The sequence below is a fragment of the Macrotis lagotis genome, chromosome 1, assembly GCF_037893015.1.
Source record: "Macrotis lagotis isolate mMagLag1 chromosome 1, bilby.v1.9.chrom.fasta, whole genome shotgun sequence".
Lineage (NCBI taxonomy): Eukaryota > Metazoa > Chordata > Mammalia > Peramelemorphia > Peramelidae > Macrotis > Macrotis lagotis.
Genome location: NC_133658.1, coordinates 258,592,831 through 258,664,919, shown reverse-complemented (window position 1 = coordinate 258,664,919; position 72,089 = coordinate 258,592,831). Strand labels below are relative to the sequence as shown.

Here is a 72,089-nt window from a genome sequence, read left to right as displayed (position 1 = left end):
CGGAGATCTTTCTGTTGTCCTTTGGTTATGACTCTAATGTTTGACCTATCCTCTGATCCAGGGTCTAGTCTGGGCCCCTCATATAACCATAGAGAAGCAGAGACCCTCCTCATAGCTCCAGAGGAAAGGGGAGTGTTTATGGTCATCTACAGATCAGAACACAGTCCAGGAAAGCAGTAGTGCCTCTCATGAGACCTTGAAGGAACTAAGGTGGGGGTAACCTAAAAATTCCCCAAAGCTTTGGAAGCGTATTAAATCAGATCATATAGTGAGGAAATGAGTAAACAACAGACAAAAGCAAGAATCTGATAATAGAAAATTACTTCAGTCCCATGGAGGATGAAAATATACACTTAGAAGATGGCAAAGTCAAATTTTCTGTACCCAAAACTTCCAAGAGAATCAGTAATTGGTCTCAGACTATGGAAGAACTCAAAAAGACTTTGAAAAGTAATTAAGAAAAGTAGAGGAAGTAAGGGAGGTAGGGGAAAAATTGGGAAGAGAAATGAAAGTGATGCATGAAAATCAAGAAAATCAAGTCAGTAGCCTGGTGAAAGAGATACAAAATAATACTAAAGAAAATAACAGGTTAGGAACTAGTTTGGGTCAAATGGAAAATAGCAATTTAAAAGGCAAACAAGGAGAATAATGTCTTAAAAAGTATAATTGGCCAGCTGGAAAAGGAGATAAAAAAACTCTCTGAAGAAAATAACTCCTTCAAATGTGGAATAGAGCTAAAGGAAAGTTGATGATTTTTTGAGAAATCAAGAAACAATAAAACAAAACCAAAAGAATGAAAAATTAGAAGAGAAAATGTGAAATATCTCACTGGAAAAACAGCTGAGCTGGAAAATAGATCCAGGAGAGATAATTTAAAACTTATTAGGCTAACTGAAAGCCATGATCAAGAAAAGAGTCTTGACTTCATTTTTCAAGAAATACTCCATCAAAATTGCCCTAATATCCTAGAAGCAGAGGGTAAAATAAAAATTGAGGAAATCCACTAATCACCTCCTGAAAGACATTCCCCATCACCAAAACAAAATACCTCCCACGAATATTATACCAAAATTTCACAACTCCCAAATCAAATGGAAAACGCTACAAGTAACCAGAAAGAAACAATTCAACTACTGTGGTGCTTTAGTCAGGATTACACAGAATTTGGCAGCATCTACATTAAGGGTTTGTAGGGTTTGAAATATGATATTCCAGAAGGCAAAGGAGGTAGAATAACAACTGATAATCAACTACCTAATAAAACTGAACATTCTCTTCCAGGGGAAAAGATGGATTTTCATTGAAACAGGGAATTTTCAAACTTTCTTGTTGAAAGTACCAGAGCTGAAAACAAAGTTTGATCTTCAAGTACAAGACCCAGGCGAAACACAGAGAGGGTGGACAGGAAGGGCTAATTATGAGGCATTTAATGGATACATTCCTGCATTGGAAGAAGATACTGATAACTCATATGAACTTTTTCATTTATAAGAATAGTTAGGAGGAGCATATATATAGACAAGGCATAGGAGGAAGTTGAATATAATGATATATTATAGCATAAAGATTTAGACAATGGGTGATAAAGGAAAGTACTGGGAGAAAGGAGAGGTATAAAAGTTTAACATATTTCACATAAAAGAGTCAAGAAAAAAACTTTTGCAATGGAGTGAAAGGTGAGGGCAGATGAGTGAATCTTCGTTCTCATTAAAAAATGGCTCAGAGAAGAAATAACAAGTACAATCAATATGGTATAGTAATCTACCTTACCCAAGAAGAAATATGAATGGAAAGGAATGGGAGAAGAGGGACAAGGGGAGGGGTAGGGGGAGTAGGTGATAGAAGAGAGGGAAGAACTTGGAAAAGGGTAGTCAGATACACACTTCTAACAAGGCATAGGGTGAAAGAAAGAGAATAAAATAAATTGGAGTGAGGATAAATAGAATGGAGGGTAATACATTTAACAATAGCAACTGTAGAACAAAATATTGAAGCAACTTCTCTGATGAACTCATGCTAAAGAATGCAACCCATCCACAAAACAGAGCCAATGATATCTAAACATAAACTAAAGTACACTTATTTTCCTCTCACTTCATTTTTGTGAGGTTTGTATAAATTTTTGGAAGAGAGGGGATTTAGGTTTACTTTCACAATAAGATTACTGTAATAATGTAAAAATAAATAAATGAATAATCATTTTAAAAAAAGACTCTCTCCTGAGTCTTTTTTTTTATTTTGCCTCCATACTATTTCATTTGGCTATCTCATCAATTCCCATTGTTGGAATGATAATTTAATAATTTCTATACTAATAAATGATTCACAGATTTCCTTATGCAGTAAACCTCTCTCCTTAACTTCTAGTCCTGCATCTTGATCTGTCCATTGTGAGCCTCAAATCATCTTTCTATAGTCATCTTACACTCAAATATTTAAAACTGAACTCATTATCTTTTCCCCTGAATCTTCTAGATCTTCCTAACTCCTCTAACACTGTCAATGATATCACCATCCTCCCAATCACCCAGGCTTTTTATATACCCACTTTATTTTTTCTTTTATTTTCCCCCATTCTCTTTTTTAAACTTTTTTATTTTCATCCATATTCACATTTATATTTTAGGTTATAAAATTTCCATCTACCCACTCTTCCCACATCCCTCCCCTCAGTGGCAAATAGTCAGACTAACATTTGTATATATATATATAGTTTCCCTCTCTTCTATATATCATATATATTTTGATAAACATGCTTACATACTAGTAAATTTCTGGATAAGGAATTAGGATTAAGGGAAAGAGATACATAAGAGATAATTTTTATAGAGTGTTCAATCATATTTGGAAGGGCTGTTTCTTTGTGTGTGTTTTGTTTTGTTTTGTATTGTTTTTCTTCCTCTGGATGGGGGATAATATAATCCATAGTCAGTCTAATATAGTGGCACTCTGGACTGCTGAGAGGCGTTGTTGTCATCAAGGTTGATCATCTCACAGTGTTGTTGTTGATGTCTACATTGTTTTCTTGGTTCTACTGCTTTCATTCAATATAGGATGCTATAAGTGATTCCATTCTTCTTTAGAGATTTACCACTTATGGTTTCTTTTTTTTAGGGTTTATTTTGCAAGGCAATGGGGTTGAGTGGCTTGTCCAAGGTCACATAACTAGGTAATTATTAAGTTTCTGAGGCTAGATTTCAACTCAGGTATTCCTGACTCCAGGGCCAGTGCTCTATCCACTGTGCCACCTAGCTGCCCCATTTATGGTTTCTTATAGAACAATAGTGTTGCAAAGTATTCATGTACATTAACTTGTTTAGCCACCAATCACTCAGCCTTGAAAATTTGTCATCTTCTTCTTTGGCAAAGCCAAGATGACAGCATGAAGTTAATATGCTCCCAAATCTTTTCGCTACCAAAGATAAATTAAACCTCTATTCTGACATTCACAATACAGATCCTACCAAGAAAAAGAGAAGATTAAAAGAATTTTTGAACTGTAGACATCATGGAGGATCTTCAGTGAAGGTCTGTCTCTTTGGCAGAAAAGGTGTATTAAAGTCCAGGAGGTGGGAGATCAGGAAAGCCAAATGGGAGTTCTTAGACACAGTGCAATCCAGGTCCTAGCAGCTAGATTGAAAGCCATCAGGGAGGACCCCAACTCCAAACAAAGTGTGAACCCTGAAATCACCTGGCTAAAAGACAGCACTGGGTCCAGAACAAACCACTGTTAAGTCAGAACCTGGACATAAGGGAGAGAAAAAAATATCTGCAAAGGGAAGGCCTGGACTGCATAGACAGCATCTTGGCCAACAACCAATAAGGGATCAGACCTGAGCCCCAATAAAAAAAAAAAAGCTTAAATCTATACTCACTATACTCCAGGAGCAGAACCAAAAACAAACAAAGATGACAGTAATTACATGTCTGAAGAATAAAGCAGTGAAAAATCTCTCACAGGGGAAGTATCAAAACAATTTATAAATTGGACTCAAGTACAAAAGCTCATTGAACAGATTAAAAAAGAATTTAAAAACCAAAGAAGAGAGAAAGAATAAAAATGTAAAAAAGAAATGAAAAACAATGCAGAGTAATCATGAAAAATTGACCAAAAAAATCAACTCCATTAAGAATAAAAATAACCAATTAGAAAAGGAAACACTGAGGTTAATTGAAGAAAATGAAACCCTAAAAATTAGAATTGATCAAATAGAAACCAATGAATTTACAAGATTTTAAAATTCCATCAAACAAAATGAAAAGTCTGAAAAAAATCTCTAAAGTACCTTTTTGGGAAAAGGAATGTCCTGGAAAATAGATCCGGAAGAGACAATCTATGAATCATCAGACTATTAGAAAACCTGGACTAACTAAAGAACCTGGAAAATATCATGTAGGAAATTATAAGGAAAAAGTGTCCAAATCTACTAGAACAAGATAACATGACCACTGAAATAATACACAGCCATGTCCTGAAAGAGACTCCAGGATTAAAAAGAAAAAAAAAATCCAAGGGGTGTAAAAGCCAAATTCCAGAAACCTCAAATAAAGAAGAAAATATTGCAAAAAGAAGGATCAGAAGAACTAGAATAGCATATTTTGGAGAACAAAACACCCAGGATTACAACCCAAAATATACTACCCTGAAAATGCAGCATACAATGTCAGGGGGAAAAAGATGGATGTTCAACAAAATAGAGAACTTCCATAATTTCCTGACACAAATATCAGAACTGAACAGAGAATTCAATCACCAAATACATGGCTGAAGAGTTGCATAAAAAGGATAAATGAAAAGGGGAAGGAAAAAACAAAACAAAACAAAATAAATGTTGATCAAGACCATCAAATTGTATACAACTCTAAAAGGGAAGATATAACACTACTAACTCTTTAGAACTTTATTTCTCTTACATTAATTAAAGGGTTAGAATATAATGAAGAGAATGAACCTAAAGGATATGGGTATAATTGGATCTTATCTCTCCATTGAAGAGGTTCAAGATGATATCACTATGTGGAGGAAAAAAATGCCTTGAAAAAAAGCAGGGGTGTTAACTTTAAACTCAAGGGTTTCATTATCCTTTGACCTACTTTAATCCTACTGTGCCTAGTCTAGTCTAATGAGAGCATCATGGACTGGATGTCCTGAGTCAACATCTCTGTAATGTAATATCATTTGTAAATTCTCAGTTGAGAACTCCAGAGCCTCACAGTACTTAGAGATCTGGAAGATTCTTGCAGGTAATTAGATTGGCCTAATCTGTGCTTCACTTAGCAAGGGGTTAATTACCCTGGGGGCGCAAAATGGGAGGGAGAATTGGTCTTCCTTCACTTAACAAGGTGCTAAGCATCTTGGGTGCAGAGGGGGAGCTAAAGTGTGAAAGAAAATAGGCCTTGTTTCATTTAAGAAGGGGTTAAATACCTTGATGCTCTGTAGGGGAGGAGGGAGAGGGGTAATTTGTGAGAGAAAGTAGGCCTAGGGAGAATGGCACAAATAGTTCAAGAAATGATGTGGCTGTATATGATATTTTGGCTCATGAAGAGGACTGTGTATACTTGAAAGATACATGAAAAGGGGATAATAAATGATTATAATTATAATTTAATATAATTTGAGTCAATACTGCTTATCAAGCAATCAAGCAAACAATGTGTGATGATATCTTGATAAAATATGACCTTATCAAGTAATCAAATATTCAAATTGCAATTGATGATACCTGATTAAAAGTATTAGAGTAACAAATAACAGCAAGGGAAGAGGCACAAAGATTTACAATTTTTGAGGTAAAGAAGGGAGAATGTGAATACTGAGTTAATTCCATTCAATAGATTTAGTCCAAAAAGGGAATAAAATACATTCCCACTTGGCTTTAAAAATCCAACTTAATCTAAATGGAGGAGTGCGGGTGGGGACTAGGAAAGGGAAAGATAAATGAAGAAGGGATTAATAAAAGGGAAAGCAAAGGAATAAGTGAAAATAAACTGAAAGTTAAAATTTTAAATCAAAAGTCAAAGGAGAAAGGTGGTAAAATTTGGTGAGAAGGAATAAGATGAAAGCAAAGCAAAAAATATAAATGATGAGCCATAGCATGGGAGGAAATACAGAATTAGTAATCTTAACTGTAAATGTGAATGGTACAAACTGTCCCATAAGATGGCAGCAATATAGCAGATTTGATTAAAAACCAGTACCCTACAATATTTTGTTTACAAGAAACACATTTGAAGCAGATACACACAGGTTAAAGGCAAAAGGTTTGAGCAAAATATATTATGCCTCAGTTGAAGTAAAACAATCTGAGGTAACAATGCTAATCTCAGATAAAATAAAAGCAAAAATCAATCTGATTAAAAGGAACAGGGAAGGCACCATTTTTAATGAAGCTATATCATTATTAAACCTGTATATATCTAGTGATATAGCATCCAAATTCCTAGAGAAAAAGCTTAGTAAATTACAAGGAGACATAGCAAAATTTTAATAATGGGAAAACTTAATCACCCTCTCTCAGAACATTATAAATCTAACTACACAATAAACAAGAGGGAGTTAAGAAGGTGAATGAAATCTTAGAAAACTTAGATTTGATAGACATCTGGAGAAAAAAATTAATGGTGATAGAAAAGAATATATATTTTTCTTGGGAGTATATGGCACCTACACCAAATTTGATCGTGTACTAAGAACTAAAATCTCATAATTAAATGCAGAAAGGAAGAAATAGTAAATACATAATTCTCAGACTATGATGAAATAAAAATTACATGTAATAAAGGGCCATGGAAAAAAGAACCATCAAATTAGAAAAAAAACAGTGCTATATTATTATGAAATATTACTATCTCATATTTTAATTTTCTTCCTTAAGGATATGATTTTTCTGTCATCACATTCAAATAAGATCAATGTATAATGTGGAACCAATGTAAACACTAATAGAATGTCTTCTGTAGGGGGTGGGAAGCAAGAATGGGGGAAAATTGTAAAACAAATTAAAATCTTTCTTTAAAAAAACTATAAGGGGTGGCTAGGTGGTGCAGTGGATAGAGCACCGTCCTTGGAGTAAGGAGTACCTGGGTTCAAATCTGACCTCAGAAACTTAATAATTACTTAGCTGTGTGGCCTTGGGCAAGCCATTTAACCCCATTTTCTTGCAAAATCTAAAAGAAAAAATAAAAATAAATTAAAAATTAAAAAGTTAAAAAAAACTACAGACAGCATTAAACACTTGGGAATCTATCTCCCAAGACAAACACAGAAACTATATGAATGCAATTATAAAGCACTTCTCACAAAGATAAAGCCAGATCTAAATAATTGGAAACATGTCAAATGCTCATGGTTTTAGGTCAAGCTAATATAATAAAAATGACAATTCCACCCAAATTAAATTGCTTATTCTATTCCTTACCAATCAAACTACCATATAAGTACTTTTCTGACTAGAAAATATAGTAAAAGTGTTCATCTGAAGCAAACAAAGGGTAGGAATAGCAAGGGAACTGATGAAAAAAAATGTAAAGGAATTTTGGCCTAGCTCTTCCAAATCAAAAACTACTGTAATGTGACAGACATCAAAACTAACTGGATTTGCTTAAGAGATAGGTGGATCAATGGATTAGGATAAATTCTAAGGAAGTCACAGTAAATCACTGCAGCAATCTACTATTTGACAAGCCAAATAACATTAGCTCCTAGGATAAAAAAAATCACTATTCGACAAAATTTGTTTAGAAAACTGGAAAATAGTATGGCACAAAACAGGCATAGATACACATCTCAGAACCTATGACAAAAATTCTTTACAGAATTTAGACAAAAAATGTGACACCTAAGATAAATTAATAGACTAAGAAATACTCCATCAATCAGATCTATGGAAAGGGGATAAATTTATGAACAAACAAGAATTAGAGCACATTACTAACTGCAAAACAAACAATTTTGACTGTTAAAATAAAAAAGTTTTTGTACTAATAAAACCAATGCTGCTAAAATTAGAAGGAAAACAGAAATCTGAAAAATCTTCATATCTAGGTGTTCTGATAAAGGTCTCATTTCTAAAATATATATAAAGATTCACATCAAATTTATAGTCATAAGTCATTCCCCAATTAATAAATGGTCATAAGATATGAACAGTTTTCAAATGAAATTAATGCTAAATATAATCATATGATAAAATGCTCAAAATATTGTTGATTAGAGAAATGCAAATTAAAACAACAATGAAGTATCATCTCACACCTATCAGACTGGCCAAGATGTGAAAAAGAGAAAATGATCAATGTTGGAGAGGTTGTGGGAGGTTTGGGGGACTGATGCATTGCTGATAGGATTATGAGGGTTCCAACCTTTCTAGAGAACAAAATGGAACAATGCTCAAAGAGCAGAAAGACTGTTCATACACTTTTACCCAACAGTGCCAATTCTATCCAGAAGATAAAAAAGGGAAAAGTCCTACATGTTCCAAAATAGTCATAGCAGCTCTTTCTGAAGTGGCAAAGAATTGGAAATTGTGGGTTGTCCATCAATTGGAGAAAGGCTAAACACATTATGGTACATGAATGCTATGGATTACTAGTGCTCTATAAGAAACCATATATGCTTAGTCTCTAGAGATGCATGGAATGACTTATGGGATCTGTTGCTGTGTGAAGGGAGTAGAACCAAGAGAACACTGTACTTACCAATAACAACACTATGAGAAGAACAACCTTGCTGGAAGCAGCTTCTCTCAGCAGTCCATTTAGCTAGAACAATTGCATTTGACTGACCATATTATCCCCATTAAGAGGAAGAAAAGCAAAACAAAAGAAAATTCACAAAATATATCAACTCTTCAGAATCTTTTGAACACAACAAAATTATCTCTTATATCTCTTTTCCTTAATCCTAATTATGCATACCAATAATTACAAATCTGGAAGCATGTTTATCAAAATATGCATGTACAATGCTAACCTGCCTATACCTGCTGAGGGGAGGGGGTTGGGATGGAAGGGCAGAAGGAAATTTTGTAACTTAAAGATATACATGTGCTTATCAATGACTATATATATATATATATATAATATATATATATGTATATATATACATATATATATAAAGAAAATTTGACATCCTCAATTCCTCGTTCTCTTATCCTCATCTTTCATTTATTTATTTATTTTAAGTGATTTTATTAATGAGTTTTACAATTTTTCCCCTAATCTTACTTCCCTCCCCCACCCCCCACAGAAAGCATTTTTCCAGTCTTTACATTGTTTTGATAGTATACATCAATCCAAACTGAATGTAATGAGAGAGAAATCACATCCTTAAAAAAGAAATATAAAGTATAAGAGATAACAAGATCAGGGATAAGATATTGGGTTTTTTCCTAAATTAAAGGTAATAGGCCTTGGTCTTCATTCAGACTCCACAGTTCTTTCCCTGGATACAGATGGTATTCTCCATCCCAGAAAATTTGCCCCTGATTGTTGCAATGATGAAATGAGCAAATCCATCAAGGTTGATCAAACTGAACATTTTCACTCTGTCTCAAGCTTGGAATATTCTCATTCCTCCTCCTGGCTTCCTTCAACATTTCATGTTGCTGTTAGAGTGTAATGTTTTTCTGGTTCTGCTCATCGCAATTCAGCATAAGTTCATGCAAAACCCTCCTGGCTTCCCTGAATTCCTGTCCCTCCTGGTTTCTAATAGAACAGTAGTTTTCTGTGACATACATATACCACAGTTTGTTAAGTCATTCCCCAATTGAATGACTTTTACTTGATTTCCAATTCTTTGCCACCAGAAACAAGGCTGCTATAAATATTTTTGTAGAAGTGATGTTTTTCCCCTTTTCATCATCTCTTCAGGGTACAGGCCCAGGAGTGGTATTGCTGTATCAAAGGGTACGCACATTTTTGTTGCCCTTTGTGTGTAGTTCCAAATTGCTCTCCAAAAAGGTTGGATGAGTTCACAGCTCCAACAACAAACTATCAGTGTCCCAGATTTCCCAGATGCCTTCCAACAATGACCATTGTCCTTTCTTGTCATTTTGGCCAGCCTGAGAGGTGTGAGGTGGTTCTTTTCCATTGATGTTCTAGATTGCCTATAACATTGTATTTTTATGTCTAAATCTTGTATCCATTTTGATCTTATCTTAGTATAGGGTATGAGGTGTTGGTCTAATGTAAGTTTCTTCCATACTAACTTTCAATTTTCCCAGCAGTGTTTATTGAAGAGAGAATTTTTATCCCAATAGCTGGATTCTTTGAGTTTATCCAACAGCAGATTACTATAATTATTTCTTGCTATTGCACCTAGTATATTGCAGTGGTCCACCACTCTATTCCTTAGCCAATACCAGGCAGTATAACTGTAGATCTGGTAGGGCTAAGACACCTTATTTTGGATTTTTTTTTCATTGAATCCCTGGAATTTCTTGACTTTTTTTTCTCCATATTAATTTACTTACACCTTTTTCTAACTCATTAAAGTAATTTTTTTTGGAATTTTGATTGGCAGGGCACTAAACAGGTTTAGATTTGGTAGAATTATCATTTTTATTATATTAGCTCAACCTATCCATGAGCAGTTGATGTTTGCCCAGTTATTTAAATCTGATTTAATTCTTGTGAGAAGTGTTTTGTAATTGTTTTCAAAAAGTTTCTGAGTCTGCCTTGGCAAATAGACTCCCAGGAATTTTATATTGTCTGAGGTTACTTTGAACGGGATTTCTCTTTCTAGCTCTTCCTGTTGAATCTTGCCAGTCATAAAAGTTGAAGATTTGTCAGGTTTTATTTTATATCCTACAACATTGCTAATGTTGCTAATTGTTTTCAGTAGTTTTTTTGGATGATTTCTTGGGTTTCTCTAGATATACCATCATGTCATCTGCAAAGAGTGATATTTTTGTCTCTTCCTTCCCAATCCTAATTCCTTCAATTTCTCTTTTTACTCTTATTGTTGAAGCTACTATTGAATAGTAGTGGTGATAATGGGCATCCTTATTTCACCCCTGATCTTATTGGAATGCCTCTAGCCTCTCCCCAGTGTATATAATGCGTCTTGATGGTTTCAGATAGATACTGCTTATTTTTCTAAGGAACAGTCCAAATATTCCTACACTCTCTAGTGATTTTAGTAGGAATGGGTGCTGTATTGTGTAAAAAGGTTTTTCAGCATCTATGGATATGATCATATAATTTCTGATAGGTATATTGTTGATATAATTGATTATACTAATAGTTTTCCTAATATTGAACCAACCCTGCATTTCTGGGAGGAATCTTGGTCAAAATGTATTATCCTAGTGATAACTTGTTGTAATCATTTTGCTAAGATTTTATTTAAGATTTTTACATTTATATTCATCAGGGAGATAGGTCTATAATTTTCTTTCTCTGTTTTTAACTCTTCCTGATTTAGGTATCAGCATCATATTGGTGTCATTGAAAGAGTTAGGCAGAGTTCGTCCTCCACTATTTTTCCAGAGTTTATATAGAATTGGAACCAATTGTTCCTTACATGTTTAGTAGAATTCACTTGTGAATCCATCAGACCCAGGAGATTTTTTCTTAGGGAGTTCAATGACGGCTTGTTGAATTTCTTTTTCTTAGAGAGGATTGTTTAGGTATTTCAGCACCTCTTCATTTAACCTGGGCAAATTATATTTTTTTGTAAATATTCATCCATTTCACTTAGATTGTCAAATTTATTGGTATAGATTTGGGCAAATAATTCCAAATTATTACTTTAATTTACTCCTCATTGGTGGTGAGTTCACCTTTTTCATTTATGATACTAGCAATTTGGTTTTCTTCTTTCTTTTTTTAATCAAATTGACCAGAGAATTATTCATTTTATTGGTTTAATAATAAAACATACTCTTGGTTTTTTTTATTACATCGATAGCTTTTTTTTGCTTTTGATTATTAATTTCTCCTTTAATTTTTAGAATTTCTGATTTGGTATTTAATTGAGCGGGTTTAATTTGTTCTTTCTCTATGTTTTACTTGCATATTTAATTAATTTTCTAATTTATTCATGTAAACATTTAAAGATTTAATATATCCCCTGAAAGCTGCTTTGAGTGAATTCTATGGGTTTTGGTATGTTGTTCTATTATTGGCATTATCTAGGATGAAATAATTAATTCTTTCTATAATTTGTTGTTTGATTCATTCATTCTTTAAAATGAGGTTATTCAGTTTCCAATTAGTTCTGGATCTATAACTCCCTGGCCCAATATTGCATATGATTTTTATTGCATTATGATCTGAGAAAGCTCATCTTTCATTTATGTCCCCATTTCCTCTTTGACACTGTGAACATCCACATGCCCAGACTATTATAACAGCTTGTTGGTTGTTCTGTCTGCCACAAGACTCTTCTCATTATTATCCATCCAAAATAAAATTTGCCAGTGATTTAGTATATAATTTTCCCACAATTGCATACAAAAATTAATTTTAATATTCATTTAAAAATGAACTTTAAATTCTCTTCTCTCCCTCTCATTGAGAAGGTAAGCATATTTTATAGGTTACATATTACAGTCTTGTAAAATATCTTTCCACGTTAGTCTAGAAAAAAAAGACAGATGAAAAACAAAAAAATAAAGCAAAGAAAAAAGATCCTTCAATCTGCATCCAGAGTTCTTCCATTTTTCTCTCTAGAGATGGCTAATATTTGTCATAAGTCTTTTGGAATTGTCATTGAATCATTGTATTGTGAGATTAGCTAACTCAACTGATCACACAGTATTGCTGTTCCTAGGTATAATGTTATCCTGGTTCTTTGCATTTTATCTTGTATCAGATGCTCACGTAAGTCTATACAGGTTTTTCTGAGAGCATCCTGGTCATCATATCTTAAAACACAATAGAATTCCATCATAATCATATAAAAAAAATTTTTTCAGATATTCCCAATTAATAGATATCTTTTAAATGTCCAATTCTTTATTACCATTAAAGAAACTTCAATAAATATTTTTATATATGTAGATCATTAATTAGGATAAAAATAAAGAAATAAACAACTTTGATTTGATTTTTAAAGTTATAGGGAATCTAACCTTCTCTGTTTTCCTTCTTTTTAAACCTGTCACTCCTCTTACCCCACTCCCTCTGCTACTCAGTAATTTTGATGACTTTGGTGATTTTGGAACACCCCTCCATCTCCAAAACTGAACATTTTCACTCTGTCTCAAACTTGGAATATTCTCCCTCCTCCTCCTGGCTTCCTTCAAGTGTCAGATAAAATTCCACTTTCTGAAAGAAGCCTTTCCAAATAATTAAATTTAGTATTTTTCTTTTGTGATCACCCTCCCTCAAATTTATTCTGAATACATTTTCCTTCCATATTGTTTGCATTTTATTTCCCTCTTTAGAATGGAATCATTGAGAGTAGAGATTGATTTTCATCTTTTCATTACATCCCTATTACTTAACACAGTGTGTGATAAATAGTAGTTGTTTAATGAATGGTAGTTGATTAAAAGTAAGCTATGTGAATGACCTCTCATTCAAAATCCATTGCTTGAAGCTTACTGGTGATGTAGCCTACATCCACAGGATTGATTATTGAAATGTACTTTATTTAATTAACCATTCACTTCCTCTCAGACTACATAATAGGATGTTCCTCTTGGTGTGAGGACTGTGCTTTTCCTCTACATAGTCATCTATAAAAGTCTTATATGAATATAAATCTCTCAGAAGTACTCTAAAACTATTTTGGGTAGGAAGAAAGTGGTCAGTGAAGTAGCAGGATTCCTACTTGGTATAGATGGACTGATGATCAGAAATAATGGAGAGAAGGCAAGACTGGAATTGCCTTTACTTTTTTATTTGTATTTTCAGTCCTTTGCACAGTCTTGTCACTTAATGAATGATTAATATTTGCCTCCTCATTCAATCATTTATTTTTATTTAAGATGACATTTAGAATAATTTCACATCTTTTTGATGAGATCAGGAAAACTAGTCTTGGGAGAGTAAAGTTAGATTTCAGTAAGATACGTTATTCTCAGAAAAAGATAGAAAGATATAGGAAGATGAGTGTTGACAATGTATTGGTTAACTGTCTTAGTAAGATGCTATTTGGATCATTATTTATTTCATTTTCGGAGAATAAAGTAATGAATGGGGAAAACTTGGTGGGAATTGATTTATTATATATATATATATATATATATATATATATTTATATGTATATGTATATGTATATGTATATATATACATATCTTGCTTGTACCATGTTGTTTGTCTGTGCCAATAGAATGTGAGCTCCTGGAAAGCAAGAACTCTATTTTTGCCTTTCTTAGTATCCACAGTGTTTAGCACATTGCCTGGTATATAGTTTAGGAGCTTAATAAATATTTATTGAAAGACTGATTAACATTGAGAAAGACCAGCAGAATTTTCCCTCAGAAAGTGATATTTTAGCTTCCAAGTAAAGGGAGCCAGAGAAGCTGTGTAGAAGAGATGAGGAGAGAAATTATTCCAAACTTGCAAATGGTCATTTGAGCCATGGATTTTGTTGTGCAAAGAATAACAACAAAGTGGTCCAAGTTAATGAAATGCAAAGTAGATAGGAGGGGGGGAAGAGTAAAAAAAATGGAAAAAAGAAAGGGGCTAGTTATGAAATATTTTAAATCCTGACTTTTTTGTGGGGGGGATGTTGATTTTAAACACTAAGAAGCTATTTAAGTTTATTGAATCAGGTAGTGATATGGTCAGATCTCTATATAAAATATAAATTAGGATAAAGGATCTGTGGCTAAGAAGAAATCATGTCAAAAAGCTTCTATATTTTAATGTACTGTAACATTAATATGAGCTTATATAACAATTACAAAACCTCATATAATTTTAGGCTATGCTACTAGGACTTTAGGATCCTGAGCAAATGGAGAAGCTGGTGGTGCAGTGAATAGAATCCTGGATCTGGAGTCAGGAAGACTAGATTTCAAGTTTGGCCTCAGAGTAACTGCATGATCCAGTCTTTTCCTTAGCTTTTTCATTTGTAAAATGAGCTAGAGAAAGAAATAGAAAATCACTTCAGTTTTTTTTTTTTCCCCAAGAAATCCCCTAAAGAGTTCATGAAGCCTTGGAAGCAACTGAAAATAATCAAACAACAATAACAACAGCATTCCAAAACAAAGAATGTTTTGTTGCAGTCTTCCTTGGACATAGCTTATCTAGTTTAGTGTTAAATTCAAGTCACTACCTTTTTATGAAAAATACTAATTAGGGGTAGGTAAGTGGCACAATGGATAGAGCACTAGTCCTACAGTTAGGAAGATATGAGTTCAAATCTGTCCTAGCTGTATGAATATGGGCAAGTCACTTAACGCCATTACCTTGCAAAAAAAAAAATAAGGAAAAAAAGAAAAACACTAACTAGAATGCCTTAAGAGGAGGAGAATCAAGAAAATTTGGACAATTTCATATAGTTATCAATAGGGAAAAATTTTAGAGATATTTGGCCTTGAAAAGGGAAATATTGGAGTTGGGTGGGCATAATAGTTGATGTCAATATTTGAAAGACTGTGGGAAAGAGATTAGGGTTTTTTAATGTTTGACTCCAAAGGGAAGAATTAGGATTTAATGGTAGAAATTAGTAGGAGATAGATTTCAACCTGATATAAGAGAAAATTTTCCAATAATAACTGTCCAAAAATGATGTTGACTCCCCAGGAGGCTCTAACTTCCCTATCACTAGACATTTTCAACCAGAGGCTAGATGATTATTCATATGAGAATGGCAGTTATGTTTTGTATCGCATGACCACTGGTGTCCTCATGAACCCCTATTATATAGATTTGTTTTAACCATTTATGATGCTCATTTGTCCCCATCTCATCCCTATGATCCTTATCCAGCATTACTATTCTCAACTAGTAGAATTTAAATTATTGCATCAATAATTCAATATTGTCTTTAAAAATAATAGCTATTGATATATTATTTACTCTATTCTCTTTTTACATCTTCCAAATAGATAATTTGTCTTCTGGTTGATCAATTATCATGGCATTATGTTCTAATAAACTGACACTAAAATGGATTCCTCCTCATTCTTACTCTGATTTTTTTTTCTTCATAAGAAACCTCAAGGAGGTAAGTGCTAGAGAAAAATAAAACTTATTCTACCAATTTCCTTGTTCTACTACAAAAAAGGATATCCCTGCTTACCTGAGGCCTGAAATGCATGAATTGTTTTAAGAGGCTGTCTCTTCAGTGCATTTTCAACCATTTTGGAGAGAATGTAGTGAAGCTTAGGTTTCTGATGCATTCTCTTCTTTGTGTTGCATAGGGCAAGCCTTAGGGAATCTGTTATTAGTAAATGACATATGAATTTGTCAAACAGTTAAAGTCAGGTTGGATGCCTTGAGAAACTCAAATTAAATGATCAATATTTTATGAAAGCCTCGAGTGTAGATGTTTATTTGGTCTGATAGGTTCTCCTGGGAAGTAGAGTTTTGGGAACTGGAACACGAGCCTGAAACAAGAAAGAATGGTTTGAAAGGCTCCCTGCTATGGATTCTATTACTGAGAAGCTGATTCACAGTACAGGAGGGTGCCTTCATATAGGGGAAACAAGTGAAGTAGGATATAGTCATGGGATTTAGAACAGGAACAGAACTTGGAGATCTCATTTTATAAGGAAATTAAGGCCCAAGCAAATAATATAAGTTACTTAAGGTCACACAGATAGTAAGTGGCCACAATATGAGTGCAATAGGACCTATTCTGAATGAAAGCATAGTGTTTGATGATGGAAACAAGAAAGTGGAATCTGATATATATTTTAGGACCAATCTAATCTGTATTCAGCATTTAGCAAATTCTTAAGATGTGAGAAAAACTCTTATTAATACAAAGACAAAATGAGTTCTTAGACTCAATGAATTTATAGGCTTCATGGGAAGACACAAATATAAAACATACAAGAACATTAATAAATAGGAGAATTAAAGAAAATTGATTTCAAATAGATTTGGCTAATGAACTACACCTTAAATCAATTTAGAAATTTTAAGAGGCAGTTTTAAGTAGGGAATATAATCTATGGAAGGGTAACTTAGAAGGAAGGATATGGAAGGGAAGCAGGGAAGGGTATGAAAGCTGTACAGCAATGTAAAGCCAGAAGACGTAATACTAATTTGAAGGAATAGAAAATAGTTTCTACTGCATAGAACATGAGAGTGAATTAATGGGTCTTGACTTGCAAATGAATTGGATTTAATTGAGACAGGACTATTCAAAGTCATTGGCCTCATCTTTGCCTATGGAGTCATGTGGTTTCGGTGCAAAGACAGAAATGACCAGAGATACAGTTGGAGACTTAAATCTTTTTAAACAAAAATATTTCCAAGGTGTCAATTTGTAAGAGGCAAAAAAAACCCCAAAAAAGTAAATTTAAGGGATATTTAAATTAAATTTATATTTAAGTGATTAAATTAAATTAAAATGATTGACTAGATATGAAGTGTGGCAAAAATGTGGCCTCTTTTACCCTTACAAAAAATCAATATGAGAAGGGAAGACTCTGACTTTCTGGCTAGAACAGAAATAATTACCATTTGCACTCATTCTGAGCCAATAAAACCAAAACAATGATCAAGTGAGGTTGGAATTGGAGCCCATGATTGACCAATTTGTGCGAGCCACAGTGAGTTGGATTTAAGGCTTGGTCAAGTAACCCTATTTGAATCTGTATGGCTTTATCAAAGCCTGGTTTAATAGGATCTTATTTCAATAAATTTATATTCCTTCGAACACATGTAAGTAAGTGTAAGATTCTCCATTTGAAGAAAGGAAAGATGAAAGGAAGAAGAAAGAAGGAAAGAAAGAAAGAAAGACAGAAAGAAAAAAGAAAGAAAGAAAGAAAAAGAAAGAGAGAGAGAGAGAGAGACAGAGAGAGAGAGAGAGAGAGAGAGAGAGAGAGAGAGAGAGAGAGAGAGAGAGAGAGAGAGAGAGAGAGAGAAAGGGAGGAGGGAGGGAAACAGGAGACCCCGGTTAGAAAGGAACTTGATCCTACCTTCTTCAAAATGCCTTTTTCTCTCTAAAACATTGTCCAAACAGCTGTGAAAACAAATCTAGTAATATCACTTTCATGTTCCAGAATCCTGCCAACGATTTTAGTTGAAAAAAGATCAAAGTCTCTCACTGTATCCAGGGCTATCTCCTAACATTCTGATCTATGCCTTTTCACTGGACTCAGATGATTCTGCTGGAGAGAATGAAACTGGTGACTTTGCGAAGTTCTGCCACACTTAAATTCAATTTACTTTCAAGCCAAGACATAACCTTCTGGTTGTCATTGTTCCTCCTCAAGAATATAGGGTAAAAAACAATCTCTGAGTAATAGCAGCTGCCCAACTGGGGAGACAAAAAGCCAGTTCCAGTTTAATTCACCCCAATGAGTGAGGAAAAAGAAAACAAGAATATCAAAATTTCTTGTCCTTGGAGATTTTTATTGAATCATGATTGCCATGACATCATGTCATTTTGATTAACCCTCAATTAAATATCAATTAGGCAGTGTCAATGAAAAAAGTTTTAGTATTTTAGAGAAGCTAGATGGCACCCTAATCCACAGATCATGAGGCCTGCAGTCAGGAAGACCCATCTTGTTGAGTTCAAATCTAGCCTCAGACACGCGCTGTGTGACCCTGAGCAACTTACTTATTTACCTCAGTTTCCCTTTGTAATAATCTGGAGAAGGAAATGTCAAACTACTCCAATATTTTTTTTTCAAGAAAACCCTAAAGGGGTGATGAAGAGTTAGAAATGACTAAAACAACTGAACATCACTTTGCATTTTGCTGTAATGACCTGTGTTTGATAACAACAAAAAGCCTGCTTTGGCTGGGACTTGAGAAAGTATTGGCTGATAGCAATGTTAGAAAAGTAGACTGGTGATAATTCCTGGAGAGACTTGAATACCAGGTTAAGAAGTTTGGACATTTTCTTTCTTTTTTGTAGCATGTTTATTTATTTAATTTTTTCTCCATATTCCCATGTATATTTTTAAGTTACAAATGCCCTTCCACCCTCCCTTCCCACCCCCCCCCTTCTCTCAGAGGCGAACAGTCAGGTTAGCATTGTATATACATCCTTTTGATAAACATGTTTACAGATTATCCACTTTGGGTAGCAGAAATTAGTATAAAAGTAAAGAGATACACAAGAAATATTTTTATAAAGTTTTCATCAGATTCTGATGGGGGTTTTTTGGTTTGTTTTGTTTTTCTTCCTCTGGATGGGGATAGCATTGTCCATGGCTGATCTAATATGGTTGTCCTAGTTTTCTGACTTTGCTCTGCTGGGAGGAGTGACTTCCATAAAGGTTGAATGTCTCACAATGCTGTTGTTAATGTGTACATTGTTCTCTTGGTTCTGTTCCCTTTTCTCAGCATCAAATCCTGTAACTCATTCCTTGCTTCTCTAGAATCCAACCTTTATGGTTTTTTATAGAACACTAATATTTCATAGTATTCATGTACCATAACTTGTTCAGTCATTCCTCAATAGATGAGCATAGTTTGGACCATTTCCCCTTAGATTTCTGAGCATGGGAGTGACATGATCCAGGTAATTCTTTAGGATGATTAATCTGACAGCATTTATATGACAACATTAGAAAATTGAGAGATTGAAAGCAGGTTGACTTTGCTTTGGGGGCATTTATTAATGATTCCTTTTTTAGACATTAAGTAAAGAATAAAATAAAATATGCATTTTTATGAATTTTATTTTTCCTGCACACATCATAGAATTTGGCCACTTATAATATGATGTTCAAGTTTAAATTACTTATTTCAAAACCTCCTGAAAGAAGTGAATGGGATCCCCATCTTTGTCTCTTGTGTGTGTGTGTGTGTGTGTGTAGACACCTGGGATAATGAAAGAATGTAACTATTGGATTAGGAATCACAAAAGCTAATTTCTATTCTTGGATGGCTTAAATATATTGAATTGTCCCACATTTTAGCAACATTAGACTATACCTCTCCTGAAATTCTCTCCCATAGGGTACTTGTTATTGTAAATTGGCTTTCTAGAAATATGCTACCTCAAGTTCTAGAAATAACCCTCTTGGTCTATACTAAAACTCACTGCAAGCTTCCCATTTACAATCAGCCCTTTATCTCTAAGCAGACATACAGTTAACATTTCCTCAAAACATCTCCAACCCTGACCCCCCCCCCCCCACATCAAATTGTTCTACAAATAACTATGCAACGGTAACAATGATGGGCTCAAATGTAAATATGAAGAATACATGGAAAATATACTTGGGACAAAGGCAATTTACAAGTCTTGTATAAACTTGTTTTCTGTTGTTTTCACGTGGATTAAAGAATATTCTTTTGGAATAACAATGTTGGGTACATTGATCAGTTGGTTGTCAAAGGTTTTCTTCTTTCCACAATTCAGCCTCCAATTGCCAGAGCTAGGTCCTTGAAGATGTTTCCCAGCACAGGTAAATATCTCTCTTTTTTCTGTCTGAAATGTGTATTTGTCTTCTCTGTTGCATATAATGTCACCTAACTGTTCAAGTAGCTTACTTTCAAAGTAATTTGTTCAAGGGTACATGAAAGCACAATTATACAATTTTCTAAGAAACATTATACTCTAGGAAGAGTGAGAGCATCAGGTGATAAGGGATATGAGAAAGGATAGGTATGGTTTGGTCTGTCAGTAATAGCATTTGTAAAATGACTTAAGTTTTGTAAAGCAATTCATCCATGTTGTTTCTTTTCTTTTTTTAATTTATTTTTTATTCTAATTTTGTACAAATGTTTTTTTACATTAATAAAATATTCTTGTTTACAAGTAAACAAAATACCCCTCCTCCCCCCATGAATATAGATAGACTTGCTTGGGCGAAAAAAAGTAAAGGGGAGAGAAAAAATTAAAATAAAAAAATAATAGTAATAATTGTAGGTATGGCCAGGTGGCACAAAGGATGAGCCACCAGCCCTGGAGCCATAAGCACCTGAGTCCATATCCAGCCTTGTAAACCCAACAATCACCCAGCCATGTGACATGCAAACCACCTGATCCCCACTACCCTGCAAAAACCCCCCAAAAAAAGAAAGGGAAAAAAAGACCCAAAATAAAATGAAATAGTAATAATAGTAGGGGTGGCTGGGTGGCAGACAGAGCATTGACCCTTGAGCCAGGAGCACCTGGGTCCAAATCTGGCCGCAGACACTCAAAGATCACCCTGCTATGTGGCCCCAGGCAGGCCATCCTGCCCCACTTGCCATGCACCCTCCCCCAAATAATAATAACAAAAAATGTGCTTGAGTCTTTGTTCCAACACCAACAACTCTGTCATGGGTGGATCTCATTCTTTACAATAAGTCCATCACAAAAGTTATTTCCATATTTTTCCAACGTTGCCATTGCTGCTCGCAACTTCCTCCTTTCTTATTTCGCCACTACCATGTACTCTATTTTCTCTCTCCTTTCACTCTGACTCTGCTGTAGGGTCACTGAGTGGTGCAGCAGAAAGATCTCTGGTCCTGGGGCCAAGAGGCCCTGAGCCCCCATACCACCCCTTAGGCCCAGAATCCACCTGGCCCTGTGGTCCTGGGCAGGTCTTCCAATCCCAGCCCCTTGCAAGAAGTAAGAAAGAAAATGTGTTATATCTGGACACTCTCCCCCCATGTTCCATCCTCTCCTCCTTTATTCACATCCCCCCCTTCCCCCTGCTCCCTGCTCCTTCTTACTCGAGATATGTCTATACCCCATTGAGTATATATGCTGTTTCCTCTCCTAGCCATCTGTGATGAGAGCAAAGATTCCCTCATTCCCCTTTGACTCCCCCTTTCTATATCATGGCAATAGCTCATTGTAATAAAGAAAAATCTTACGTAAAATATCTTGGACTATTCTCCCCTCCTTTTTCTTTTTCCCATTCCATTTCCCTTTTTTTCCTATTGACTGCATTTTTACACCATATTTTATCTTCGAATTCAGCTTTCTCCTGTGCTTCAACTATAAAAGCTCTCTCTACTTGCTCTATTAACTGAGAAGGTTCATATGAGTATTATCAGTGTCATTTTTCTATGCAGGAATACATGCAGTTTATCCTCATTAAGTCCCTCATATTCCCCCCCTCTCCTCCAATCTCCATGCTTCACCTGAGTCCTGTATCTGAAGATCAAACCTTCTGTTCAGCTCTGGCCATTCCAAAAGGAACATTTGAAATTCCCCTGGTTCATTGAAAGTCCATCTTTTTCCCTGGAAGAGGACATTCAGCCTTGCTGGGTAGTTCATTCTTGGCTGCATTTTAAGATCTTTTGCCTTCTGGTATATTGTATTCCAAGCCCTACAAGCTTCCAATGTAGCTGCTGCTAAGTCCTGTGTGATACTGACTGCAGCTCCACGATATTTGAACCGTGTCCTTCTGGCTGCTTGTAATATTTTCTCTTTGACTTGGGAGTTCTGGAACTTGGCTATAATATTACTAGGGGTTGGGCTTTTGGGATCTCTTTCTCTGGGGGATTGGTGGATTCTCTCCATTTCTATTTTGCCCTCTGCTTCTAGAATATCAGGGCAATTTTCCTGTAGTAATTCTTTGAAAATGATGTCAAGGCTCTTTTCCTGATCATGATTTTCAGGTATTCCAATAATTTTCAAATTATCTTTCCTAAGTCTGTTTTACATATCAGTTGTTTTTCAATGAGATATTTCACATTTTCTTCTAATTTTTCATTTTTTTGGTTTTGAAGTATTGATTCCTGATTTCTGGTAAATTCATCAATCTCCCTGAATTCTATTCTTTGTCTGAAGGATTTGTTCTCCTCAGAGAGTTTTCTCATCTCTTTTTTCATCTGGCCAATTTTGCTTTTTAAAGCATTCTTCTCCTCAATAACTTTTTGAACTGTTTTATCCATTTGACCTAAGCTGGTTTTTAGCATGTTATTTTCTTCAGCATTTTTTGGATTTCCTTGACTAAGCTACTGACTTCATTTTCATGTTTTTCCTGCATCTCTCTCCTTTCTTTTCCCAGTTTTTCTTCCAACTCCATCATTTGATTTTCAAAGTCTTTTTTGAGCTATGTCATAGCCTGAGCCTAATTTTTGTTTTTCTTGGAATCTTTAGATGCAGGAGCTTGTGCTTCCTCATCTTCAGACTGAGTATTTTAATCCTTCTTGGGCTCATTTGCAAAATATTTTTCAATAGTCTTCCTTTTGTTTCTTTGCTTGCTCATTTTCCCAGCCTGTGCCTGGTTTGGGGTGCTTCCTGAGCTTCTGGGACACTCCCACAAGGGTCTCAGTGTGTGAAGCTCTGTTCTCCCTCCTGGTCTGTGAATGACCATAAGCACCTCCCTCTGCCACGGGACTGAGGTGGGGGGGGGGGCCCTGCTGTTCTATGGCGGGGCCTAGACTGTGATCAGTGATCAGTATCTGAATGTGGTCTGAGCCCCAGAGTCCTCTTCCAGGGGGCAGTGGACAGAGCTCTGCAGTCTCTCTCTCTCTCTCTCTTCACTCCCCTCCCTCAGGTCAATGGGCTCATGCCCTGGGGGCTCCTGCTTACTGGCTCCGCCTGCTTCTGTTTCCTGGATGTGCCTGGGAAAGACCAAGCTGCTGGCTGTGTGCCTTGAGGACTTGGCTCCATGTGCTCGCTTTGGCAGAGGTCCCCCGCTGTTCCCCCACTTTGTGCCCGGTGCTCCTCAGGGTGCAGCTTAGGAGACTCCCCCGCTGCTGTGAGCTGAGACTCCCAGCATCCTGGGGCTGCCTCCGGGATGCTGAAGTTCTTTGGCTCTGGTGCGCCCCCCCTCTGGTAGGCTGACTCTCCGACCCTGGGGAGCAGAGCCTTTCTGCTCTTTTCCAGGTTACCTTGAGTAGGAGAACTGCCTCACTGGGTCTCTTTGTAGGTTGTGTCTCTGGAAATTTTAGTTAGAGTCCTTAGCTGATGAATTTTATCAGAGAGCTCCTAAGACTAGATCCCTTCTTGTCACCATCTTGGCTCTGCCCCCCCAATGTATGTTGTTTCTTTTCAATTCCACAACAATCTTTGAAGGTAGGTGTTATTTTTATTCTTATTTATAGATGAAGAAATTGAGGATAAAATAAATTAAGTAAATTCTTCAGGATCACATACCAACCAAACCAAGTAATATAAGAATTTTAAGTCTAACCTTCCATCCATTGTGCCCCACTAACTGCCTCAGACAGCCATTAAAACTGCTGTCTAAAAATACAGGTGCTATTAGATGGTAGAACTGGGATTTATACCAGATCTTCCAATTCCCAGTTCAGTGTTTTTTCTATTACACCCCTGCTGCCATTTATGAGGCAGGGAGAAAAAGTGAGAAGGAAAAGAGTTGAAATTATCTTATTGGAATGATAAAGAGACATCTTAACATAAACCTCAGAACAGACAATATAGATTTAAAACAGATTAAATTAGAGGAGAAAAATTTGCCTTACAAAAGAATTTCTTTTTCAAATAGGAACTTTCATTGCAGTAACACAGCATGGATAAGAGCATCTGATATAGAATTAATACTTAACTCAAATCTTGACTCTGCCCCTTGCTACTTATGTGGTTTCCCTTAGATATTTGAATTCTTGAGACCATAACAACCTCCTCTGTAGAACTGAATTAGATTCCATTCTATTCAATAATCATTACTTTAGAAGCTACTATATTTCAGGTATTCAGGGAAACAGTCAGCCTGCCCCAATGGTGTGTTTTGTTTTTTTCAAAGACCAATGACATCAGGAGTGATGTCTTGACTTGAAAGTGAAATAGATTTAAGTGTTCAAAGCAATCAGTCTCAATTTCTCTTCTAGAATCATGGAAATCCAACAAAAAGAAAAAGATCAAAATAACTGGCAATGACCTAGAATTCAGTGATGACCTTGGTATTTTTCCATGACTGACTGAAATTAAGCACTCCACAAGCACTGAAGCCATCTTCATGACCATTTGCATAACTTATTTTAATGCCCTCATTCTTCTGGGGAAAGTCTTTACAAGATGGTCATTTTGAAACTCATCTATGAGCTTGTTAGTTTTCTTCAATCTAGTTTAACCCATCTGTCAAGATGGTTTACTGGAGTGTGGCCACTGTATATTCTACAGCTTCCTTAAGGTGGACACAAAGGTGCATGGCCAGCCTGAAAAGGACTTGGCAAGCCCTCATACCAAAGGTGCTACGAGCTAAAATTCTACTGAAAAAAAATAAAACTAAATCCAAATAAATATATGTAAGACATATAAAAAGATAAGAATATTTGAGAGAGGTAGGCATTCATAACTTGGGGCATCAGGGAAAACATCTGGTTGCAAGAGTAAACTGCAAGAGTAAATCATGAAGGGTGAGGGGTTCCAAAAGGCAAGCAAGAATAGTAGAGAGGATATAAAAGGTCCTTCCCCTTCTAATAATCTTAAGATTCTATCTCATGAAGGCTTTACTGAATTAATTAATTAAGCTATCCATTTAGCAGCAAAGGACACCTACTTTGATTTCTAATGTGCATGTGAAGAATCCCAAATGTTTGAAACTGATTTTTCTTTCTAACCTCCCAAATTTTAAAAATAGTTACAGCTCACCAACCAGACATTTTTTTCCTCCCTCCTGAACCCAGGTTAGGCCTGGAATCCAAAATAAAATGATGTGTAAGTTTGCTTCTGTTCAAAATGTGAATCTATCTATAAGAGGTTTTTAAATTTCAGGAGCTGAATGCTACTGAATCTTTCCAGGTGGGTTTGTTGTTTATTTTAAAAAAAAAAATGTTTCTGCGCTGATTTTGCCTGATGTCATTGCTGGTGTTTATGTATTCAGCTGCACAATACAGGTGATAACATCAGCAGACTTGAGGTGAGACAGATTCCTCAGTGTCAATATCTAGGAATCTATTACCTAGCAATTAGGGATGCCGGAGCTGAGCATAAGGAAGCATTCCTAGGGAAAGAGTCCCTCATGGTAGCTATTGAGGTTATGTCTACATGTGAACATAGATAAATCATCATGTCCTCAAGCTATTCAAAGAAATAGCCAGGCAGTCCATTTCAACATTTTCGTTGAATTTTTAAAAATGAATCTGACTACAATAGTGGTCAAATTGCTTTTATGTGAAGAGTCAGAGGGCCTGGTTTATAATCCCAACTTTGTCACTTATTAGCTATGTGATTCTGAGCAAGCCACTTAATCTATCAAGTCTCAATTTTCTTATCTCTTCAATGAGAGGATATGAACTTCTTACCCTCCAAAATTTTTTTCGAACTCTAGGGTTTTTTTTTCAAGGAAAATGGGGTTAAGTGGCTTGCCCAAGGCCACACAGCTAGGTAATTATTAAGTGTCTGAGACCAGATTTGAACCCAGGTACTCCTGACTGGCTGGTACTTTATCCACTGCACCACCTAGCCACCCCTTTTTTCTGACTTTAAATCTATGATACTATGACCCTAGGAATAAATCAGGTAGAATTTCTGCCAGCTAAGCCAGATTAGTGAGGAGTCAGGCAAATATAACAATAATAAAAAACTATGCATTTGTTCTTAGTATTATAGTATTTATAATTAGAATGAACACATGGAAAGAAGTATAAATTTGGAGTCATAAGACCTGGATTCAAATCCTAACTCCATGACCCATGTGATCTTAAATGTTATTTTAATTCCTCCGATTTCTATTTCTTTTTGTAAAATGATGGGTAGGAATAAATGACTCCTAAGTCCATTCCAGCTCTAAACCCATTGTCCAATTGATCTCAGATGGCATTTATTTCAATATCCTAAATGTACTAATTGAGAAACTGAGAAAAAGGAGAATGAGGTTTGTCTAAGGTCATTAGGTAATAAGCAGGAGAGCAGGGATTGGAACTCAGCCACCAAAATTCCAACACAAAAGAGCAAAAGAATGTTCTCTATTCCAACACTAAATATTTCATCATCTGCATTACCTAACATTGAAAATGCAAATGCTTTAGCCTAGCCCACATCACTCTACATAATCTGACTCCCTCTCAGCTTTACAAATTACGTTATAATTCCTATCTGTAGTTAGGATGTTATCCTTTTTTAGACACCGTATTTGTTTAGACATATTTCCCTTCCCTATTGTCTTCTCTGTCTACCATTCCTTTGACTCCTCAGTTCATGGAGTAAATTCCTTTCTTCTCAGCTTCACCAATATAAATCCCTCTCTTCTTTCAAGATTCATATAAGTCCATTTGCACTAAAAAAAAAAAAAAGACTGCTTTTCTAAAGAAGAGTTCAATATACTGATGAAATCTTAAGTCCAGAATTTTAAAAAAGCACACAAAAACATATAACGCATGGTATAGGCAAGTTTGATGCACTGAGCTGCAGTGAGCTAAGCTGATCTGGTCTCCAACATTAAGAATATAGTCAACTGGTGAGCCTCCAGGAGTAAAAATGATAGCCCCAGTCTTAAAAAAAAGGAAAGAAAGAAATTCAGATGAAGGAGAGAGAGAGTAAATTCAGTAAAAGAACAACATTTAAAATAAATATAATGGGGAAATGTTTAACATTTTGCTTATATTCAAGACCTGAGTAATATGTATATACATTGTTCTGAACAAGCCAAAGAAAGGTAACAGAAGAATTTATTAGACAGAGAGTTAGAAAGACCCAGGTGCAAATCCTTATTAACTTTGAGACCATGGATAAATAATTTAATTTTAAAGAGATTGTTCCATAAGACATCTGGATTTCCTTCTTGTTCTTTGGTCCTATGATTCCCCCCCCCCTTAAAATCCTTTTTTGATAGCTTTTCATGGCATGGCGGGTCCCTGAACTCTTAGAACCTGTTAGATATGAGCTCTGGCAAATTCTGCCTTGCTGGAAAGGCCTTGAGTATTAATTAAGAAACAGATTGTATTGGTTTCCTGAGGACAGGATGTATGAAGAGCATGAACACCAGTACAGTGATCAATGGGGGGGGGAGGGGTGGAACTTTTGGTCATTTTTTTCTCCCAATAATACATTAAATTAGAATCATTTTTGCAAAGGACATTTTAGTACCTAAAACTAATTATTAACAAATTTTGCAAAAATGAATTACTTTGACACATTCTGAGGGTATGTTTCAAATGCAAACAGCATGCATTTTGAAACGTTATTTGTATCATCTTAACTTCCTATATTGCTTGTTCCTTACTGTTGTAAATCCCTAGTCCCTTCTTTCTCTATCAGTGTTAAAAGATAAAAGAATTCTTGCTGTGAACTGTTCCTTCTTGAGAAATGCATAAAAGTTTTAGCTTGTGCATTGCATAAAAGCAGGCTCTGTCTTCATTTCCCCTGAGCATATCACAACTTCTTGGTGTCACTCTCTGCAAAACTGAAAGAAACAAAATGATGTTTGCCAAGAGATTGTGCACCAAGACCCTCAGACAATCCCTGGAGTTGCTTGGCTGATGTTCTGTAAAAAGGACAGTCATTGAATTACATATTCCTAATTGGGGAATAGGAGTAGAGGATTCTAAGAAATGAGCAAGGACAGATGGAAGTCCAGAAGAAAATCAGAGGGAAATAATTAGGACACCTTTTTTTTCAGTAAAGGATAGTTATTTTAATCCTAGTAAAATGTGGTTGTTATCCTGGGACCAAAACAGGCATTAACAGAAAAAAAAGATTTTTCAGTTATTTTTCAAAAAAATGTTTTCATTATTTGAATGTCCTAGAGGTTTACTTGGTAAAACATATTCAATTCTTCTTGCTTCAATTAGTATGCTTGGAATTCTGCAGTGTTTTTTTTTTCTTCTTGAACTTAACTGAGACATAAAAAGAAGAGGAAATTTAAAAAAATGTCTAAACTCCATTCCATATAAATATATATATATATATATATATTTATGTGCATTCATAACATATATAACATTCATAAATCAATTTCCAACATTATTCAAAAACAATTTTTCAGACAATTAATTTTACCTTTACAATTCATCTTTATGCAACTTATAGTGAAACTTTTTGAAGTGTAAATAAAATCACAGTTTATAGCAGTTTAACATTTGTAAAACATCTCACTCATATTGATTCTGTTAGCGATACAGTGCGAGTATTATTATCCCCATTTTACAGATGAAGAAATAGGATCAGAATGGTTAAGTGGACAAAAAGCTGATGTTCACACAGATGTTAAATATCACAGGTGGGATATAATGCCTGTGTATCATCCACTCTATCACAATGCCTGTCTTAAATAATGCCTTATATTTCAATATCCTGCTCCTCCCCACTCCCAATTAGGAAGTGCAGAGAGATTACTATCTTTAATTCTTAAATGAGAAAACAGAGATTCAGGAAAGTAAATTGATTTATCTGAAGTGCTGAAGTTTACAATTTTCCCCATTTTGACAGTTTTTAATTAATTTTTAAAAAGGAAAACCTAAAAATATTTGTTAAATACAAATATATTTTTGCATATTTAAAGTAATTCTTTGTCAGAGTATCTCTAACAAAAAGGAGATGTCAGATAGGAAAATCATCTCAGAAAACATTCTAATTGAGTATATAACACGTATGTAACTAAGTAAATAAGAGATCATTTCAGAGAGGGAAATCCACTAACAATGGTGAGAAATGGAGCAGGTGATCAGAAGTCTTCCTGTCAAAGGAAGCATATCAAGTGATCCTTGAAGAAAGCTATGAAGTATAAGAAACAAAGATAAAAAGGAAATAAACTCTAGGTAGGGGAGACAATCAGTGCAAAACACAGAGAGGAAAGATGGGATATCAAGTTGAAGCAACAGTGAACACCAGTTGAGTTGAAACATTTCAGTGCATTGGTAGTTTGGGGAAATATAGTGACATGTCTAAAATTGCAAGTTTCAATCACATGATGAAGGGTATTAAATGTCAGGTTAAATACTCTATATATTTTATCATAAATCAATGAAAGCTTTTGAATAGTGACATGAAAGAAATATTGTCAGAACTATGTCATAGCAACATTAATTTGGCAGCAATTAAGTTGAAGGACTATAGGTCAGTCAATATGCATTTATTAATTGCCTACCATGTACCATACACTATCCTAAGTTTTATCTTAAGGAATAAAAATTCAAAGAAGTCCAAAGACAATTCCTGCCCTGCAGGAACTTGTAATCTAATGATGGAAGACAGAACACAAAAGGAACCTGAAAAAGAGGGGGAGGAAAAATTATTGTGTATGGAGGAGACTTTAGAGAGAGTACTAATGATGTCCCAAAACACTGAAGTTGGTAGAAAGAGGGTTAAGCAAAAGCAAAAACAAAAGCAAACAAAAAAAAACTTCACTGAGTTTTTTTTTTTTTTTTTTAAAACAGAGGTACTGTAGCTCATTGCTATGCCCTCCAGTCAGAATCCAATGAGAGGGACAGAGGGTACTGGCAAATACAGGAAGATTCAATCTTTTATATTTTTTATTATTTTTGTTTTATTTTGTCACCATCATTTTCCCAAGTATCTTTGCCCCTGACTCTTTCCTCCCTGAGAATCATTCCCTATGAAAAACAGTATTTTTAAGAGGGTGAATAATCAGTATAGCTCAATAATGCATTGAAAAATGCAAAAATATGCGCAATGTTTACTACCTGAGGACATTCCTCCATCATGAAGGTTAAATTGAGAATGCCTATTTTTTTCTTTTCATTTGATTCATACTCTTTTCAATTTTGATGAATTTACCTTTTTTTGGCATGTCATTGTTCTTCCATTTGAATTGCTATAGTCAATATGTAAATTGCTTTCTTGGTTCTGCTTGCCTCAGTCTATATCAACTCAACATATAATGCTTCCCATGCTTCTCTATATTCATCACATGTGTCATTTCATATAGCACAATTATATTCAATTAATCCACATGCCAGAATTTGTTTAGCCTTTTGCCAATTGACCAGTATCTACTTTGTTTTGAATTTGTTGCTATCACAAAAAAAATGCTGCTATAAATATAATTTAGAAGTACTTTTTTCTTAGTAAGGTTTGGGATATCAGTTTAAAGATGAAGTTTCTGGTTCAAATGGTATAGATATTTTATTTGAATAATTCGAAATTGCTTTTCAAAATAGTTGTTAGAGTTTCTTTGGGGGTGTTATCTATAGTCTTTAGAAAAGGAAGACATGATTAACTAAGGAACACAGTTTTTTAATTGAGAACAATATAGGTCACACTAGTTTTATTTCCATTTTTTAAAAAGCAGTGACTATAGGAATGGATCAATTATGTGTACTTAGAATAATGAATTATGATTTTAACATTCTCTGCTGATTTTCTTGTTCATAAGATGGAAAATGTGTTCTAGTTTGATAACATCATCAGAGTCACAAGAGATTTCACAGGTCATCTAGTCCAGTGTCCTTTATTTGGCATTTGAAGGAAGTAAAACTTAGACAGGGTAAATTTCTTATCCATGGTAATGGAGTCAGTAAGTTGCTAAGTTAGGTTTTAAATCAGATTTTCAAAATTCAAATTCATCAGAGTTTTCTCTACAGCCCAGTTCTTCCCCTGATTCTTTTACCAAAGGTATAAGCAGCATGACCTATACTGTCATTTTACTTGTATCTGTCAAATTGAGAACCATTTCTTAAAAGAAGTAGAACTAAAATGATTCAGGACATTTCCATAAATTCCAAACTGGAATTTCCTGCCTTTCATTCAGGAAGACAATAATCCTTCTTTGAAGACAACCTCTCAGCCCATTTCTTGATGGTCTTATACTTATTTCCATCTTAATATTTTTACCTTTCATGTTTATAAAATAAATGTATTTATTTATTTTCCAACTACATATAAAGATAATTTTCAATAATCATTTTGGTAAGGTTTTGAGTTCCACATTTTTCTCCCTCCTTCCCTTTCCTCCTTCCCTCCTCCCTAGACAGAAAGTAATCTAATATAGGTTATACATATATAACAATATTAAACATATTTCCATATGAATTTTTGTGAAAGAATAATCAGAACAAAAAGAAAAAACATAAAACATAAAACAAATTTGAAAATTGAAAATAAAATGCTTCGGTCTGCAGTTAGACTCCATAGTTCCTTCTCTGGATGTTGATAATTTCTATCACAAGTCCTTTAGAATTATCTTTGATTATTGTACTGCTGAGAAATTCATCATAGTTGATCATCAAACAATGTTGCTATTAATTAGTACAATGTTCTGTTTCTGATCATTTCACAAAATATCAATTGATGAAAGTCTTTCCAGTCTTTTCTGAATTATGACCACTCATAATTTCTTAAAGACCAGTAGTATTCCACTACATTAAAATACCACAATTTGTTCAACCATTTTCCAATTTCCCCTCAGTTTCCAATTTTTTGCCCCTACAAAAAAAAAAAAGATGCTATAAATATTTTTGTACAAACTGGGTTTTTACTCTTATGATCTTTTTGAGATACAGACCTAGTAGTGATATTTTTTTTTAGTGTCTGAGACCAGATGTGAGTTCAGGTCTTCCAGATTCCAGGCCACTACACCACCTAGGAACCCCCCCCCACCACCACCACCACCAGTAATAGTATTGATGGATCAACGGATATGCACAGTTTTGTTGATTATTGGATGTAATACCAAATTGTTCTCCAGAAAGGGTGCATCATTTGACAACTCCAACCACAATGAGTTACTGGCTTAGTTTTCCCACATCCCCTCCAACACTGATCATTTTTCTTTTTTTTTTTTTTTTGTCATTTTTAGCCAATCTGTGTAAGATGGTACCACAGAGTTGTTTTTATTTGCCAAAAATCTAGCCAGTAATTATTTAATTTTATAATAAGACTAGAGATAACTTTAATTTCTTTACCTGAGAATTGTCTGTTCATATCCTTTGATCATTTTTCAACTGGTGAATGGCATACATTCTTTTTTTGGGGGGGGGCAGGATGTAAAGCAAAGGGTTAAGGTCACATGACTAAGGAAGTATAAAGTATCTGAGGCTGGATTTGAACTTAACTCTGATGCTCTATCCACTGCACCACCTCACTGTTCCTAATGACTTAAATTCTTATAAATTTGACTCAGTTATCTATATATTTTAGAAATGAGTTCTTTATCAGAAACACTAGCATTTAATCTTGGTGGTGTTAGTTTTATTTGTGCAAAAAACTTTTTAATTTAAAGAAATTAAAATTGTCCATTTTCCATTTTATAATGTTCTCAATATCTTGTTTGGCCATAAACTCTGTCACTTTCTAAAAATCTGAAAAATGAACTACTCCTTCTTTTCCTGGTAGGTTTAGGGTGTCAACTTTTATGTCTAAATCCTGTACCCACTTTGACCTTATCTTGAAGCAGGGTGTCAGATGCTTTGTCTATGCATAGCTTCTGCCATATTATTTTCTAGTTTTCCTAGCAGTAAGTTCTTATCTCAGAAGTTGGAGTCTTTGAGTTTATCAAACAGTAGATTATTATAGTTATTTATTAGTGTTTCTTTTGTACCTAATCTATAATACTGATCCACCAATCTGGTTCTTAGACAGTACAGAAAGCTTTGATGACTGGTGCTTTATAATATAGTTTTAGATATGATAAGACTAGATCATCTTCCTTTTTTTACATTAATTCCTATCTATTCCTGATATCTTGTTCCTCCACATCAATTTGCTATTCTTCTTCTTTCTTTTTATAATGTGTGTACATACTACATATTTGTGCATCTCTCTCTCTTTCACTCTCTCTCTCTCTCTCTCTCTCTCTCTCTCTCTCTCTATATATATATATATATATATATATATATATTTGCATTTACAGAGTTATGTATATATCGGAGCATAAATTTCATTTTTATTTTGTATTACATTGTTACTCTTCCTAATTCCATAATATTATTTTTTAATATTTATTTGTTTTTTCTAACTACATGTAATAGTGGGTTTTTTACCAATCTTTTTTTTTTAGGTTTTTGCAAGGCAAATGGGGTTAAGTGGCTTGCCCAAGGCCACACAGCTAGGTAATTATTAAGTGTCTGAGACCGGATTTGAACTCAGGTACTCCTGATTTCAAGGCCGGTGCTTTATCCCCTATGCCACCTAGCCGCCCCTTGCAATATTTTGACAGAACATCATCTGATATATGCTCTACATTTATAACCATGCTGAACAGTAGATTCATATTGATTATGTGAGAGAAGAATCATTCCAAATATAAGAAAGAAAACAGGTGGCATAATACATAAAACACCTTGTAAAAATGTGAAAATAAAAAGCTTTTTATTTTCATTTAAACTTCGCCATTCCTTCTCAAGATATGGATGGTATTTTTCATCAAGTCTTTTAAAATTGTCTTTCATTATTGTACTGTTGAAATGAACAAGTTCATCATAATTGATCATCACTTCATATTGTTTTGTTGTGTATAATACCTTTCTGATTCAGATAATTTCATTCTACAATAATTAATCCAAGTCTTTCAAGGCTTTTCTGAAGTCCTGTCCCTCAGAGTTTCCTATAATATAATAGTGTTCCATCAAATAGATATGCCACAATTTGTTCAGCCATTCCCCAATTGAAGGGCAGCCCCTAAACTTCCAATTCTTTACCATTACAAAAAGAGCTGCTATGAACATTTTTACACATGTGAGATTTTTACCCTTTTTGATGACTTCTTCAGGATGTAGATTCAGTAGTGGTTTCACTTATATCAAAGGGCATGCACAGTTTTATTGTCTTTGAATCTAATTCCCAATTTCTCTCCATAAATGTTGGATCAATTCACAATTCCATCAAAAATGCATTAATGTTCCAGTTTTCCCACATTCCCTCCCACATTTATCATTTTCCTTTTAGTTATATTGAGTATTCTGATTGGTATGAGATGCTCAAAGATGTTTAAATTTGCATTTCTCTAATCACTAATGATTTAGCACAGTTTTTCAGATAATTATATTTAGCTTTGATTTCTTCATTTGAGAACTGCCATTCCATATTACTGACCATTTATCAATTGGAGAATGACTTGTTTTTTTCATACATTTAGCTCAGTTCTCTTAAAATATTTTAGAAATTAGCACTTTTTCAGAAACACTAGCTCTAAAAAATTGTTTTCCTACTTATTTCAATCCGTTTGATCTTGGTTTCAGTGATTTTGTTTGTGCAAAAAAAATTTAAGTAAAAAAGCAAAATAAAAAGTAAGTAAAAAGGTAAAAAGTAAAGTTAAAAGTAAGTAAAAAAACTTTTTAATGTAATCAAAATTATCCAGTTTGCTTCTTATAATGTCTCTATTACTTCTTTGGTCATAAACAAATCTCCTTAACATAGATCTCACAATGATAATTGGCGGTTCATATTTCCTTTTATGTTAAAATACATTACCCATTTTGAATTTATCTTGGTATAAAGTGCGACATGCTGGTCTATGCATAATTTCTGCCATACTAACTTCCAGTTTTTCCAGCATTTTTTTATTATCAGAGTAAGTTTTTATCCCAGAAGCTGGAATCCTTGGGTTTAATCAAACAGTAGATTACTATAGTCATTTACTGCTATTACTTTTACAACATAATCTATTCCACTGATCTACCACTCTAATTCTTAGTTTTGATGACATAATTTATAATATAATTTTCGATCTGGCATGCTAGGCCACTTTACTTTGCATTTTTTTCATTAATTCCCTTGATATTCTTGACCTTCTGCTCCTTCAAATAAATTTAGTTTCCATTTTTTTTCTCACTTAATTAATCTTTTGGAAGTTCAATTGGTATGACACTGAATAAGTAATTCAATTTAGGTAGAATTGTCATTTTTATTATATTAGCTCAGTCTACCCATGAGATATTCACATTTGCCCAGTTATTTAGATCTGATTTTATTTTGTATGAGGAGAGTTGTATAGTTGTTTCCACAAATTTTCTCAGTCTTCCTCGGCAGGTAGACTCCCAAGTATTTTATGTTGTCTGAAGTTATTTTGAAATGGGATTTCTCTTTCTAACTCTTGCTGCTGTATTAGGTTAGTAATACATAGAAATGGTGGGCTTAGTTTTTATCCTGTGACCTCTAAAGTTGCTAATTTTTCCATTACTTTTTAAAGATGATTTTCTAGGATCCTCTAGGTAAATCATCCAATTACCTGCAAAGAGTGAGAGTCTTGTTTCTTCATTACTGATTCTAATTCCTTCAATTACTTTTTATCCTCATATTGCTAAGGCTAACATTTCTGATACAATATTGAATAATAATGGTGATAATGATCATCTTTCTTTCAGCCTTGATCTTATTGGGAATGCTTCTCCCTTATCCCTATTACATATAATGCTTGTTGATAGATTTAGATAGAAACTGCTTATTGCAGGAACATTACATTTATTGCCATGCTCTCTATTTTTATTAGAAATGAGTACTGCATTTTGTCAATTAATTTTTCACCATCTAATGACACAATTATATGATTTTTGTTAGGTTTGTTATTTATATGTCCAATTATGTTGGCAGTTTTCCTAATATTGAACCAATCCTACATTCCTGGGATAAATCTATTCATCAAATTTTATTAACCTACTGATAACTTGCTGTAATCACTTAGGTAATATTTTATTTATGATTTATACATCTATATTCATTAGGTAAATTGGTCTATAATTTTCTTTCTCTGTTTTGATGCTTCTTGGTTTAGATATCAGCATCATATTGGTGTCGCAGAAGGAATTTGGCAGAACTTCTTCTTTACCTATTTTTTTTCCTAATAGATTATATAGATTTGGAACTAATTATTCCTTGAAGGTTTGGTAGAATTCACCAGTGAATCCACCTGGTTGTAGAGATTTTTTTTCTTAGGTAGTTCATTAATGACTTGTTTAATTTCTTTCTTTGATATGGAGTTGAGTATTTAATTTCCTTTTCTTTTTACCTGGGCAATTTATATTTTTGTAAATATTCATCCATTTCACTTAGTCAAATTTATTGGCATATAGTTTGGCAAAATATTTCTGAATTACTACTTTAATTTCCTCTTCCTTGGTGGGGAATTAATCTTTTTCTTTTTTGAAAGTGGTAATTTTGATTCTTTTTTTTAATCAAATAAACCAAAGGTTTATCTATTTTTGTTAATTTTTTTTCATAAAGTCTACTCTTGGTTTTATTTATTAGTTCAATAGTTTCCTTGCTTGGATTTTTATTAATTTCCACCTCTAATTTATAGAATTTCTAATTTGGCATTTAATTAGGGAGTTTTAACTTACTCCTTTTCTAACTTTTTTTAGTTGCATGGTCAGTTCATTGATTTTTCTCTTTTCCTATTTTATTCAAGTAAGTATGTAGAGATACAATATTTCCCCTAATAATTGCTTTGGCTATAAACCATAAGTTGTGATATATTGTCTCCCTCTACTATTGTTGTTTTAGATGAAATTATTCTTTCTATAGTTTGATGTTTGATCCACATGTTATTTAAAATTAGATTATTTATTCAATCAGTTTTAGAGCCATCTTTTTATGGTGCTTTATTGCATGTTATTTTGTTGCCTCATGGTCTGAAAAGGTTACATTCAATTTTCTGCATTTGGTTATGACATCTCTATGTCCTAATACATGCTCAATTTTTGTGTATGTGCTATGTACCAGAAAAACAAACAAACAAAAAAAGTATGATCATTTCTATCTACATTCAGTTTTCTTCAGAGGGCTATCATATTTAAGTTTTCTAACATTCTAATTCCTTCTTGTTTATTTTATGGTTAGATTTGTCTAATTTTTGAGACAGGGAGGCTAAGGTTCCTCATCAGCAAAGTTTTGCTATCTTCCTGTAACCCATTTAGTTTTTCCTCCAAAAATTTGGATGCAATACCACTAGAGGCATGCAGTTTAGTATTAAAATTACTTCATTGTCTATGTTACTTTTACAAGGATATAGTTACCTTCCTTATTTCTTTTAACGAGACCTCTTTTTATAATTGCTTTGTGCTTGTTAAGGATAGCTACTCATGCTTTTATTGCCTCAACTGAAGAAAAATATATTCTGTGCCAGGCATTTACCTTTACTCTGTGTGTATCTCTCTGCTTCAAATATGTTTCTTATAAACAGTATATTGTAGTTTTCTGGTTTTTAAACTACTTTGCTGTGTCCATTTTATCCCATTCACATTCAGTTAAAATTACTCTTTATCATTTTTTATGCTCTCTGTATTTTCCCCCTCCTTTCACCCTATACCTCCTCCTTAGTGTATTGCTTCTCAATACTACCTCCCTCAATGTGTTTCCCTGTTTTTCCACAGCTCCCTTTTCTTCCCCCTTTTCATTTTCCCTTTCTTCCATTCTTTCCTTCTACCTTTGCTCCCTCCCTTTACCCACCTAATATTTGAAAGGCAAAATTAATTTCTAAATTCAACTGAGTATGTATATTAATCTCCCTTTGAGTCAAATCCAATGAGAGAAAGATTCGGACAGTTCACACCTCCTCCCTTCTTTCCCTGTATTTCTACAGGTACTTTTCAACACTTAGTGTGATGAAATTTGGCCCATTCTGCCTCTTTCTTGCTCCCATCTTTTACAGACTCCCGACCTTTTTTGAAGATCTTATTTTTTTAATCATTTCATCAAAGTCATAAATATACACCAAGAATGTCCATGCCTTCTGCCTAAGTATATTCCCTTCAAATAGAGTTACAATTCTGAAGAATTATGAGAATCTTCCTTCTAGATAGGGATGTAACCAGTTTAATCTTATTGGATAGAAATCTTTTACTTTTTTGCCTATACACCTTTTCATGTATCTCTTGAATCTCCTATTTGAAAATCAAATTTTCTGTTCAACCCTATTTTTTTCATCAGAAAAGACTGAAAGTCATTATTTTACTAAATGTTCAACTTTTCTTTTGAAATAGAAGGTTCAGTTTTGCTTCATAATTGATTATTAGTTGTAATCCAAGGTCCTTTGCTATGCAGGATATCATGTTCCAGGCCCTTCCATTCTTTAGTGTTTACAGTGGTCTTGTCTGTGCATAAGACTTTTAATTTAATATAATCAAAATTATCTACTTTGTTTTTGATGACATTCTCAATCTCTTCCTTGGTCATAAACTGCTTCCCTTTCCATAGATGTGACATGTGAACTATTCTTTGTTCTCATAGTTTGCTTATAATATTGCCTTTTATGTCTAAATCCTATACCCATTTAGATCTTATCTTGGTATAGGGTGTGAGAAGCTAGTCTATTCCAAGTTTCTGCCATACTAACTTCCAATTTTCCCAACAGATTTTATCAAAGAGAGAGTTTTTTTTCTGCTAGAAATGGTACTCATTGGATTTATCAAAATGCAGGTAACTATAATCATTTCCTGCTATCTTTTTTGCATCTAGTCTATTCCACTGATCCACCAAACTATTTCTAAGCCCATCCCAGACAGTTTTAATTATTGATGCTTTATAATACAATTTTTATGTCTGGTTGGGATAAACCACCATCTTTTGCACTTTTTTTTTCATTAAATCCCTGGCACTTCTTGACTTTTTCTTTCTCATATGAATTTACTTATAAATTTTTTCTAGCTCATTTAAGTAACTTTTTGGAATTTTGATTGGTAGGGTATGAAATAAATTGTTTAATTTAAGTAGAATTATCATTTTCATTATATTAGCTCAGCCCATCCACAAGCAGTTGATATTTTCCCAGTTATTTAAATCTGATTTTATTTATGTGAGAAATGTTTTGTAGTTGTTTACATAGAGTTTCTGAGACTGCTTTAGCAGGTAGACTCCCAAGTATTTTATATTGTCTGAAGTTACTTTGAATGGCATTTATCTTTCTAGAACTTGCTGTCATATCTTCCTAGTAATATATAGAAATGCTGAGGATTTATGAGTGTTTATTTTATATCCTGAAACTTTTCTAAAGTTTCTAATTGTTTTAATATTTGTAGATGGTTTTTTAGGATTCTCTAGGTATACCATCATGTCATCTGCAAAGAGTGAGAGTTTTCTTTCCTCTTTCCCAATTCTAAATCCTTCAATTTATTTTTCTTCTCTGATTGCTGAAGCTATACCACATTATTGAATACTAGTGGTGATAATGGACATCCTTGTTTCACCCCTGGTTTTATTGGGAAAGGCTCTAGCTTATGCTCATTGTATATAATGCCTTTTGATGGTTACAAATAGATAATGCTAATCATTCTAAGGAACAATCTATTCATTACTATGCTATCCAGTCTTTTTAGAAGAAATGGGTGCTATATTGTGTCAAAGGCTTTTTCAGCATCTATTGTGATAATCATATGATTTCTGATAGTATTGTTATTGATATAATTAATTATACTAACAGTTTCCCTAATATTGAACCAACCTGCATTCTTGGGATAAATCCTGCTTGATCATAGTGTACTATCCTAGGGATAACTAGCTGTAATCACTTTGCTAAGATTTAATTTAAGATTTTTGCATCTATATTCATTAGGGAGATAAGTCTATATTTTTTTCTTTAGAAAGAGTTTTATTAATTTTGAGTTTTACAATTTTCCCCCATTCTTACTTAACTTCCCCAACCCCACCCCCACAGAAGGCAGTCTGTTAGTCTTCACATTATTTCTGTGGTATACATTGATCTTAGTTAAATGTGATATGAGAAAAATCATATCCATAAGGAAGAAAAATAAAGTACAAGAGACTGCAAAATTACAGAATAAGATAATGGGCTTTTTATCTAAATTGAAGGTAATAGGCTTTGGTCTTTGTTCAAACTCTTCATTTCTTTCTCTGGATATAGATGGCATTCTCCATTACAGGGAGTCCAAAATTGCCTCTGGTTGTTGTAGTGAAGGAATGAGAAAGTCTGTTAAGGTTGATCATTACCCACATGTTGCTGTTAGGGTGTATAGTGTTTTTCTGGTTCTTCTCATCATGCTCAGCATCAATTCATGCAAATCCTTCCAGGCTTCCCTGAATTCCCATCCCTCCTGGTTTTTAAAAGAACAATAGTGTTCCATGCTATACATATACCACAGTTTGTTAAGCTATTCCCCAATTGAACAACATTCACTTAATTTCCAGTTCTTTGCCACAACAAACAGAATTGCTATGGATATTTTGTGATGCTTTTACCCTTCTTCATCATCTCTTCAGGGAATAGACCCAGTAGTGGTGGTATTGCTAGATCAAAGGGTATGCACATTTTTTGTTACCCTTTGGGCATTATTCCAGATTTTTCTCCAGAAAGACTGGATGAGTTCACAGCTCCATCAACAATGTATTAATGTCCCAGATTTCCTACATTCTTTCCAACATTGATCATTGGCCTTTCTGGTCATATTGGCCAGTCTGAAAGGTGTGAGGTGGTATGTCAAAGATACTTTAATTTGCATTTCTATAACAAGTAATAACTTAGAGCAATTTTTCATATGACTATGGATTGCTTTGATTTTCTCATCTGCAAGTTGCCTTTGTACACCCTTTTACCATTTGTCAATTGGAAAATGGCTTTTTTTGAAAATTTGACTCAGTTCTCTGTATATTTTAGAAATGAGTCCTTTGAAAGAAATACTAGTTGCAAATGTTGTTTCCCAATTTATTATATTTCTTTTCATCTTGGTTTCAGTGGTTTTATCTGTGAAAAATCTTTATAATTTAAGGTAATCAAAATTATCTATTTTCTTTTTAATGATGCTCTCTATCTCTTAGTCATAACTACTTCCCTTTCCATAGATCTGACAGGTAAACTACTCCTTCATTTTCAAGTTGGTTTATAATAATGTCTTTTATGACTAAATTGTGTATACATTTTGATTTTATCTTGGTAAAAGGTGTGAACTATTGGTCTAATCTAAGTTTCTTCCACACTAACTTCCAATTTTCACAACAGTTTTTATAGAGAGAGACTTTCTGTCTCAATACCTGGACTCTTTAGGTTTATCAAACAGAAGAATACAATAATATTGACATGCTTTTGCACCCAATCTATTCCACTGATCTACCAATATATTTCTTAACCAATAGCAGACAGTTTCAATGACTGATGTTTTCATAATATAATTTTAGATCTGGTAAGGCTAAGCCACCTTCTTTTCCTCTTTTTATCATTGAATCCCTGGAAATTCTTGACTTTTTATTTCTCATATGAATTTACTTATAATTTTTTTTCTAACTCCTTAAAGTATTTTTTTTTGGAATTTTGATTGGTAGGGTACTAAACAGGTAATTTAATCTTGGTAGAATTGTCATTTTCATTATGTTAATTCAGCCTATCCATGAGCAGTTGATGCTTGCCCAATTATCTAAGGCTGATTTTATTTGTGTGAGAAGTGTTTTGTAATTGTTTTCAAAAAATTTTTGAATCTGCCTTTGCAGATAGATTCCCAGGTATTTTATATTGTCTGAGGTTACTTTGAATGGGATTTCTCTTTCTAGCTCTTTCTACTGTATCTTGCTAGTCATATATAGAAATGTCACAGATTTATGAGAGTTTATTTTATATCCTGCAACTTTGTTAAAGTTACTAATTATTTCTAATAATTGCTAATATGAGTTTTTTTGGATTCTCTTGGTATACCATCATGTCATCTGCAAAGAGAGAGAGTTTTGTCTCTTCTTTCCCAATTCTAATTCCTTCCATTTCTTTTTCTTCTCATATTGCTAAGGCTAACATTTCTAACAAGTTATTGAATAGTAGTGGTGATAATGGGAATCCTTGTTTCTCCCCTGATCTTAGTGGGAATGCCTAAAGCCTATCCCCTTTTCATATAATGCTTGTTGATGTTTTCAGATAGATACTGCTTATGTTTTAAAGGAACAAATAATTTATTTCTATTCTCTCTAGGGTCAAAAGCTTTTTTTAGCATCCATTGATACAATCATATGATTTATGACAGTTTTGTTACTGAAATAACTAACTATACTAACAGTTTTCCTAATATTGAACAACCCTTGCATCCCAGGAATAAATCATACTTGGTCATAATATATTATCCTAGTGATAACTTGTAGCAATTGTTTTGCTTAGATTTTATTTAAGATTTTGGCATCTATATTCATAAGGGAGATAGATCTATAATTTTCTTTTCCTGATTTAACTCTTCCTGATTTATGTATCTGCACCATATTTGGTTTCATAGAAAGAGTTAGGCAGAGTTCTGTTTTCATCTATTTTTCCAAAGAATTTATATAGATTTGGGACAAATTATTCCTTAAATGTTTGATAGAATTGATTTGTGAATGCATTTGACCCTAGAAATTTTTTTCTTAGGGAGTTCAATAATGGCTTGTTGAATTTATTTTTCTGAGATCATATTGTTTATGTTTTTTATTTCTTTTTCACTTAACCTGGGAAACATATTTTTATAATTATTCCTCCATTTCCCTTAGATTGTCAAATTTATTTGCATAGAGTTGGGCAAAATAATTCTGAATTGACTGAATTGAAAAGATTTATCTATTTTATTGGTTTGTTCATAAAACCAACTGTTGGTTTTATTTATTAGTGCAATAGTTTCCTTGCTTTCAGTTTTATTAATTCTCCTTTAATTTTTAGAATTTCCAATTTCATATTTAGTTGGAGGTTTTTAATTTGTTCTTTCTCTAAGTTTTAAGTTGCATATTTAGTTCAATGATCTTTTCTTTCTCTAATTTATTCATGCAAACATTTAAAGATATAATATATCCTCTGACAGTTGTCTTGATTGTGTCCCATAGCATTTGGTATGTTGTTTTATTATTGTCATTATCTAGGATGAAATAATTAATTCTTTTTATAATTTGTTGTTTGATCCACTCATTTTGTAAAAGGATATTTTTCCAATTAGTTTTGAGTCTATATCACCATGGTCCAGTTTTCCATATGATTTTTTTATTGCATTATTATCTGAGAAAGACGAATTCATTATTTCTCCTTTTCTACAGTTCATCATTAGGTTTTTATACCCAAGTAAATGGTCAATTTTTGTGTAAGTTCCATGTACTAAAGGATAAAAGTATAGTTCTTTCTCTCCTTATCAGTTTCCTCTATTATTCTATCTTATCTAGATTTCAAACAGTCTATTTATTTCCTTAACTTCCTTCTTGTTTATTTTATGCTTGGATTTGTCTAAATCTGAGGGTGGAAGTTTGAGGTCTCCCACTAGTAGAATTTTGCTGTAGATGTCTTCCTAGCTCTTTCAACTTCTGCTCTAAGAATTTGGATGCTATATAATTGGGTGCAGACATATTCAGTATTGAAATTACTTTATCATCTATTGTAACTTTTAGAAGGATATAGTTTCTTCCTTATCTCTTTTAACACTATCTATTTTTGTAGCTGCTTTGTCTGAGATAAGAATTGCTACCCCAGCTTTTTTCACTTCAGCTGAAACAAAATATATTTTACTCCAACCTTGTACCTTTACTCTATTTGTATCTTTTCTCTTCAAATGACTTTCTTGTAAGCAGCATATTGTAGGATTTTGGTTTTTAATCCATTCTGCTATTCCCTTAGGTTTTTTTTTACAAGGTAAATGGGGTTCAGTGGCTTGCCCAAGGCCACACAGCTAGGTATTTATTAAGTGTCTGAGACTGGATTTGAACCCAGGTACTCCTGACTCCAGGGCCGGTGATTTATCCACTACGCCACCTAGCCGCCCGATTCCCTTAGGTTTTAAGGGAGTTCATCCCTTCACATTCAAAGTGAAAATTATTAACTTGTTATTTCCTCCTATGCTACCTTCCCTCTGTTTATATTTTCCCCCTTTTCCCCCTTCATCCATATTACCCAGAATACTGCCCCCTTCAGTGTGTTTGCCCTCCTATATCAAAACCCTCCCCTTTCTTTCTCCTTTCCCTTTTCCCCCTTGTTCCCTCCCTTCCTTCTCTTAGTACCCCTTTTTCTCTCCTTCCCCATCACCTCCCTCCTCTTTTCCCCTTTTAATAGTTGAAAGTTCTTAACTTAACTGAATGTTTGTGTAAGTTAACTTTATGCTAAGTCTGATGAGAGGAAGATTCATGTGGTTCTAACCTCCTCCCTTCTTCCCCTCTATTACAATAAGTCTTTTATACTTCTTTGTAATTTATTTAACCCTTTCAATCTCCTCTATCCTTCAGTTTCCTTACTGTGCCCCCTTTTTCAAGGAAGTATTGTTTTTAAATCATTCTGTCTAAGTCACAGAAAAGTCATGAGTGTCCATCACTTCTGACTAAGTATATTCTCTCTAATAGAGTTACAGTTCTCAAGAGGAGGGTATATAGTCAGTTTCATCTTATTGGATAGCATTTTTTCTTTACCTTTTCATGTATCTCTTGATCCTCCTGTTTGATATCCAAATTTTCTTTTAATCTCTGTTTTTTTCATCAGGGAATGTTGGAAGTCTTCCATTTTGTTAAATGTTCATCTTTTCCCCTGGAAGAGATCGTTCAGTTTTGCTGAGTAGAGGATTCATAACTGCATTCCAAGCTCCCTTGCTCTTCAGAATATCTCCTTCCAGGCCATTTGATGCCTTAATGTTGATATAGCCAGTTCCTATTTAATCCTTACTGTGGTTCCTGGGTATATAAATTGTCTTTTCTCGCTACTTGCAGGATTTTCTCTTTTATCTGATTATTATGGAATTGACCAAAAAATTCCTTGGTGTTTTCATTTTAGGATCTCTTTCTGGGAGGATCAATATGTTATTTCAAAAACAATTTTGCCCTCTGGTTCCATGATATCAGGGCAGTTTTCCATCACCACATCCTATAATATTAAGTTCATGCTTTTTTTTTATTCATTGTTTTCAGGAAGATCTGTAATTCTCATGTTGTCTCTCCCCATTCTGTTCTCAAGGTCAGTGGTTTTGCTGATGAGGTATTTTACATTTTCTACTATTTTATCAATTTTTTTGGTTTTCTTTAACAGACTTTTGCTGTCTCATGATGTCATTACTTTCCATAAACTCCATTCTTCTTTTTGGAGAAGAATTTTGTTCATTTACATTTTGCAGCTCCTTTTCCAATTGGTCAATTCTATTTTTGAAAGAGTTTTCCATTTGACCAATTGAGGTTTTGAGAGAATTATTTTCTTTTTGCATTTGTCCTATTGTATTTTCCAATCACTTGTTTTCTTGTTGCAAGGTGTTAATTATCTCTCCCAAATTTTCCAACTGATTTTTAAACTCCTTTCTGATTTCTTCAAGGAAGTCTTTCTGTGCTGGAGACCAGATTACATTCTCAGAGGTTTTAAATCCCTCTGATTTAGAGTCTTTTCTTTCTAGGAATTTCCCTATGGACCCTCCTTTTGTCTAATCTTTCTTCATTTTCCTAAAACCTTATGTTGCCAAGGGTCTGGTTCACAGATGTTTGGTGCTGAGATCCCCTAGAGGCTGTACACACTGGATTTAGTAACTCCAAGTGGGCTGGCCAGTAGGCTGTGTTGGTTGCTTTCTCTGAAGTGTCTATGACCTTAATTTGAGGCTTTCTTCCTAACCTGGAGGGGGTGGATGAAGCTGTTGAGTACTTTTATATTTGTCCAATGGTGGCTTTTGCCCTAGGGCAAGGAAATTGATCCCCCCATTCACAGCTGAGGGAGGTCTGCTGTTCTAAGCCTGGGGCATAGGTGGGCTGTAATTGTGTTTATTCTGGGAAGAGGCTTCAGTAGAAATGAAGGAATGGTTGCAGCTCTCAGGCACTGGAACTCACCTTCCAGCTTTTCAGGCAAGCTCCAGATTGTCAGTGCCACAATCTATGCCTCTGCTCCCTAGTTGCCCCTGTGGTCAATCAAGCTTGCCCTGCTTTTAGGTTTCCAAACTATATTCTGCCACACTGATTAGTGTAGTGGAGCTCTCAGGCTCTGACACTGTCCTGTGCTCCCAGCAGAGTCTGCCCTCTGTGTACAGCTCACCCACAATCCCAGAAGACAAATCTTGATGTAGATCTTATTCTCCTAGTTTCTCTTTCTGGGTTTTGTAGATCAGATTTCTGTTAAGAGATTTGTTGCATATTATATATGAGGGAAGATCAAGAGACTAGCACTGTGTGTCTTCTCTTCACCATCTTGGCCAGAAATCTCTAGTTCTATAAGTTTTGTTCTCTGTTTTGATCCTTCCTAGTTAGGTATCAGCTGCACCACATGGGTGTTATAGAAAACATTGAGCAGAGTTCCATCTTCACCTATTTTTCCAATGAGTTTATATTGAATTGAAAATAATTGTTGCTTAAATATTTGATAGAATTCATTTGTGAATCCATATGACCCTGGAGATTTTTTCTTAGGGAATTCAATAGTGGCTTGTTGAATTTCTCTTTCTGAGATAGAGTTATTTAGATTTTTAATTTCCTCTTCATTTAACCTGGGAAAAATATATTTATAAATATTCAACCATTTCATTTAGATTATCAAATTTATTGGCATACAGTTGGAGAAAGAATTCTGAAATATTACTTTACTTTCCTCCTCATTGGTGCTGCATTCACTTTTTCCTTTATGATGCTAGGAATTTGGTTTCCTTTTTTTTTTAAATCAAATTAACCAGAGGTTTAACAATTTGATTGATTGTTTCATAAAACCAACTCTTGGTTCTATTTATTAGGTCAATAGTTTCTTCTTTTCAATTTTATTAATTTCTCCTTTAATCTTTAGAATTTCTAATTTGGTATTTAATTGGGAGGCTTTGAATTGGTTCTTTCTCTAAGTTTTTTAGTGGCATGTTTAGTTCATTGATTTCCTCTTTCTCTAATTTGTTCATGTAGCATTTAAAGATACCCCCGACAACTGCCTTGGCTATATTCCCCTAAGTTTTGGTATGTTGCCTTTTTGCTGTTGTTATTATCTAGGATGAAATCATTAATTCTTCTATAATTTGTCGTTTGATCTACTCATTCTTTTTGTTTGCTTGTTTATTTTGGGTTTTTTTTTTTTTTTTAGTATTTTTGCAAGGCAAAAGGGGTTAAGTGGCTTACCCAAGGCCACACAGTTAGGTAATTATTAAGTGTCTGAGGCCGGATTTGAAGTCAGATACTCCTGACTCCAGGGCTGGTGCTCCATCCACTATGCCACCTAGCCACCCCTCTACTCATTCTTTAAATGAGGTTATTTAGTTTCCAATCAGTTTTAGGTCTATCTTTCCATGGTCCATTATTACATTAGATTTTTATTGCACTATGATCTAAGAAGGATGTATTCACTATTTCTGCCTTTCTGCATTTGATTATAAGGTTCTATTTGTTCAATTCTAATTTGGGGGGGGGTTTATTTTCTTCAATTAGCTTTTGTGTTTCCTTTTTCTAGTTGGTTATTTTTACTTTTAATGGAGTTGATTTCTTTGGTCAACTTTTAATAATTTTCCTGTATGGCTTTCATTTCTTTTTTCCATTTTTCTTCTTCCTCCCTTCTTGGTTTTTAAATTCTTTTTAAGTTCTTCCATGAGCTTTTATATTTGAGTCCAATTTATATACTGTTTTGATACTTCCCCTGTGAATGATTTTTTTTACTAATTGCTTCTTTAACATGGAATTGCTGTCATCTTTTTCTGTAAAGTAGTTTTCTATAGTGAGTGCTCTTTTAGTTTTTTTTTTTTGTTGTTCATCTTTATTGTTTTAGTTCTGCTCCTAGTGTATAGGGAGTATAGATCCAAGCATTTTTTTCCTTCGGCTGGAGTCTGATCCCTGGTTTGTTGTATGTTGCATATGCATTCCAGGCCTTGCCTTTTCAGAGGTTCCCCCTGCTTTATATCCAGGTTCTGACTTAAGCCTGACCCAGTGTTGTCTTTTACCCACTGTGCCTAAAACCCTCCTGCTGGCTTTCCCCACTTTTCTGCCTCCTGGAATTTACTTCCCTTTTTTACCCAAAGACCACTGAAAATCCTCCACAATGTCTACAGTTGAAAAGTTCTGTGAAACTTCTCTTTCTCTTGGTGGGATCTGTAGTGTAAATGTTAGAGTAGAGATTTCATTTATCTTTGATAGGAGAAAGCATCAGGAGCATGTTAACATAGGATGTCCCTCTTCACTCCTTATTCTCAGTGACTTCCCTCTGAGACATGTCCAATTTATTTTATAAATAACTATTCAGATATAGAAATATTGTAATTATATCTAGATAACTCTACAGATATAAATATATTTCTTTAACAACACATAGATATATACATATTTATCAATATAGTTAATGCATATATGCATTTGTCATGTTTGTTTTTACATATATGTTTAGATACAACTATGCACATAAAACAATTTATGTATGTTTATATACACATGCAATTGTGTACATAAATAAAAGGAATATTTATTTAAATAAATATTATTTAACTTACCCAGGGATAAAAAGGTTTCAGTTTATTTTAAGGTAAATCAGCTGTTGAGTTGATTTTCAAATACATTTCCAGTCTTTACTGAGGATCTTATTATTCCACTTCACTCTTCAGAATTGACAACTTCACCTAATGATGAAGATAAAAATGAAGATCTAGATGATTCATCATGAACAAATAATGTTTTAATTGGAATTGTTTAGCTTTCCATAAAGCTTTCTCAAAATAACACTACTAAAAAAATAGAACTACTATTAATATTATTGTTGTTTATTGTTATTTCTTGCTCACCACTACAATATGAGATGTTAGACTGAAAAGAAAGTGAACCTGTCATCCACACATGATATATTTGAATCTCTTTTCAGTCGCTATTTTACTTTTAGCATGTCTCTACAATAGTGCTTACCAAAATGGGGTCTGTGAATCCTAGGGACAAAAGAAAAACTCTAGAGACCAATGAATGTCTATGATAAACCAATGGGAAGATAAAAAAAAAAATTGGGTCATAACCTGATTGTGAGCTCTCTCAAAAGCAACTTTGTCAGCCTTTAAACACACTTTCACTTCCTCTCACATATCTCTGCCCATGAAATTAATCCCACAGGAAGATTAAAAACTCTTCTTTCTTTTTTAACTCCTAAGGACTTTTATTTATTTACACCCATTTGCAAATATATATTTCCAAGTTACAAAGTTTCCCTCCACCCTCCCTTCCCAACCACCCTCCCCTCAGTTAGGTTAGTATTTTACATACATATTTTTTTTTAGTTTTTTGCAAGGCAATGGGGTTAAGTGGCTTGCCCAAGGCCACATGGCCAGGTAATTATTAAGTGTCTGAGGCTGGACTTGAACTCAGGTACTCCTGACTCCAAGGCCAGTGCTCTATCCACTACACCACCTAGCTGCCCCGATACATTTTTTAAAACATATTTACAAATTAGTAATTTTGGTATGAAGAATTAGGATTAAGGGAAAGAGTTACATAAGAGATAATTTTTATAAAGTGTTTACCAGATTCTGTGGGGGACGGGGTTCTGTGTACTTTGTTTTGTTTTGTTTTTCTTCCTCTAGTTGGGGATAATATAGTCCATAATCTGTCAAATATGGTTGTCCTAGTTCTCTGGACTGCAGAGAGGGGTTGCTTCCATCAAGGTTGTTCATCTCATAATGTTAATGTCTACTCCCTTTGATCAGCATCATTCCATGCTTCTCTAGAGTTTGACCATTTATTGTTTCTTATAGAACAATAATATTCCATAGTATTCATGTACCATAACTTGTTTAGCCATTACCCAATTTATGGGGATTCCCCTCAATTTGCAATTCTTTGCTGCTACACAAAGGACTGCTATTAATATTTTGGAACATGTAGGACTTTTTCCACTTTTTTACAGTTTCTTCTGGATATAGTCCTAGAATTGGAATTGATGGGTCAAAGGGTATGAACAGTTTTATTGCTCTCCAGAAAGGTTGGATCCATTCACAACTCCAACTGTTCTTATTAGAATAAAGAAATATATATTTGATATGATTTGTCCCTATCTACAATTGCTTTGTTTTGACCCAGACCTACATTCTTTGGCAAATGAATACATATTCATGGATATACCTGCTTAAGCAAGAGTTAATTATGGTGAAAATTTTCCTCCTTTCTGTGTTATGTTCCTCTTCTCCCTCTCTTCCTTTCCTTCTCTATCTTTCTCTATATCTATCTATTTGTCTAGCTGTCCATCTTAGTCTTTTTCACTCTATCAACCTTATTACTTTGAGAAATTGATCTATATTATAAAAGCATAAGACTACCTCATTCCTGACTAGGATGCAGATGATTCTCATTAATTTAAATTTCTTTTAATCTATTCAAGTTTAACTCAGGAAGAACATTTGTTGGTCAATTGTTCATTTCAAAATCTAACACATTACTTTAACTTAATGATGCTACAGTACTGTTGGATCATAAGAATTCTAACATATATATTAAATGTAATATTTATAATGAGTCTTAAAATCTTTTCATAATGCAGAATTGATCAATAGCACAAGATATAATCAACTTACCTCTTTTGTTTCTTGTTAAAAAAACATCTATGCTGTGATTTTGGTCCCAGGATCATTTTGTTATGGCAACTCCTTTCAGGTATGCGTCTTTCAAGTCCTCAAAGTTCATCTTATGTGGTTCTTATCCCATGTAAAATCTCTCTAAGAGGAATCCCTGAAGACTCTAGAGGCATATTGCACTTATTTGTTATTAAAATATGTTCAAGAAACAGTTATTCTTACTCTTCATAACCAGAAATAACTTGGTAAGCTATGGGGCTACAATCAGTGAATAGAGTGTTAGATATGGAATCAGGAAGTTTTTGTAGTTCAGTAGTTTCAGTCATGTTTAACTTTTTGTGATCTTATTGGAGTTTTCTTGGCAAACATACTTGCGTGGTTTGCCATTTCCTTGTCTAACTCATGAAATAATATTCACAATGTCCTTTACAAATATTTAATCAATATATAAATGTAAGTTATTATTTTGAATAGTAGTAGTAATAATAATATCATTTAAATGGGACAAAGAGAAATACAAGTGTTTCTTCTCAAAGTCATTTGAGGTTTTACTATGGGGGGAAACAAATGTTTTTAATTCTGTGATGAGTATTCAGAAATACAAAAAGACCCAAATAATAATAGCATTCATATAGAGCTTGAATATTTACAAAGTTTTTTGCATGTGTTATCACATTTGGTCCCCACAAGAGAGGTGTTACTATTAATCCATTTTACTAATGAGATAATTAACATTGAGAGAAGTTAAGTGACTTACCCAGGGTAACATAGCTAACAAATATCTGAAAGCAGATTCCAATTCCTGTCTTTCTAACTCTGTTAGATATTATAACCAAAATACTGTCTATTTAACTCTCTCACCTTCTGCCTCTCACTGTCTTTCCCTCTCTCTGACTTTGAGTCTGTTTGTCTCTGTCTTTCAGTCTATCTCTTTTATTACACAGGTGACATTCTACCTGCAATCATTGACATTTATTTCATTCTGTGACATCTATAGTTATCAGACTAAACTCCCAAACTATTGAGACATATACTTGTTTAGGGTGTGAAATTAGCAAAATGTTTGGTAATTTGAACATACTTTGGTATTTCTTTATTATTGGGACATAAACTTATCTTTTCTGAACAATCAGCAAAGAAGCAGAAGCAGATAATAAACTGAGAAAGAAAAGATACATCTAGAAAATTAAAGATAATTAAGGAACATTTCATTAAAAATCAGCCCAATAAAAGAGGTAAATACTACAAACTTAAGGGAAATAGAATAGATTAAGTTTGCAATAATATACAGATGACCGATATGAGAAAAAATCAACATCACCCATTGCTTATGATGGTGTCTTTACTGATCTAGAGTCAGACATTCTAGAGAATAAAGTCAAATCAACCTTAGCAAAAATTGCTAAGAATAAGGCTAGTGAAGGTGATAGAATTACATCTGACCTATTTAAAATCCTAAAAGACAGTTGCTGTTAAAGTGCTATACTCAATATGCCAACAAATTTGCTCACCAGTCGTCATTGTTTATGTCCCAATGCTGAAGAAAGGCAATGCCAAAGAATATTCAACTTACCATTCATATTCTTACAAATCTGTGATTAAGATTCTGCAAGCTAAGCTTCAAAAATATGTGAATTGAGAATTACTAGAAGAAAAGAATGGTTTTTGAAGAGGTAGAGGAACTAGGACCAAATTTCCAGTATTCATTGGATTACAGAGAAAGCAAAGGAGTTCTGGGGAAAAATGCTTTCACTCCATTGACCAAACTAAATAAAACCTTTGACTGAATCATAATAAAATGCATCAAGTTGTTAAAGAAGCAGCAATACAAGATCATCTTACTTGTCTCCTTGAGGAACCTGTTTATATTCAAAGAAGCAAAAGTTAAAACTGAATATTGAATAACTGATTGGATTAAAATTGAAAATGGAGTAAATAAGGATGTATACTTTCACTTTATTTATTTGAATTATATGGAAAGTTCATCATGTGAAATGCGAAACAGGGATGAATCAAAAACTAGAATTAAAGTTGCTGGGAAAAATATCAACAATCACAGATATGCTGACAATACCAATTGAATCGCAAAACATGAGAAGAATTAAAAAGCCTCTTGATGAGAGTGAAAGAGAAGAGTGTTAAAACTGTCCTTAAGTTTGACTTAAATAAATTTAAGATCATGGCAATTTGCTTCATCACTTCCTGGCAATAAGAGAGAAGAAATGGAAGCACTGAAAGATTTTTATTCTTAGTCTCAAAGATCATTGCAGATGGAGACTGCAGTCATGAATACAATGATGCTTGTTTCTTAGAAGAAAAACTATGACAAATTTGGACAATATACTAAAAATCAGAGCTATCACCATGTCAACAATGATGCATATGGTCAAAGGTATAGTTTTCAAACAGTAATTGTTAGAGTTGTGATTTTAAAGAAAACTGCTTTCAAACTGGGGTGCAAGAAAAGACTTCTGAAAGTCCCTGTTATCAATGTAATAAAATCCATCAATACTTTAAAAAATTTCTTCAGATTACTCAGTAGAAGGTCAAGTAGAAAGTAAAGCTTAAATCCTTTGACTATACAATGAGAAGACAAGACTCACTGGAAAAGATCCATGTCGAAAAATATTAAAGGTAAAAGGAAAAGACAATGGCAGAGAATGAGATGGTGAGATAATGTCATGGAAGTTAGAAACACAGTGTTTGACAGGCTTCAGGAAATAGTAGATGCTAAAAGGGCATGTAGTGCTCTAATTCATGGGGACATAAAGAATGTGATGTGACTGACTCTTATCTTCTAAATTCACAGGTTCCACATTTGTCATATTCACAGACATTTTTCTTACTGGCAAAAAATTCTTGGTGACAGTTTGTAGTAAGGAAAAGTGGTTCTCATTCTTTCACCTTACCAAAGTATAGATTTCTAAGACATACCACCTCTAGGAGTTGCCAGGGCCATCAGGACTAGATATTTCCTATATTCCTCTATTCTCATTCTTAAGCAGTAGGGACCTTGGAACTAATGGCTTGCATTTGACTAACAGATTTTTCCTCTTATTCCATGGAATTTGTGAAAGGAGAGAAGCACAAAAGACCCAAGAGGCACAAAGAAATGTCTGGGATCAGCAGTGGAGATGTAGCTACTAATGAAGTAAAAGAGGCAAAAGAGGCAAAAGACTGTCATTGCTGAACTTCCAGTTCCAAAACAAAGTGAATCTTTTTTGGTCATATCTGCAACATGGATAATACTGGAGAACAGTCATTTTTATCCAATCTTTTTCCTTCCTGTTTTTGAAAGGGTATGAACCCGATACCATCTCCCTGTCTGAAAGGAAACATCTTTTTTTTTCCTAAAAATTCTTTAACTGCTTTGTCTTGAAATGCTTACTTTGTCTTTTAACTTGGCAAGTGTGATAAAGCCTTTAACAACCCCCATTGCTAAATTGTGTGTAGGAATGGAGCTCTGAGAGAGGTAATAGCAGTACCTGGGAGGAGAGAGATAAAATTAAAATAGTAGTAATTTTCCAGAAGCTGATCTTTGGATGAGGGACTGGGAGTTAGAACTGAGTTATTGTTCCATTTATACAACTTCTCAGGGCTGAGAGAATTGTTTTGCAGGTATTCTCTATGTAAATGAATCAGTAATAGTGGATAGAGCAACATCACTTTGGGTTGGCCTTGTAGTAGGAACCTGCCTTTTTCTTCAAAGGCCAGATTTGAAAGGAAAGTCATTCATCTTAAAGAAAGGACATGAGGAATAGCCAAAGATAAAGTCATTGTCAAGTGAATAAGTATCTCTCCCCAATAGGATGTAAGGATGAATAAGTACAACTGATACTTGTTTGGAAGAGATACAAGGTAGGACATGTCCTACCATTTGGCACTGGTTTCTCTGGGCTCCTGATGAATTGTCTGATAACCTGCCAACTTCTATTCCTATGCTTCATTTTATTCTTGTCAAATATTTGACGAGAACCTTGCTATTTGAACCAGAGACTATGCCTATGCCTACGCTCCCTCCCTACTTCTCCCAATTTTACATTCCTAAAACCAGCACTGACACTATTATAGGAAAGGTATAACAATTGATTCCTCTATGGTTCTTCAGAAAATCCTGGTAAAATTAAAGATAAAATATGAATACCTTTTATCCATTCTCTCCTACTTGTTCACTTGTTTAGTTGTAAATGACTCTGACTCTGTATAGTTTTCTTGGCAAAATATTAGAGTGACTTGCCATTTCCTTCTCTGGAGGATTAAGGGAAACAGAGATTAAGTGACTAACTTAGTAACAGAGCTAGTGAGTGCCTGAGACTATATTCGAATTCAAGTCTTCCGGTATCCATGTCCAACAATCTATCCATTGGCTATGAACTTCATGAGAGGTAAAGGGCAGTCTTTTCTTTTGCCTTTGTGTTTGGCAAGGCTTAGCACTGCCTTTAGCCTCTTAGAGAAGCTAGATGGAGTAGTAGGTAGCATGACTTAGAGTCAGGAATAAGATGGCCCAGGGGAGGTCATTTAACTTCTTTTGATCTCAGTTTCCCCTTTTGTAAAATGGAATTCATAATAAAATTAACCTCACAGATTTATTGTGAACATGGAATGAGATAAGGGTAAAGTACTTTGTAAAACATAAGGTTCTATATAAATCATAGTTATTAATGATTTTTCATTAATTTGACCATAAGTTTGAATTGTAGCACCATTCTTTTTATACCTTTAATTCAGTTTTTTGTACATTTGTGAAGTAGAAAATGAAGAAGTATATCTTTTGTTTTTAAAAACCAAGTTTTTTAATGTCTTTAAAACTTACAAAGTGATTTCTTCATGTCTGTGAACATACGCACACAAATTAGTTTGGCCTTGTAATAAAGAAAAAAGTTTTTATAAGAGCTTATTTTTATGTTTTGGCAGTATTAAAATCATTGCATACTCATGAGTTCTGTTCTTGAAAGGAATGCAGTGTGAGAGGAAAACTTCAAAAACATTTCTTTTAAATCATATCTCTTGTTGTTTGCATAACCATTACTTGGAATCAATAACACCTGTATTCAGATCCTGCTTAATAATAATAAAGGCTAATGTTTATGCAGCACCTGTTTTGTGGCAGGCAGTATACTAAGCACTATACAATAAATATCTCATTTGATTCTCATGATAACCTTGGGAGGTGGATGTTATTCTTATCTGTGTTTTGGTAGGTTGGTTGGTACTTGTCCTTCTTTATTGAAGAAGACCAAAGTGACATCACTATATTTGAGACAATTGCAGTGTTTTCTATTCTGGCTGATCAGACCAGTATGAGCTCTTAATGGTCTACCATAGGTTGGGCACAAATAGTCCATGTAATCACCAGGGGTGGGTACTCTAAACTTATTGATGTCATGTTTAGTTTGAGTTGCTCAATTCTGCCTTTCTCATAGAGTATAGCACCCTCATTGATAAAGGCATGCCATTCTGAGTGGTCCTGTGCCAATGTCTCCCATCTTGTACAAACAATTCTAAAGTTCTTCAATGAGACCTTCAAGGTGTCTTAGTATCACTTCTGACCACCCTGTGAGCACTTGTCCTTTGTGAATTATCCATCAGAATAGGGTTTTTTTGGCAAGCATATGTCTGGCATTAAAACAATGTGCTCAGCCCATCATAGTTGCACTCTCTGTAGTACTGTTGGAATGCAAGGCTGTTTAGTTCCATAAAGGAACTCAGTGTTTGTTTCTTCTTCTGCCAGGTGATCTTCAGATTCTCCCTAAGACAATTTAAATGGAATAGATTCAGTTTCCTGACATGGCACTGGTAGACTGTTTAGGTTTCACAGGCATATAGCAATTAGGTCAGCACAATGATTCTGGATCTTCAGTTTGGTAGTCAGTCTAATAGCTCTTCTCTCCCCTATTTTCTTTCAGAGCCTCCCAAATACTGAGTTAGATCTGGCAATGAGAGTGTCAACCTCATTGTCAATGTGTACTTCCTTGGAAAGGACACTGCCAAGGTAAGTTAACTTTCTCCATTTGCTGTATTCAATGGATCCATATATGGATGAGGTGGTGCTGGATGATGGGGCATCTATGTTTTCTTGGTGTTAATTGTTAGACATGATTAATACAAGCAGGAGTGAATTGACCCATACTTTGCTGCATCTCAGCTTCAGAAACTGCAATGAGTGCACAATCATCTGCAATCAGAAGATCATGCATCATTACTCCCTCCACTTTAGTCTTGGTTTGAAACCTTTTCAAATTGAAGAATTTGCCATCAGTTCGGTATCTGACCTTGAGACCATGTTCATCCTCAGTGAAGAATTTTGATGGCATGGCTGAAAATATCATGTTAAAAAGTCTGGGTACAAGGACACATCCTTGTTTTACTCCATTGGTAACTGGAAAATCTTGAGAGTATTGTCCACTATCCAGAACTTGGGCATACATACTATCATGAAATTGATATACAATACTGATAAACTTCCCCAAGTAATCAAATTTTGACATAATTTCCCACAAACACCTTGAAACTGGTGATATCAAAGGATATGGTCAGATCTACAAATGTTGCATACAGACCTCTATTGTGTTCCAGGCATTTTCCTGGAGTTGTCAGGAAGGAAACACCATATCAAGTGCTCCTCTGCCCTTTCTGAAGCCACACTATCTTTTAGGGAGGTGACCAACTTCCAGGTGAAGGATCAACCTCTTGAGAAGTACTATGGCAAGAATCTTACCAGCAATGACTAAAAAAATAAATAGCCCTGTGATTATCACAGGACAATCTTCTATTCCCTTTTATAGAGATGGATGATAGAAGTATACTTGTATTATCGGAGGATAACCTCTTACTACCATATAACTGGAAAATTTTGATCAGTTTTTGGATGAGCAATGGAACCCCACCTTGTAGAATTTAATTGGAATAGAATTAGCACCAGATGCTTTGCCACTTCAAAGGAGCCTAATGGCATTCAAAACTTCTTCAATTGTAACTTCAGTTAAGGAATGATTGACTTCAACTTGAGGTAAACAATTACTTCTGCATTGATTGATGATTATGATCTGTAAAGAACACTATGGAACTATTCAGCCAATCTCTCTAGCATCATGACCCTCTTTTTTAATCATGTGGATCCATCAGCACTCAGTTGTTGAGATGCATCATATGTCTTTGACCCATTAATAGTCTTCAGAGCATCATAAAAGCAATTTTGTTTGTTATTGCATGCATAAAATTGATTTTCATCTTCCTTCTTACTGAGTGGAGTGCTTTCTAAACTTCTGGACTTTTGAAGTAATTAAATGCTAACTTCTTAGAAACAGATGAACTCTCCTACTTGTAAACCCTGTGGAATTCTCAGTTTTCATTTAGCAGTTTCTGTATTTCCCCAGCATTTTCATCGAAACTCTTCATGTTTGTATGTGTTCTAGCTCAGGTGAGTAAATACAGTGCTGTACACAAGCTCTCTGAAATTGCCTATGTTTTTTCTGCTCCATTATTGTCAACTGTATGTTGGCTCAGTTTTCCGTCCAAGTTAGCAACAAACTGTTCCTGCTCAGAGAGACATTCTAATCTCTTGACATTAATTCTTCTAGTTTTTATTTTGAATTGGGGCCATCACTTTGGTTGAATATGAATATTTAGCTTAGAGAGACTAAGTCTGTGATCGGTCCAGCACTCTGCCTCACAAATTGCCTTTGTCACTCTCACAAACTGTCCTTCTTTTCATACAATCATATAGTCTAATAGATGTCAATGTTTGCTACAAGAGGACATTCAGGAAGTTTTAGTGTTTAGGTAAATATAAGACAGTTTTGTGATGAGAAGGTCATAAGATACACTAGTCTTCAGTAGAAGGTGACCATTGCTGTTGCTGTTTCCAACTCCATTCCTCCCAAAGACACTGCTGTGTCTGGTAATCTGAGCTTATTCTAGCATTAAAGTCACCCAGAAGTATAATTTTATCCTCTTTGGGTACATTGATGATAAGGGTCTCCAGGTCTCTTTAACTTCATCAGTGTTCCTCATAGTAGGAGCCTAGGAGCTGATGATGGTGGCATTGTATTTTATTGGAAGTGTCAACCTCATTGTCATGAGCCTGTCTAGGCATTCAAGAATATTGACTAGATTAGATTGCAACACCTACCTCAGCTTCACAGCATTTCCTTTCACTGTGACCATTACAGAAAAACATGTATGCATCTCCAACTTCAATAAGCTGGCTTTCATTTGCCAGTTTTTTTCACTCAAGGTTGCTATTTGAATACCACACCTGTTGAGTTATATCTTTTTAAAAAATTATTATTTTTTTTTATTTAAGGGAATAGGGTTAAGTGACTTGCCCAAGGTCACACAGCTAGACAATTATTAAGTGTCTGAGGCCAGATTTGAACTCAGGTCCTCCTTATTCCAGGGCCAGTGCCCCTATCCTCTATGCCACCTAACTGCCCTGTGTTGAGTTCTCTTGCAACATGAGCTGTTCTTTCAGGTCTATTGCATCTTGTGTTGTCTATTCCATGCACTGATGTTGAGTGGAATCTTCTTTGAAGAAATTTTGTAGATTGTTTTTGTGTCTCAACCATACCATGGGATCCCCTGCCTGCTTCAGTAATCAGGCCAAGGTTGGGGAAGCAGACAATATTTAGAGCACCTTTTCTAGTCCATTTCTCTCATGAGGAGGTGAGCAGTGCAATACTAAAAAGGTCTCTTCAGTTACCTGGGCTGCTGAATCCCACTGCTGCTTTCAGTGGAGAAACCACTCTATGGCCTAGGCCTGCTGTGTGTAGAGTTGTAACTATAACTTCCAATGTATCTTCTCCTGTTGCTTCCTTATTTGCCTGACATCACAGGATTTTGAGGAATGGTTATGAGTGATATCATTTGTTGTGTGCACTGGATTTAAGTGAGGTAGAACTGCAGGAAATCAACCGCCTCACTCTCTGCTCCAAAGTCATCATGATCCAACATAGCAAGACAGAGTCAAGACAACTGGTGATGGCTTTAGATGTAGTGAATGACCTTGACATCTTTGATGTCTAACCAAGCTCTAAGATCTCCACAGCAATTGTTTCACCTGGGATCATGGCCATTGTAAAAAAAAAAATATTCTCCTCTGCCCATTCCACTACTGGAAGACTTCACATGTTGGAGGTAGACACCACCACTACTCACCAATGAGCTTGAGACTCCCTTGGTTATCCTCAAACTAGTTTAGCCTGCCTGCTGAAGTTGTTTACTGGGGTGTGACATTTGTATATGCTACAGTTTCTTGGAGCCACAGATAAGGGTTAGATGTCTCTGGTGGATATCAAAAGTGGAAAGTAGTCCTTAAGAGGGCTCATCAACCTTCAGACCAAGGTATTAGTCTTCCTTGAACATATCCTACACCTCTATCTCTATGTTATAGATTAAGGAACTGAGGCAGACAGTTAAACGATTTTCTCAAGATCATACAAATAATAACTGTGTAAGATCAGATTTAAAATTAGGTTTTAGACTAGTGACCACATGCAAGTCACTTTAACTCTAGGATCATCAGTTTCATCCTTTGCAACACCTAATAAACAATTTCTTAATTAATGTCAACTCATGGTGTTCTTGAAAGACTCACAAAACTGTTTTTTTCTGTCTGACTGGCTGTCTGGCTAGTCCATCTGTCAGTCCATCTATCTACTATATACATATACAAATAATACATATATATGAGTGTATATGTATAACTCTATGTAATTATAAATATATATATATATATATATATTTAAAAATGTATATAAAGCAGTAAACAAATATGCAGAGAAATTTAACATTTTTTTTCTGGCAACCAAACTCAGAGTTTATGAGAGAATGGGGTAAGTGAGCATCATTCAAAAACTTCCATCAGGAACACATTAAAAAAAGATAAAAAGAGTAGCAATTTTATTCATATTAAATGATTAAGAAATACATTAATACTACAATAAATAGCAGTAGTGCCTGACCTCAGACCACTACTCTGTCTCAGTCACAGGCTGTTGGAGTCCTGGTACCCATGGGGAGAGGGTGGTTTCAGTGGAAGGAAACTTTTTAGCCAGAAGTGGTTCTTGCCCAGGGAGGACAATGGAGGAAGATATAGAGATAGATCAGTCCTCCTCATCCCATGAGTTAGAGGACACTTCACCTTGAAAAAACCCTGAAGATGGATTCTGGAAGTGAATGTTAGAAAGATGTACACTTGTAAGTTACCAAAAGAGGAGTAGTTTTCTGTCAGCTGAAATGGTACAAAATCAAACACAAAATTGGTGTTATGCTGAAATTCTTCTCGAATCCATCAATCACACTGGAACAAATTCATATTTTTCAAAACAAGCATCAAATGTTCTTTTCAAACTAGAAGAGATTCATAGAAGCCATTTTCAATGAACACAAGAAGAGCTAGAGCAGGGATTTATGTAATTAAAAATAAACATTTAGGTTTTACTCCTGCTTTTTCCCCAGTTCTGGAAACAGAATTCATGGTGCTTTGTAAGCAGAAAGTCTCAAAGTACTGGAGGGAAGGAAAAATATAAACAAAAACATGAAGATATGGTAGAGAGGAATAGCAAATATCAATTCTTTTGCCAGATCCTGATTAGAGTCAGGATTTAAAGGTTTTTCCTGCCCTAATATTCTGTGCTGTTCTTCTTTCAGTCCAAATGAAAACCACCTTGGAGTGACCAGTGACCATATTATACTGTAGTTCTAATGCAGGTAACTGCATTTGTAGTGAAGGCTAAGTTGATTTGGGGATGTGATTGAGGAAGAGGCCATGGGTGTGATGCAAGACTCAGTCCTCTCTTACTACATGGCCATGTGCAGAGGATGCAGAGGGATGATTTTTGTCCTGTGGGGAGTGTTATGGAAGGCCAAGGTTTGGAAACTGTGTTGGCAGGAGTGGTAAAAGACAATAGGTCCCCTGCCCCATACCCTGCCCCTCCTTCCACCTTCACCTTGGGACTCCTGGAGATGGGGTTCATATGTGAGTGGCAGGCAGAACCTTCATTAAAGCTCTTCAAGCTCTCCTTCCATGGCTCAGATCATGATCTAAAGCTCAGTCAGGACCCATCATGAAGACACAATCATGGCGACCAGCATCCTTGCTGCCATTTCTGAAAAGATGAACTGGCTTTCAAGGTAGGTGCAAATAAAAGCTGCTTCCACAATGACCGTCAAGTAGAAGATAACTATGACCACTGCCTTCATGGACTTCACTTGCTGTCCAAAGTCAGCTAGAATTCCATCCCGCCTTAGAGACTGGACAGAAAGATTTCAGGTGATGCTATTGTGTTCCTCATTCACCAGCTATACATTTTTTTAGGTTTTTGCAAGGCAAATGGGGTTAAGTGGCTTGTCCAAGGCCACACATCTAGGTAATTATTAAGTGTCTGAGACCAGATTTGAACCCAGGTACTCCTGACTCCAAGGCTGGTGCTTTATCCACTATGCCACCTAGCCACCGTCCACTATGCCACCTAGCTGCCCCTACCAGCTATACTTTGATCCACTCCAGATGCGAAACCAACTCTGGATTCCTGAAGTGTTCTCACAAATTCAAGGAGATAGATCTCACTGAATGGTCCTAGAGGTGCTCATGTAGTTCTGGGAGAGTTGGAAGGGCACCAAGCATTAGGGTTCCCCACCCTTGGCCTCACCCCCAGCAGTCTTCTTCTTCTGTAGGACCCCTTCCAATCACATCTGTAGTTACTAGGGCAGACCCTGGTGTCTCCAGCTCCCCATTGGGGTCCCAGAGCCAGGCTCAACCACTTGCATGGAGGATCTGTTATTGCATTCTATTTAAAGTTTTATGTTCATTAAAACTAAAGATGTTTACTCATTTCTTTCTCTCTGTCTCTCTTTGTCTCTGTCTCTGTCTCTCTCTCTCTCTCCAGATCACTCTATTTTGCCCAGGTTAAAAGAGGAGTCACCTAAACCACAACTTCATTGTTATTTCTCAAGGGACTTTTAATCTTATCCTGCTCGTTTTCCATTCTGGATTATTAAGCAGTTTTCTGGTTACTTGATCTAGGGAACTTACCATATACCAGATATCATATATCATATAGCAAAAGCCATACCAGACTAATTTTGGCACCTTATCAGCTTTCATCTAACTCAACATTCTAGAGCTCAAGTGGTTGACCATTCCCAACCTCACAAGTGGTAGAGATTACAGGAGTTTGCCTAGTGGCCCACACAGGCAGTATTTTTGCAGATACAATTTGAACTTCACTTCTTAAATTCTAAACTAAAACTGTTAAATTACTGATGGTCAAACAAGTTCAATTCATCAGACTTTTCATTAGTGATATCCTTGATTTTTATTAGAAGACACAATTTCATATTTATATTCATTTTTCAGATGGGACTATTAGCTATTACTTACCTAGACAAGCTGATACAGAAGGAAGAGTACTGAATCTGAAGACAGACTATGATATAATGGGAGATGCTTTACAACCAAGGCCTGCATGAAATATCAACATATTTTTAAGTTTAAATTGCAATAATAACATTTATCCTTATCATTTTCTTAAGTATGGATGAACAACAAAACATCAATTCAAAGTTTGATTCATAACTTTTACAAGGCATAAATGTTCATATTGAAAAACCTAACTACTGGCTTTCTCTAGTTTCAGCATGTATGAGAAGGCTCAGCTAAAGACATGAATCCAAATTCCAGTTCAGTTATTGACTATCTATCTGAGTCTCAACAAATTACTTAGACTCTCTGGGTCCCCATTTCACCATGTGTAGTTTGAATGAAGTGATTCACTTCAAATTCCAAATTTATGAGCCATTTAACCTACCATTGCCTACACTGTACCTTCTTGATGACTAAAGAGTTATTCAGTGACAGAGATTCTTAATTTCTGCTAAGATTGGGGTCCTCCATCAGTCCTATTGGAAAACAGAAAATGTATCTAGCAAAATGCCTGAAACATGAGATTGGCAATTCAGATGCGACTTCCCCTGCTCTATTAGTTCATCTGTCTGCTCAATCACCACTCATGCAGGTTAAATAACAGGCCCCGTGAAAGTCCCTGAAATCCTTGTTGAGTAAAATATAACTTACACAACCCCCTTCTTAGCCTCTGACAAGAAAAATATAGACTTATTTAAACACCATAATTATATTAGCTACATACAATTCAATTCATCAATTCTCATTCTTGGGATGTAGTTACTGAATGAAATAAAAGACAGAGTGAAAGAAAAACTGGAACATACTTTTGAATAAAGTATTAGAATTTTTTTCCTTCTTCTTGAATATAGGTGCCTTCCCGAACTGTTATTTATCTGAAAATAAATACCAAGCCATTTTTTTTAAATTACAAATAACCATTTTCATTTCTCATTATGTATTCACATAACCCTGACAAATCCACTTAAGCTAGTTCTAGATGGAAAAAGTTCCCCGAAATCATTGCATTCTTTGGCAAGAATTGTTACCCTATCCTCATTTTTCAGCCTATAATTCGAATTCTTAGGATGCTACAGTATTATTAAAAGAGTTCTTGCAGACCTTTAAATCCATTTTCCTACTTTAATAGAAGACAAAAGTGAAACCCAGGGAAGTAAAATGATTTGTCCAAGGTCACACAAGCAGTAACCAAAAGAAGGATTTGCAAGCAAAAATTCACTTCTCCTAATTTCCTTATTTCTGTCCAGAAATTCTTTTTCTGCTAACCATGTTTGCAGTATGAGAGATATCTTCTCTCATACCATCAATAGACAATTAGTCATTGGTTCTTCTTGATTCTACTTCCACAATGGCTCTGAAATCCAAACTCCTTCCTCCATTCATGCAACTGTCATCTTAGTTGAAACTTTCACCAGTAGTATCGCAATACTCTACTTATTAGTCTCCCTACTTAATCTCTTCCTTCATGGGTAATTTTCTACCTTCCAAATTGATACTTCTAAATCAAAGATATTATCACATTATTCTCTACTCAATAAATTTCATTGTTGCTTTACTACCTCTGGGATAAAATAGAAACTCTTGTACTTAAGAGTATTAAGTTAGCTCCTTTCCATGTGATTTGGATCTGTCTTTTTAGACTGATTTCACTCAACATCTCAAGATAACTAAATTTACTGTGTCATCTACTCAACATTTCACTCTCCACTTCTATGCCTATATGCAAGCAAACCTGGATTGCAAACCTGATACACCTGTGACTCACAGTTAGAGAGTGGAATATTTTTGATGATATATCAAAGGAAACTGAAAAGTCATGGTCTGAAAAAAGGAGGAAAAACAAGAGAGAGAGAGAGAGAGAGAGAGAGAGAGAGAGAGAGAGAGAGAGAGAGAGAGAGAGCAGTATCATGAGAATCCAAGAGGAGAGGGAATTTAATAATATCACATGTGAAAGAGGGGTAAAAACTGAGAAGGTAGAAAGGCATCAGTTTTCTGAGTAAGGGCAAAAAAGCCAAGTCAAAGTAAGTAGTTGCCTGCAAGGTGCTTATAAGAAATTTTAAAGGAATAAAGAGGTCCTCCACCCAAAATTTCTCCTTTTTTGTCCTCTTTGTTGTATTAAGCACCCATTGTGGTGGGAAAATGGTGTTTGCAAAGGTGAAGAAGCAGAAATTAAGTGATGATTCTTCCAAGTATCTTTGTGCAAAGGGTGGAAATGCTGTAGAAGAAAAGGGTTATGAAATATCTAATTGCTAGAAAGGTGAGGACCAAAGGAATAAATGTTTTCCAGTCTCAAATGGATGTCTTATTTATGAGGATATTCCATCCAACACATAAACTCATTTTGTGCCTATCCTCATGTGAAACTTTATGTTCTATATTATGTTCACCACAAAAGGCCCATGAAACAGGCTGATGATCCACCATAATTTCTTTTGAAAAGGGCCTTGCTTATTACAATAGTTGTTGATTGACATATTGAAAATTTGGATTTTGTGGTCTGTTCATTGGAATCCTTTATTCTGTTCAGTGGATTATCTTTTTTTTGCTCATAAATTTATTTGATATTATCCCTTTATATCATTTCTGCCATTAAATTCTTTGTGTTATAACCCACTCAGACTGATCATGAACTTCTCAATTGCCCTATGTATGATGTGCATGATTAAATTCTTTGGAGATTACTATTCCATTATTTCTGAATATACAACAATGCTGAAGTCTGTGCATTTTAAATTGATGGATATTTGTTTCAAAAAGAATCTCAGGGTTATTGAAAAATATTTTGTGGATGAAAATCCAACCCACTTTCCCCTCCTCATAGACCCACTCCTCATCTATTTGCATTGACTGCTTAATATATATATATATATATATATATATATATATATATATACATATATATATATGTATATATATATATATGTATATATATATATATATATATATATATATATATATATATATATATATTGATAGATAAACTCCGGAGGTTGGCATCCAATTGAACATTAGTTGATTAGGTAATGAAAGAACTAAGGGATGTGATTTTAGAGCCTCTATCAATAATATTTTAACAGGAGAAGTTTAAAAGACTAGTGGAAAATTCTGCAAGTAAGATTCTGCAAATTATAGAACACTAAAATTTACTTTGATTTTTGGAAAAATTCAAGAATTAATTATTAAGGATTGCTATATATATATATATATACACACACACACATACACACACACACACACACACACACACACACATATATCTTTAAGAGGTAGAAATAACAAGGAATCAAAATGACACAAATAAGAATGAAGTCATTCCAAATTTTATTTCATTTTTTTAATAAACATGGTTATTAAACTTGTATATGAGGGGATATCTGTTGATACTGTTTGTCTGAATTTTTGCAAACTATGTCATACTGTTCTTTTTTGTAGTTGTTGTTACTTTGTTTTGAGTTTGGGATTTTAGCAAGGAAATGGAGTTTTCCTTCAGTCACACAGTTATTCAAGTATTATGTGTCTGAGGTTAGATTTGAACTCAGGTCCTCCTGATTCCAGGACTGTTGCTCTATCCACTTCACCACCTAACTGCCCCTATATTATATTATTCATGTGGAGAAGAGAGGAATAAGGGCTAGATGACAATTCAATTAGAACTATGGCAAGACTAAAAGAATTGTTGTATTGTTCTATGCTTACTTGTAAAGCTGTCTTGAGATCAGTATCCTAGGAATCTGTGCTGTGTTGAACTGCTTAGCTATCTTAATTTTTTTTAAGTTTTTTTTTGGGGGGGGTAAGGCAAACGGGGTTAAGTGGCTTGCCCAAGGCCACACAGCTAGGTAATTATTAAGTGTCTGAGACCGGATTTGAACCCAGGTACTCCTGACTCCAGGGCTGGTGCTATCTTATTAAAATGATTTAAAGGTATAAATGACAAAGCTATATGAAACAAAACTAGGAGGAATAATTAATACAGACAATTGTTATTCTCTAGAAGTTAGAATCCAAAACATTTCTGAGAGGCTAGAGCATTGCAATGAATATAAAAGAAAAGATAATATAAAGTTCTAAATGTAGATTTAAAACATAAATTTCAAGAATTAAAAAATAAAGAATGCTGTTTATTTGAAAAAATTTCAATTTGAAATAAGAATGTGATGATGCAACCAAAAATATAACTGTGCAAAATATTATATATATATATATTACATATTTCTATATATAAATAAAATATATGAAATATGACTTCTAGGGACAAGCAAGTACTCACACTGCAGAGCTCTATACTTAGGAGATATGTATTACTGAACTTTAGGATATTAATATGTGATGACCCATAGCCAAACAAAAAAAAAAATGAAAGAAAGCAATTAAATTGTGTATGTGCTTGTTTTGTTGTTTTGGAAGGTTTTGTTTTCTTTTTGCGGGGCAGGAGTTGGGCAGGGGAGAAGTTTGGCATCATTTGAAAAGCTAAGAGCATATTGCTAGTATATGCCAGCATTGTTTAGGCTGTTTAATCATGATTTCATTTTATAGGATGCTGTTGCTCATGATGTGGAATTACTGCAATATGAGCAGAAGTTTCAGGAATGAAAGTGTTTTGCCCTTATATGTGAATCTCTCTTAGAATTCTTCCCCTAGGTTTACCCAATATGGGTTCAGAGACAGAGCCCTAATCTTTGTAGTATGAGAGATTATTTCCTGTTAATTTACTTATTGTTTTTAAATAATAATTAAAAAATTCACTTTTAAAAATGCATGTTTCTAATCATGTTCTACCAACACTTATTTTACTTGAGTCTATATTTTAGAGGTTATCATAAATTTTGTATGGTAGTTCAAGTTGTTTAAGGTAAATAAAATTATCACTTCATGTAACTCAGTAAATCTACCAGGAATCTAGATTGCATGGAAAATAGTATACAAGGAAAATAAAGTTGCAAACCTGGATAAATTAAAGATATTAGCCACCAGTCACTACCTTAAGTAACATGACAATTGTCTTACAAAAATTATAAGTCTTGCAAAGTGAATTTGCCTCCTTAGCCTATAGAAAATTCATATTGGTTTTGTGCGAATTATATGTGGTAGCAATAGGCAATTGTCTTCTTTCTGAAAAAGAAAAGAAATCTAAAAAATAGGGATGCCCCTGGAATCTTCAGAGTAAAACTTTTCATGGAATATGTAGCATTATTAGGAAGGGTTTTAGAAGTGTAAATTAGTTCAATGCATCACATGTAAAGAATATATCTTATTTCAGTTATGACAGAGTTAGGCACTGATAAAAGGCAGTTGAAAATAGAAGGTTCAATGTTTTGTGCTGATGATGAACAAGATGGAAATGGAACAAAATTTTTTTCTCTGATCTTCACAATCTCAACTTTTTCAAAACAGAAATTATTTCCCCCAAATGAAACAAATTCAGTGTCTCCATGGTCTAGGGTACCAAGCACCTAAAAGAAGGTTAAAAACTCCATGAGGCTGTACTAACCAACCTAACTCACTGGTGTGCAACAAAACACAACCACCCTTTTTCTAATGGCATGCTCTTCTCCCAGAGTCTTAGTGATCCAAACTCCAATGATAGAAATCTTTCCATATAGTCACAGCCCCAGAGCCCCCGTGTTTCAATTTTCTGTATTCCTGGGCCAGGGAAATGAAAACAGTGAGACTGGGAATATACATATATATATATATATATATATATATATATATATATATATATATATATATATATATATATATGTATGTATTATTTGAGTGTATGTGTGACTTCTTTGGGTTACCATCATCATAGGTAAGGGAGTTAGAGAATGAATAATATGGAAAATAGATCTCAATTATCCAGTGTTTAATAAAGTAGAAAACAAATGACTTAGAGAAACCTCCATATTTAGTTAATAAAAACATTCCTAGGAAGACTAGAAATAAGTGTGGCAAAAATTAGACTATATTGTAAATTGATAAAAATGTCAAAAATTTTGAAGGTGTTTTGGAATGAAAGGAATATTAATCATTTGTGGAGCTGTGAGATAAAAGTATTTTGGAAAGCAATTTGAATTTTTGCAAAAAAGTGACAAAAATATCGATGTCACTTTGACCAGGGACTCCCTTACTTTTCTTGTACTTCAAGGAAAAGATTCATAGGAAGAACTTCACATACACAAAAATATATAAAGTAAGATTTTTTTTTGTGGTAATAGATAATAAGTAACAAAGTAGATGCCCCTGATTGAAGGAAAGGTTAAATATATTTTGGTATATAAATGTAATAAGACATGTCTTTGCTATAAAATAATCATTTTTATCAATTATTTTTTAAAAATTTAATCATTTAGTATTTTATTTTCTTCCAGTTAGATGTAAAATAATTTTTAACAATCATCTTTTTACAACTTTGAGTTCTGAATTCTCTCCTTTCCTCCCACCCCTCCCCATCTTATTGAGAAAGCAAACAATTTGATGTTATTAATGTATAGTTATACAAAACATTTCCACAACAGTCAAGCTATTTGAAAAAATAGACCTCAAAAAAGTCATCTCAAGAAAAATCAAGGGGGCAGCTAGGTGGCACAGTGGATAGAACACCAGAGCTGGAGTCAGGAGTACCTGAGTTCAAATCTGGATCAGACACTTAATATTATTACCTAGCTGTGTGGCCTTGGGCAAGCCACGTAACCCCATTTGCCTTGCAAAAAAAACCCTAAAAAAATCAAGTTTAAAAAGGGTATGTTTTCAGATATCATCAGCTCTTTCTCTGGGAATTGATAGTAGTCTTTGCCATAAGTCCTTCAGAGTTCTCTTGGGTCACAGTATTGCTGAGGAAAGCTAAGCTTTTGAGAACTGATCATCCTACAAAATTGCCACAGTTCTATAAAATATAGATTTCTTTTTTTGTAGAAAATAATCTTTAATGCTGTTAAAACTTGTTAAAGGTTGGAAGGCTCTTTGCTCTATTTTTTTTCTTTTATATATTTATTTTTATTTTCTTCTCATCCATATACACATGTATATTTTTAAGTTACAAAATTTCCTGCCACCCTCCCTTCCCCCTGCCCCACTCTCCTCAGTGGTGTACAGTCAGGTTAGCATTGTATATACATATTTTTGATAAACATGTTTACATATTAGCAATTTTTGATATGAGCAGTTAGGATTAAGGGAAAGAGTTATATAAGAGATAATTTTTATAAAGTCTTCATCTGCTTCTGAGGTGTTGTTTTTCTGGGGGATTTTTTGTTGTTTTATTTTGTTTTTATTCCTCTGGATAGAGATAACATTATCCATAGCAGGTCTAATACATTATCCTAGTTCTCTGAACTGCTGAGAGGAGCTGCTTCCATCAAGATTGATCATCTCACAATGTTGTTGTTAATGTACACATTTTTTCTCTTGGTTCTGCTCCCTTTGCTCAGCATCAGACCCTGTAACTCATTCCATGTTTCTCTAGAATCTGACCATTTATGGTTTCTTGTAGAACAATAATATTCCATAGTATTCATGCACCATAACCATTCTCCAATTGATGGACAGTACATAGTGCATTTCACTTTGCATTAGCTCATGTAAGTATTTCCATGTTTTTTTTTTCTGAAAGCATCATGTTCATCATTTCCTACAGCAGAATAGAATTCCATCATTATCCATAACACAATTTGTTCAGTCATTCCCCAACTGTTGAGGATCCCCTCTGTTTCCAATTCCTTGTCACAATAAAAAAAGCTACATAAATATCCTCATATATATAAGTCCTTTTCTTTGTTTTTCATCTCTTTTTGGACACAGAACTAATTGCAAAATCAAAGTATAGGCACAGTTTTAAAGTTCCAAATTGTTACACAGAATTGAATTGGTTCACAGCTCCACAAATCGTGCATTAATGTCCCATTTTGCCTACATCCCCTCCAACATCTGACATTTTCATTTTCTATCCTATTAGTCAATGTAATAGGTTTAAAGTAGTACAAAATTGTTTTAATTTACATTTCTCCAATATATTATGAGTTAGAGCATCTTTTAAATATAAATATAGTTACCTTTGTTAACATCTGAAAAATGTTTGTATCTTTTGATCATTCATCATTTGGAGAATGGCTCTTATTTTTATAAATTTGACTCCACTTTCTAAGTTTGAGAAACAAGATCCTTAGCAGAAAAACTTGGTTTATTTTTTTTTTACAGTTACAAGTTCTTACGGTATTGTTCTCCATCTTATTCCACACCATCTCTATTTATTCTATTCTCTCTCCTTCATCCAGTTCTTCCGCCAAAATATTTTGCTTTTGACTAGCCCCTTTCCCATCTGTCTTCCCTTGCAACAGATTCCTCCTTTCTCTGATCCCCTACGCACCTTTCTTCCTATAGAGTTAAGATAGCTTTGAATACCAAATTGAATGTGTTATTCCTTTTTGATCCAATTCTGATAAGAGTAAGGTTC

General features: G+C 34.5%; 1 long non-coding RNA gene across 1 annotated transcript; it reads right to left on the bottom strand.

The window, feature by feature from the left end:
- Positions 1 to 28,688: 28,688 nt before the first annotated feature.
- On the bottom strand, positions 28,689 to 51,371 carry LOC141515981 (uncharacterized). Its single transcript, XR_012476578.1, has 3 exons — positions 51,232 to 51,371; positions 49,174 to 49,299; positions 28,689 to 28,776 (listed from the first exon to the last, which is right to left on the bottom strand). It is a non-coding gene; the product is annotated as an uncharacterized LOC141515981 (long non-coding RNA).
- Positions 51,372 to 72,089: the final 20,718 nt, after the last annotated feature.